This window comes from Carex rostrata, chromosome 23, assembly GCF_964058835.1.
Source record: "Carex rostrata chromosome 23, lpCarRost1.2, whole genome shotgun sequence".
Lineage (NCBI taxonomy): Eukaryota > Viridiplantae > Streptophyta > Magnoliopsida > Poales > Cyperaceae > Carex > Carex rostrata.
The window spans coordinates 2,726,933-2,787,880 of NC_135940.1; the positions used below are offsets into that span (position 1 = coordinate 2,726,933).

Consider the following 60,948-nt stretch of genomic DNA (forward strand, 5'->3'; position numbering starts at 1 on the left):
TGAAATTGCTAGACTTACGTGGAATGATTATGTTAGACGTCAAAATAGGAACTGAACTTAAAATTAGCTTAATCTATTAAAATTAAGTGTTGCTAGTTTAATTATAGTTGTTTAATAATTTCTTATAATATTAAATTGTACTTGTTTAATTAAATTTAGTCATTATATTATTAAATTGTATTTGTTTAATTGAGTGTTTGATTGTGCAAGTTAATTTCAATTTAATTAATTAAATAAGTATTGATTAGTATAATTCCACTTTTAATTAATTAAACAATTAAAGATATATTTTAATTAAGAACAAAAGTTATATCTAAATTTTAAACAGCTTTGAACGGCTAACTTGTAACAAAAGTTATTGAGGAGGGTTCAAGTGCCTTCATTTTTTCTTTCTTTATCGTGCCTTCATTTTTAAAAACTTCAATAATTCAAAATTTAAACTATAAATATCAAAATAAAACTGTTAGATGTGATCTATGTTATTTTCTCTATATGCATGTAAAATATTATCACATTTCAATTTTATTTTTATGTGAATTAATAAGTTGAAAAGTCAATGTCTAGAAATTATCTACATTAGTATATTTTTTTACAATCTTTTGATGACAATCATAACAAAGTTGAAATATTGTAATAATTTACATGTACATAGATAGAATGATGTAGATCATATCCAATGATTTTATTTTGACTTTTAAGTTCTAAATTTTGAGTTATTAAAATTTTAAAAAAGGAAGGCATGATGAAAGTACAAAAAATGAAGGCATTTGAACCCTACTCAAAGTTATTATATATTTCAATTATTTTGATTCTTCACAAGAGACGCACCATCAGGGAAAAAACGGAGCTCCAAGTGAATGTATTTTTCTCATAAAAATTGAAGAGAACAGGGGCAAAATACCCATATCAAATAGTAAAATAGGAAATAAAACTTGTATACCGATAATAACACACCGTTCTAAAAATTTCGTATTATCAGATGAACGATTGATTTACATCAAATTTTATCATATTTAATGTATATGATTTAAGAAGGGGACGATGTAGATGGAATGAATAATGATCAATTAATGTCTGTTGTTGTCAATTTTTTAATTTATATATGATTTTTTATATAATTTAGAATAAAATGTTATGGAATATGTAAAATTGATTTCATTTTTAGCATGTAAATTTTATATAATTGACTCTAATTAAAGTTTGATCTCTGTGATTTGAAAGTCTCAATCCGTTTTTGTATATAAAGTTTTTATAATTTACATACATGATTGTAATAAATTATATTAAAAAAGTTGTTAAGACTGTCAAACAGATTATTTATAATTTAATCCTTGTCGTTTTTCTAAACAGATCCAGCATATTCAAACTTCACAAAATAATAAAAATAAAATTCAAGGGTCATGACATAAGAAAGGAGGAATTTTTTTCATAAACCATAATTAATAAAACAAATTTTACGGAACCAATATGATTGATTTTTTTTTTTTCAAAAACCATAAGGACTGTGGGGTTTCCACGGTCTCAATTTTTTTTTTTTTTAAAAAAAACAGAATTTTTTTTCAGACCGTGGGGTTCCCACGGTCTCAAATATATATATATATATATATATATATATATATATTTTATAAAACAGAATTTTTTTTTATTTTTAATTTTTTGTATTAAAATATTAGAAATGTTGAATATTTTTTTTTGAAAATAGATGAAATACAATATAATTTGATTTATTAGAAAGACTGCAATAAATAACCCGGATCAATATTTTTCAGGTCGGGTTTTTCGCGGCTGTAAGAAAAATTAATATATTTCTTTATGTGTTATTAGAAAAAAATAAAAATGCTTAGATTATGAGTTATTGATCCCGGTTCAAAAGTCACATCTAGGTAATCCAGAAAATATTGTGATCCTTCTAGTACATTTAATTTATGAAAAGTTGTATGTATTTTTGAAAAAAACAAAAACTTTTAAGTTATTTAATGATTGTTATTCAAAAAGAATTCTCAAAATAGATATAACTTTTTATAAATTAAATGTCCTAGAAGGATCACAATATTTTCTGGATTACCTAGAAGTGACTTTTGAACCGGGATCAATAACTCAGAATCTAAGCATTTTAATTTTTTTCTAATAACCCAAAGAAATATATTAATTTTTCTTACATCCGCGAAAAACCCGACCTGAAAAATATTGATCCGGGTTATTTATTGCAGTCTTTCTAATAAATCAAATTATATTGTATTTCATCTATTTTCAAAGAAATATATTCAACATTTCTAATATTTTAATATAAAAAATAAAAAAATTTAAAAAAATTCTGTTTTATAAAAAAAAAAAATTTGAGACCGTGAGAATCCCATGGTCTGGAAAAAATTCTGTTTTAAAAAAAAAAAAAATTGAGACCGTGGGAACCCCACGGTCCTTATGGTTTTTGAAAAAAAAAAAACCGATCATATTGGTTCCGTAAAATTCGTTTTATTAATTATGGTTTATGAAAAAAATTCAGAAAGGAGTGGCAATTTTGTCAAAATTTGTGGGGCCGACTTTGATAATATCTTTATGTTATTGAGACTTTAATTTGGACTGGAAATATCACTAAATTATGATTTATGAGAGGTAACTAGGTAAGACCCAGTCACCTAGGGAAGGTTTATTAGACGAGATAGTACTATCCGGTGGTACCTTTATTTGACTATACTTAATTCCATCAATGTTATTATCATAATTTATATTATTATTTTTATTGAGATATACTTTTCTATTTTGGTGCGAATGTGGAGGACAGTTATACGTTGATAAGCGCAACTAAAGGCATTTAACTTAAGGCATCACACCAATTAATAAACGGGTTCGAATCGTCACATAAGCGGGTTTCGGATGTATAGCTATGGGTTAGACCTTACAGTTAGATTATACATCCGATCCAGGCACTTTTATTTAATGAAATATATCGATTCTTTTTATAACTAGTAATTGAGGAGGGTTCAAATGCCTCCATTTTTTGTATTTCTATCCTGCTTTAATTTTTAAATTTTTTAATAACTCAAAATTTAAAATTTAAAAGTCAAAATAAAATTGTTAGATGTGATTTATGTTATTTTCTATATGTGCTCATAAAAAATTATCACATTTCAATTTTGTTTTTGGATGAATCAATAAGTTGAAAAATCAACGTCTATAAATTATTCACATTAGCATGTTTTTTACAATTCTTTGATGACAACCAAAATAAAATTGAAATGTCATAATTTTTTACACGTGCATAGATAAAATGATGTAGATCATATCCAACGGTTTTATTTTGACTTTTAAGTTTTAAATTTTGAATTATTAAAGTCATTGCTTCAGAAATATTTCCACTTAGTTACGGAATTAGACAAAACGATAACATTTAAGATATGGTGAAATGCTAGCATTGTTAACCTCTGAAACATGAAAAACACTAACAATATTTAGGAGTGGATTTACAATTTTCATCAGAAGGAATAACCAATCGAGTTTAAATAGCTAATTGAATTCAAACCTATTAACTAATGAGATACTAGATAAAATAGAATGCTATAATTTATAGTTTCCAATACTTCAATTTATAACTTTTTTCAGATCTCAAACTCTCACATTACCGTCGTTTTGCCAAATCAGAAACGCTAACAATGTCGTTATTTTTTATTATTTCTAAATAGACCGTCAAATTTATCAGTTATAATTAGATCCTCATCCTTTTTCTAAACTGATCCAGTATACTTCACAAAATAATAAAATAAATTTCAAGGGAAGGAGTGGCCATTTTTCTTAAAACCCTAAAAAAAGGTTTTCACAAAAGTGTCCCGGCCCAATTCATTTTTTTTAAAACTGCCCCAACCGCCCGGAGCAGATCCACTAGGAACTGACCGCCTGGGGGCTAGGCGGTCCTCTATTTTTTTTTAGAGATATCTTAATATTTTTATTTAAATAATTTTGTGAAGTTTTAGTTTTCTTTTAGAGTGTATGCCAAAAAATAAGACATTTGATATATTTATGAAGTGATGTCGTAACTCTTTATAACTTTGATTTGATTGTCAGTTAGATATCACAAGTCTAAAGATAACACTAATTAAGGACTTGACTTTGATTCAAAAAATTTCAAGTTCTGACAGCTTGTTGATCTTCTTCTCTTTATTTCTGGTACTAAAACAATAGTTTAGAGGTACAAAAATATGTTTAAATCTCAAATTAGATCTCTGTCCATACACAAAGCACCATAGACTGACATTTGGTATGGTACCAAGTCCAAACTCAGCAGCCAAGCACTAAGCAAAGACCACTGGTATAGTGCAATGCACTAAAAATATTTAATTTGATCTCTGCTTGTAAATCAGCAAGTCTGGACTGATACAATGTTCAAACTGCAAAAGTTATTACACTAGCATGTAGAGCATTCAAAAATACACAGAATTGGCACAAATTTTAATTTATTTGGATTTTTCTATAATTAGATATCAATTTCCAAAGTTCAGCTTTTGAAAAAACTTTAAACAGTCATAACTTTGGCTAGAAAAGTCAAATTTGCGTGTATGACCACTTTTCGAAAAAGGGGGGCGAGATGGATTCAGAATTTGTCTAGGGTTTGATGCATCAAAATTGCAAAACAACGTCGTTTAGTGCCTCAAAAATTTAGTTTTAGTATTTTATCAACAGTAGATATGCAACGATCGGTATTTTGTTTAGTCAAAAGCCTAAGGGATTATTCAAGAATTATCCATATAATTATTTTAAATGTATTTACTATTTATTGTGTGCGTTTATTTATTCAAGCAAATGGTATATGTTGACCATAATCAAATAATCCAATTTTTCTCTCTCTCGCTCTCCAATTATTCTCTAAAAAAAAAGTTGACATCAACGAGGCAATCTAACTATATTTCCTGGTGTATATTTGAACAAAATAAATTATTAAGAATCAAGGCCAAGTCTTTAATTAGTGTTATCTTTCGACTTATGATATCCAACTAACAAATCCAATCAAAGTTATAAAGAGTTGCGACATCACTTCATAAATATATCAAGAGTGTGGCTACGATGCTATGGGTTGCATAGATAAATCCTAACGGTCGATCCGAACCGTTCATCTTGTTCTCCATATTAATATGTGTTTGGAGACCAAATTTTATATTTTTTAGAATTTTTTATTTATTTTTTAGATAGGTAGAAAATCACTTGATCTAAATTTTTTTGCACTGTTCGCTTCTCAGAGTGTGCTTACAAAGTTCCAAATACAACTAATTGTACTTGTTTTAAACCTTGAATCCACTCACGTCTAGGATTGCAAGTGTACAATCCTATCCGTGTAGTAAAATAAGGTATCGATCCTCAGGGACGGTTAAACTCAATTCTAGACTTTCACAAATCCAAGTTAGGTACTAGAAGTTTGAAGAATTGGGTTTGATTTGTTTCAATTTCTAAATTTCAAAAGACAATTCAATTAAAGGTAAATGAAAGTGATTAAAAGGTTTGGTTTTGAATCAATTATAAAAGGTGTTCTTAGGGTTTCAGACTTCATCTCCAAACTTTCCCTTCTCTGGACCTATCATACAACTCGCATCATCTCTGATGCGACCTGTGTGATGCGACTCGCATCATCTCTGATGCGGGTCGCATGGCCCTCGAGCAGAGCTGACATGAGTTCGTATCTAAGTTGATTTCTTGTGCGAGGCTTCGACCTGTGGCTCTCGCCTACTGGTATCTAACCTAGATTGATTGTCTGGTTAACTAGAAGTATCTATAACCTCTCGATAATAGAAATTTCACCTCTCGGTTACTATTGATCTTAGATCTACTTCAAGTGCTCAATTACAATTACAAGATACATCAAGGCCAAATTACTAGAAGAGATGCTATAGACATTTAACAGTAGACAATCAAGAATCAATCAAGAAATCACAATCAAGCAAACAATGAATACTCAAACAACAATCACACAAGTTCAACATTAGATCAAAACATCATTCAACTCAAAGAAAAGGTTTGGAGATTACATCTTAACCCTAAGAAACAGGGATCTACTCAAGCATAACAAAAGTAAACATGAAAGAGAGAGAGAATAAGCAAATCATGATGGAGCTCGAAGATCCAAAGTATATTGGAGAGGATCTTGAAATCTTCCCTTCTCTTCTTCTTCAATCAAGCTCCAATCTCCTTCTTCTCTCTTGATCTTCGCTCTTTTTGTGTTCTGGAATGTAGAGGGGGAAAAAGCTCCCCGAATTCTGGCACAGGACCTCCTTATATAGGCAACCGAGTTGACTTTGGGCTTGTCAGATTTAATTTGAACTGGGCGGCAACAGTTGATGCGACTCGCATCAGGTGGATGCGACTCGCATCAGATGGTCTTCAAGAGAGAGCAGTGAGGGTCGCATCGCAGGTCGCTTTGGGCTTGGATGCGACTCGCACCAGATGAATGCGACTCGCATCGGAGCTTCCTGAAGTCTGCCAATTGCCTGATTTTGCCCAATTTCGCCTGATTCCTGCAAAGTAAGAACCAAAACTTAGCAGTACCACATTCTATGGATGTTCAATGTAAAAGGCACCCTTTGTTGGTTCAAAACATAGATTTTCGTATGGAAACAAGTCGAAATGATAGGTCTAATAATGTGATAACAAACTCCCCCAAGCTTAACCTTTGCTTGTCCTCAAGCAGAAATCTAAACATTGGTACCAATCTAAATTCTAAATGCGAGTTTCCTAAATGTAAGAATTTATATGAGTTGTTTCAATTGGGAACTTTAAAAATCATGTTGGTATAACTTGGACTTTCCTATTTAACCTTGATTCTCCACACAAATCGACCAACCAAACTTCAAATTCTGAAATATTTGAATACTTGTAAAGCTGAGCACTTGAATCAATCAAGTTATCATTTATCTATTTAACTATTGTCCTCATTTGTGGAGATTTTCCCTTTTTAACCCCCCCAAGCTTGGAACAAGCTTAGGTCAGAAAGTTGCAGACTTCGCGTGTTGATATGTGCAAAATTTTTATTTTTTTTTTAATTTTTTTTTTTTAAGTGGGAGACGAGCTCAAAGGCGCCCTAAAAAGGACTTATTGTCAGTACTCTTATGTTCTCCGTCTTTTCGTTTCTTTTTTTTTTTTTTTTTATATATTTTTTTTTTGTTTTATTTAGGAGATGAGCTCAAAGGCGCCCTAAAAAGGACTTATTGCCAGTACTCTTGGTTTCTCCATCTATTATTATATTTTTATTCTTTTGCACATATCATGAATACACACATCCTTTGATATTCATTCATACCAAATGATATCCCAAACTTTCTTTATCAATAACCTCCATTTCCCTATTTGAGAAGGCACAGGTCAATTTCTAAATGAGTTTCTCAATGCATTTCAAGTTTTCATCATTACAAATGGTCAAAACATTCGTCCTCATCAGTTTGTTGGTCAATTATGGGATAGTTCGAATCTCCTAGGGTCATCCTGATCAACACCAACAATTATGTTTTAAAGTTTCCAATTTACACAATCACACAAATTCCTACCTAAAAATGCAATAAACAAGTAAACATGGCCTAAGTAAGAACGAATAAATCCTAAAAATCCTAAAGTCACCCCCCCAAGCTTAGTCTGAGCATTGCCCTCAATGCTTCAAGACTCTAGGATAAAGCAAAGGGAAGGGGAGAAGAAAAACAAACCTGCTCAGTCATCGGAGGGGTCGAACCTCCAATCGCGCAAAACATCCTCAATGTCACCCACTCTGCGCTGTAAGTCGTAGAGAATGACACCCTGCTCAGACCTCATGTCATAGACGAGGCTGTAGATATCCTGGATAGTGGGTGAGGGAACTGGTGGTGGATAGGAAGGACCAGCATATGAAGTGGAGGGGCCAGCATGATAGGTAGATGTGCCTGCCTGGAAGGGAGATGTGGCTGCCTGGAATGTGGAATCATGGAAGTGCATAGGAGAAGTGTAAGGGTGGGCAGGAGAGAGAGGGACATCTGGCATGGCGACGTCATCATGGACTGGAGAAGTGGGCTGGATAGGAGGAGAAGGTGGCGCCGGCTCGTCTGGCAGGGGCTCGGTGAAAAACCAGGTGCTCTCATCATCGAAAGACAAGGGTGCAAGGCGGAGAGGCATCAGATGCAAGCCATGACCCTTCAGAGCCCAGAAGTACCGAGAACGGTGGCCAGCAGGACCGCGCTCAATCTTTAGAAAAGTCGCCCGCTCGTATGCCCTGGCATCCAGGGTGAGATGGCCAGTAGAGAGAGTGAGGCCTGCGGTCGAGACGCCAAGCCTGTCAGCGATCAGGGTGACATAGGCGCCAATGCGAACAGCGCCACCCACCTTCGTGTTGCGCTGGAGATCCACCCAGTGACGGACCATGAACAACATCAGGTCCGGTCGCACCAACTCAGCCTCAGGACGGAGCATGTGGTCCATAAGGCAAAGGTCCTCCTCATTGACTCGGGCTGCAGTCTCCCCGCGTGCGAAGATAGAGCAGCCGATGGTGCGCTGGATGCACCGCAGTACCGGGTGAGAGATGGCAATGCTGCGGTACTGGGCACTGGTGGCACTCATCATCCCAGAGATCAGACGCCAGAAATGAGCCTTGTCGAACCCCACGCGATGGTCAAGGAAATCGGTATCGGGGTCGCTGTCAAATCCGAACCACTCACGGAGTCGGACCAGAGTGAGCCGGTGCGTCTGGTTGAGCATCTGGAACTTGATGTAGTAGTAGCCATGCACATCCTGACGCAGCTTGAGAGAGGAGAGGAATTCAAGGGTAAGCTCGGTGTAGCAGTTACGCTCGATTGCCCAGAAGGCGGGAGTGAACCCGATCCTTCCAGTGAGACGAAGGAATTCCTCGCGAACCCCAAAGGCATCCAAAGTGTCGAAATCGACTCGGCGCGTGTTCTCATAAGTGCGCTGCCTGAGGTAGAGAAAACGTTCCAGCATACCATGGCTGGAGAGAGTGAAGTGAGGGGCTGGGTAGTCTGCTGCTCGGGGGGTTTCCCTACCCGAGATGGGGTCAGAGTCATCAGAGTTGTACTCTATAGTGCCCAACCCTGCCCCTGCCTGTGCGGGAGAAGGGTGATAGGAAGACTGAGAATGAGAAGAAGAAGAGTGAGAGGAGTTACCACTGGTGCGAGCTGAACTGGCGCCTAGCTGAGACCAGTCGTGGTCCTCAGACTCTGAAGGAGAGGGAGTAGGGTCCGGCATCCCCTGTTGGATACGGAGATCCCTCTGTCGGCGGAGCTCGGCTTGACGTCGCTCAAAGTTATGCTTGGTGCGACGCTCGTTGAATGTGGGAAAATCTGGTGCATCTGACATGGCTGTGATGCGAGTCGCACTGTTGTTGATGCGAGTCGCCTTGAGATGATGCGAGTCGCACTGGGAGTGATGCGAGTCGCACTGACTGGTATCTGGTGGCAGGGACGATCCAGCAGAGGCAGAAAAAGAAGGAAGGAGAGGGTTTTGATCGTGAGTGGAGAAGGCGATGGAGAAAAGGGTGAGGAGTAGGTGTTTCGGCAGGGGTGGATGGAGAGTTGATCGGTGAAGAGGTGGTGAAGACCGACGGGTAGGAGAAGAAGGGTTTAGGGTTTCGGTGGAGGGTTTCGTTGAGGCTCGCACGGAGGTGATTCGAGTCGCAACGAAGAAGAATAAGAAGAAGGAGAGGTGGGGTTCGCTGGGCAGAGGAAGAAGAAAGGAACAGGGGGTGCGGGTGAGGGTTATATGGTGAGACTCGCGTCGTTTGGGCGCACCCTTTTGATGCTGCGTCGGTTCGCATTGATGCGAGTCGCATCATGTGGGATGCGAGTCGCATCGAGTGATGCAAGTCGCATCTGAGATGATGCGAGTCGCATCAAGTGGAAGTTGGTAATTCTTTTCGATAAAAAGGAAAAATAGCTAACTAATCTAACTAAAAGTAAACTGAAAAGACTTGGGTTGCCTCCCAAGAAGCGCTTGTTTCAGGTCGCTTCTCTTCCCTTCTCTTCTTCTTCAATCAAGCTCCAATCTCCTTCTTCTCTCTTGATCTTCGCTCTTTTTGTGTTCTGGAATGTAGAGGGGGAAAAAGCTCCCCGAATTCTGGCACAGGACCTCCTTATATAGGCAACCGAGTTGACTTTGGGCTTGTCAGATTTAATTTGAACTGGGCGGCAACAGTTGATGCGACTCGCATCAGATGGTCTTCAAGAGAGAGCAGTGAGGGTCGCATCGCAGGTCGCTTTGGGCTTGGATGCGACTCGCACCAGATGAATGCGACTCGCATCGGAGCTTCCTGAAGTCTGCCAATTGCCTGATTTTGCCCAATTTCGCCTGATTCCTGCAAAGTAAGAACCAAAACTTAGCAGTACCACATTCTATGGATGTTCAATGTAAAAGACACCCTTTGTTGGTTCAAAACATAGATTTTCGTATGGAAACAAGTCGAAATGATAGGTCTAATAATGTGATAACATGCACCATTCAGATATTTGATTTTCTACCTATCTAAAAAAATAGTAAAAAAATTTCAAAAAATGTAAAATTTGGTCTCCAAACACATATTAATATGGAGAACAAGATGAACGGTTCGGATCGACCGTTAGAATGTTGAAAACTCGAATATTGAGCCGTAGCACTATAGCCCTCTATGCAACCCATAGCATTGTAGCCTTACTCATATATCAAATGTCTTATTTTTTGGCATATCCTAAACAAGAAAACTAAAACTTCACAAAAGTATTTAAATGAAAATATTAAGGTATCTAAAAAAAAGAAAAAATAGAGGACCGCTTGGTCCCAAGGCGGTCAGGTCTCTAGTGGACCGTCCCTGTCCCGGGTGGTCAGCTAGGATTGTGGACCGCCCCTGCTCTAGACGGTTGGGGCAGTTTCAAAAAAAAGAAAAGAACTGGGGACACTTTTATAAAAAACCTTTTCTTTAGGGTTTTAATAAAAATGACGAATGGCAATTTTGTCAAAATATGTTGTGGGGCTCACATTTAATAATATTCTTGCGCAGTAGATTTGGAATTGGACATAACATATCATTAAATTTATGAAGAAGCAAAAGATCTAGGGAAGGCTTATTCGAGGAGATAGTACTATCCGGTGGTACCTTTATTTGACTATGCTTTCCTTTCCATCATTGTCGTTGTCATATATTGTTATATTTTTCATTGAGAAATACTTTTCTATTTTGGTGCACAGGTGGAGGACAGTTATACGCTGATAGCGCCGTAACGGCATTCGGATCGTCAAGGTACCGGATTTTTTTTTGTTTTGGGTTAGAGTTGGGTAATTGCACATCAGATCCAGGCACTTTTATTTCATGAAATATAAGGTCAAAGTAGGAATGTTAAAAATGTCAAGGTACAACATGATATGTTTGGTATTATATTGTTTATAATTTTTCCACATTTTTTCTTTATAAAAATTTAACTTTTAAAAAATAATTAAACGTAATCAAACATAACAAAGATTAACGAGGGTTTTGTCATGAGCAAGCCCAAATTTGATGGGGGCATTCGGCCCATTTAATTACTTAACACAAGCCCAGTATGGATCTGTTTATCCAAACCCCCTTTCAACAAAATCTTATTGTACTTGGTTTGTCAAGATTCCTATAGATGAATTATGATTTATAATACTAACTTTAAGGTTAGATGAGCTAGATAAAGTGTTAAATTTAATTGATCAATTAAGATATACATACACATATCAAATTAACATTATAATAATGTTAATTATTTTAAAAGATAATTCTACAAATAATAATTAAAATTTAACTAACGAAACAAATAAATCTTATTTCTGGAAGAAAAGACATCGCAGCTCCTTTTTTAAAATCCTCCAAGAAAATCTCTATGCCAACAAGCTCTATTTTTCGGCCCATCATGAGTTCCCATAGTTACTCGAGTCCAAAAGATGGCAATTCTGAATATTTTATTTTAATACCCAATAAAATGGTAATGAGATGATGTATCTTCATGGGCTGGTTTATAAATATGCAAGCAGATATTCTTTTGACTTTAATTGAAATATGGGCCGGGTTTAATAATATGCAAATGGGTATTCTGACTTTTAATTTGCAACATGGGCCGGGCTTAAAAAATATTTTTTTAAAAAAGGAAAAAGCCCATTTCATTAGTTGAAATTGAGGTTAAATACAGGCCGGGCTTAAAAATATGCAAACAGATTTAGAATTGACTTTTAGTTGAAAATGGGCCGGATTTAGAAATATGTAAACAGGCATTTTCTTGACTTTTAATTGCAATATAGGCCAAGTTTAAAATGTTCAAACAGGTATTCCTTAGACTTCTAATTGAAATATGGGCCAGGTTTAGAAATATGCAAACAGATATTCTTAATAAAGAAGGCTAAGATTTATTAAATTAGAAATTCATTCAGGCCCAATGGTTAGTTCTACACGTGTCTAGAAATATGTTGGGGTTTGATAAATTATCATATCGATCTTAAATGATATTTGCTTTCCTCGCGTAAAGGGATTCTATTTCATTGAAAATATTATCATATTATATCATTTTTTTTATAGTGATACATCTTGATATTATATATTTATAATTTATTTTTATAATTTTAAAGTTTAAATAAATGATATGAATTATTCAACACGATTTTCATATTAAAAATGTGCTTGCAGATCAAATTTTATATTTTTCAAAATTCCTTTTGTATTTATTAAAATATATATATAAAATTGTTGTTTTCAAACAATTGAAGACCATTAAAAAATAACAATTTAAAAAATTCTAATAAAATATTAAACAATTTTAAAAAAAAATGAAAAATTTGATCTCCAAGCACATTTTAATATGGAGATCATGTTAAAAGGCTCGGGTCGACTGTTTGAATTTTGAAATTACAAAATAACTTATAAATATATGGTGTCAAGATGTGTCGCCATAAAATAATGTAATTGAATCCTCTATTTTAAATGAACATTTGAAATCATTAAACCATAAAAATTGACATATTTTAAATAACATTTAAAACATACACACATCATTATTAGAGTAATTTTGTAAGAATATATTAGTTTTTACGCCAACACAATTCAGCATATAATTAACATGCATATGAGATTTTTTGTTGTTAATTCCGATATATTTTAAGAGATTATTTCATAAGAACTAATTACTATTATACTTTAAAATAATGTCTAAAACTTGCATCAATTATTATTGGAGCAATTAGGAAATCATACATCAAATTTTAACGCAAATTGCTATAGTACAACATAGACAACAAATTACATGCATAATAGATGCTTTTGATTAATTTGGAGTCATTTTTCAAATGACTACATCAGCAAAATTGACAGTAATAAATGAAACAATACCTAAAATGTGAAGAAATAATTTCTAGAGCAATTTCATGAAGTACATTAATTTTTTTTGCAAACAAAATCTCTACCAATTCAATTCAGCAGATAGCATGGATGTTATATGTTTTCGAGTAATTGAAAATACAATTCAGCAGATTAAATTACTAAAATTGACTGTTATGCTTCAAATAATATCTAACATTTGCGCTAATTATTAATAAAATCAAATTTATAGTAAGAATCAATCAGCTAATCACTATGCCAAACCCTTATGTTTGACATTATAAGCACTTGTTTCTGAACACACACATATATATATGAGGAGGGATCAAGTTACAACAATTTTTGAGTTACAACAAATTATAATAAGCATTTTCTACATTTTCAAAGTCTGAATCGTCGATCCAAACCGTTAGATGTGATCTCTACAATAAAATGTGTTTGGAGACCAAATTTTATATTTTTTGGAATTTGTTTACTATTTATTAAGATGGGCACAAAAACTAGTCAAATTCATACCATTGAATTTTGTACCCATCTTAATAAATAGTAAAAAAATTTCAAAAAATGTAAAATTTGGTCTCCAAGCACATTTTATTATAGATATCACATCTAACGGTTTGGATCGATGATTTGGACTTTGAAAATGTTAAAAATGCAACTTGTTGTAACTCAAAAATTGTTGTAACTTGATTCCTCCTATATTTTGAAACAGATCTTACTATCCATGTTGTTTAAATTGTCAAATCGATTTAAATTAGGAAAATAAATGAAGAAAATTGTATCCCACAATTGAAGAAATGCATAAAGTGATCTCATTATGTAAAAGTAATGACATATGGACGGATGATATGATCCGAAATTGTACTAAAAAAGACTATATTTTGACTTAAAAAATTATCATAAATCTTGCGTATATCAGGGTATTACATGGGAATTAGTTACTTTTGCATTTTCTAAGTATTTCTGCATATTCTGAGAAATGGAGGGTTTTCGGAACAAATTGAACAAAAATAAGACAATATGATAAAATAACATCTCCGTATATCATGCATCCACGGGCGAATCTCAGTGTATTGGAAAAGTGACCAAGTCAATTTTAAAATTTTAATTATATATATTGAAATTTAATTTTATTTTATTTTCTAGAACTTTTTATATAGTCTAGTTTCCTCAATAATAATCAAATGTTTTTTTTTAGTCTAGTGGTTAGAGCTTATCTTGTAGTTCAGAGGTTTTGGATTCAAATCTCACTCACTACATTTTAATTTTCAGCTCTCTCTATCAAAATTTTCTAGTTCCGCCCTGCATGCACCCAACATATGGATTGGAGCGAAGAACTGAAAAATTAGACAAGTCAGGAAGTTCGTATGACAAGCTTTATGCCACATGCGAAATAGTTCTATGCCTCACGGACAACAAATTCCAAAAGTTTTCAGTAGTCACTAGTCACTAATTTAGATGTTTTTTTTTATCTCCACACTCCACCAATCACTCATGTTCTATGTCCGAAAGAAAGACGACTTTTATTGAAACAATAGAAAACTTAGGAGTTTTGAAATTTACAACACACTTCGTGTTCTCTTACCTCACTAATAGAGAAATCCAGTTATTTCAACTACAAAGGGTTATAAAGAATGACGTAACTGTGAAATTTGTGAGTGAATCGGTAAATTCAGTTGGAGTTAGGTGCAGTTTCTCCGAAATGGGGTTTTGGTGGAATCTATTTTTGGAGGTTGTCAACTTCTTACCTTGCGCGCTTGGAGAGGGGATCACAGTCTTGTTAATATCGCTCTCCTCTTTAATATCGCCCAAGCGACTGAAAGGCGATCAGCTGGTTTGAGAGTCCACTGTTTTATTTCGATTCCTCTGTCCCGTCTTTTCTTCTGCCCCGCCCTCCTCCTATGTCCGGTTCACTCAATTGTCTTCCATTTAAGCAAATGCTTCCGTCTAACGGATCTAGTCACTGCTCGTCGTTCGCCTTATCGCTCTCCGCTTCGTTTCGATTTACCGGATTCTGATGAGGGTGTTGTAAATTCGTCCCACCTCTACTATAGTATGTATATCTACGTATAATAAGGTATGTTTATGGTTAATGATGATGATGTGCTGACAGTGATCCCTTTTCTCCTTCTTCTCCTCCCTCTCTTCTTCTTCTTTCTTCTTTCTATTTCCTTCCTCTGTGTTTCCTTCTAAATAAATCAGGCACAAACCTCATCTGAGCACGAAGGCTCCTCTAGATACCCCTGCTTTGTCTTGATTACAACAACACTGTTTTGTGCAAACGATAAGAAATTATGCAGGCTCACAACCTATTAATCTGAGCATAATCACAGAAAATTATGTAGGCTCACTATCTACTGATCTGAGCACAGTAACTTTCTTCTTTTCTTTTTATGATTTTTCTTGTCTACTTTTGTAAAGGGTTCAATTGTAATATTTTAAGTACTAGTACAGACACCGTGTGAACTGGAATTGATGTGTAATTAGTTTGGTCCTAATTAATAAAATATCGCCTACGGACTTTTAATCAAAAAAAAAAAAATTTACTTAATTACCTTGCTAGTGAGAGACGTAAGACTCGGAATACCATTGATCGATGAACCAGTTATTTAGCTAGTTCTAGCCGTCGCATATCGAGGACCCTACCATACTTTCTTTCCTATTCATGTTCTCTCTCCATCTTACTCTAACCCTCTTTAGTCTTTGATAATTTGGCTAATAGATCTCTCTACATTTAGTTATGATAAAATTAGAGTATCATCTCCCGAGTCCCGACAAGTTATTAGTTAGATAAGGTACTGTAAACATGAAAGTGATCGAGCAGTACTATTTTAGGATTAGAAACCCTCATTTTCGCAAGTAAGCTCAATGAAACTGCATGTGATGTGAAATAGTTAGATTACAACAACTGAAAAATTAATTAAATGGGTTACATTGACAATAAACCCGAACCTAGAACCTTTAATTCCCTAAATCATATTTTGTTTGATCAAAACCTCTCAAAACAAATAATTTTTTTGAGATTAGTGAAAAGTTAAGACTTAGTATATAAAGTTAATTCTTGTAAATTGACACCAGAATCATTTAATATTAGATTGATATGATCGTGCACTTAATATTAGATGGCAAGTAGAAATTAGAATTATAAATTTATTAGTTTTGATTTTCTACGTACCTATCAACAAACAATTGAGTGGCAGTTCTTGATCGTTTATGGATTGCTCATGCACATTTTTGTAGAGCTACACAATAAATAATTGCCAAGAACTTGAATTCTCAAGTTACTAACTTTTTGTTTATAAAAAATATTTTAAAATAATATTGATTATTAGATGGATTACCATATATCGATCCATATAAATAACTTAAATATTTTCCCACAAATTTTCTGTTCCTGTAGAAACTTATGAATTGCACAATATCACGTTGCAAAAAAAAAAAAATTCTTTTTCCGGTTTGTTTAAAATTTTCTAAAGGAATCAAAATGAATTTTTCGGTTCCTTCTATAGACCATTGTAATAAGCTATATCATTTTATAGTGATTTCTATAAATTGAAAAATTCTGGTACTATATTAGCTTTTACGTAACTATGTATAATATGGTACTAGTATCGTACCCGTGCGATGCAACGGGGCATATTATAAGAGAAAACACATATTTATATTAAAAAGAAAGCATTCCAATAAAACACAATAATTATTTAAAAATTGAAGGACATGATATTTGAAGAGATTTTATATTATTCTGAATTTTTACAAAGTTACAAACTCCATCAAGTTACAAATTTTAATAAATCAATTGTACTGCTACAGAGAGAAATTTCCTCAAAAATAAAGTGCAAACCAAATCTAATTACAAGATTGTTAATGGTAATTCATTTTTAGCTGTTGTCAACTGTTCTGACAACCAATATTCAAAAATTATTTCGGGGATAATTGAATGAACCAAAATTTTTGTTCTTTTGATGAAAATGTAGGTCTAAACCTGTTTTGTATGCTTAAGATTTTTCAAGATTTTAGGAGACCTAAAACTATGTTTTTATGCATTTTTCTAGGGGCAGTTTAGAAAAACAACTTGCTAATTTAAGAGTTTTTTTTTTGTTTTTTGAAAGATGAAATTCAAATGGATATTTAAAATAGCAGAATAACACTAAAAATGCAAAACCAAATGACTGCATCACTTTACCTGCCCGAGTCAGATGCCATTAAAAAACTCCCCATTCTTCTCCACTTACAAGGCGGCAGTTTCTGTATATATATATATATCTGCACCAATATCTATATGGTGCTACAAGTACTTTTTTGATATTTTATATCTGAACTTAGAAATCCCGCAAGTAAATTTTTTTTCAGTATAATGGAACTTGTCATAAGATATCCAATTTATAATATTTAATAAAACATAACATAATACAGCCAATCACTTAAATTCACACCCTTTCCAAGTGTTTTTTTTTTTGGGATGAAACCTGTGGGTGTATTTTATTGAATTTAAAGAAGCCTTACATTGTCACTTAGGAAAAAAGAAAAATAAATAAATTACAGTACATAAATATTAATGGACCTCCGTCCGGTTTAGGTAAATAAGGAGAAAAAGCCTAACATTTAAATCTAAACTAAAAGGTGAAACTAAATGCTACCCTCCCGTTTCCTTTTTTAAAAGAAAAGAATGGGGGTCTAATTGTAAAACTTCCGTTAGATTCCGATCCTGTTCCAATTTTACCAGTAAAAATGTCTATCTGCTTGTCATTCTTCGGTGAATCTGTTGGTGCCGTTCTGTCAATATCCAGCCTCCTCCATTGATCCGTTGTCAGTATTTCCTGGGACATCAATTGTGAAGAAAGTTTCATTCAGGACTGATGAGTCCTCTTGGTGTGTATCCAATTGGGTTGTCGTTAAGACCGCTGTGTGTTGCCTCGTTCGTCTTGCCCAATTGGCCATATCATGGAGAAAAAAAAAATCGTCTTATTTTTTAGCTATCAACATGTCTTCCTGTTCCGACACAAGAATCATTTTCTTCCTAATAATAAATTAGCACGAACCATACAATAAAATGCTTATATTCAACAAGGAAATTGTGCAAGTATAATTTTTTTACTATAATATCTAAGTTCAGTTTCTCACAGGCCTCAATTTTAAAAATTTCATAATCAACATAAGCAAATAGATCAAATTATCTGGCCTGTTACTAAGACATTACAACATATATAAACCCTATAATATGTTCTGCAATTAGAATTACCAAAAACACATACAAAATATTTATCTAAACTAAAACATCAAAGAAAGAATTACCATACCAAGATCATAAAGAACATTCCAGCAGCAAGGCATGCACCGAAACCATAGATCCTCTACAAAATAAGAAGTCAAAGAGGCATCAATCCACTGGATCATAACAAAAATATTCAGGAGATGGTTCGTAAAGTGCGTACCATGAAACAGTTGATGTTACAATAAGTGTGCAGGAGACGCTTTGTTAAAAAGAGAAATGAATAAAAAAGCATAACAAATTAGCACATAGTCTACTAATCTTGTTAATTAGGCCATCATCGACCACGGCACTGCTAATCTTTTTAAATAACTCGTATAATGCCTCTATTTCACTTACACTAACTGAACACATAAATGCACCACCACTGTTAGTGACAGCTTTCAAGAATTTTTCCTTATTAAACCATGAAAGGTTATGACATAATAACATTTATACATTAGAATATTCAGTTTTTTGTTTCCCTTCATCGTTATGTTTGAGCCAAAAGTGTTACATAAAAGTAACCATCAGCATCACTGTGTAGACCAGTATAGTTCCGTTTGTTTTCATTTGAGTGTTACTAATTCTTGTTCAATTCCAAAATAACAGCAAGAAGGAAAAAATCTGTTTGCAATTATAAATGCCCAAAACAAAATTTAGGTGAACAAATTTCTCAGGAGAAATGAATGAACATACAAGAGGTTTGTTCAGCCAGGACATGGGGGTTGCCGAGGCCTTTATAAGGAGTCGAATTATCTATTCGTTAGCACTTGAGAAGAAGCTGGCATAGCTGCTTGACCTCTTCTAAGCAATCCACCATTCTATTCCATCTTCTCTTTTCTCAAATCAATGCGCTAACACCTGTTATGCTCCGATATCATTAATCAAGAATAATAAACAGATTGATTGTTATGGATGAATGTTATAATTTCATGTTGACTTGGATTCACTGAAGAAGAGAGAAATTATTAACATTCATGCATAGCAACAACAATGAACAAAAATGTTGAACAGTACAGATTGATTGTTAATTGTTATGGATGAATGTTATAATTTCATGTTGACTTGGATTCACCGAAGAAGAGAGAGAAATTATTAAAATTCATGAAATATTTGTGTACCAGTACTCACTGGTATATGCCAATCTCAGCCTTGAACATCTAATGAATCAAAGAAACTCAATGTGATACTTGAAATACCTCTTGTTGCCTCTACTGCTCTAAGATACACCTATTGCATAGAAAAGAATGACACTATTACATAATTTGTGCAATTGTGTTAAGAATACATTTGGATAGAAATTAATTTATCAAGTGGAAAGAAATTACAATTTTCCCATGATTGAGAAAAATTACGACATGTTTGGCAACAAAGAGCTCTTGACCTAGCGTTGCTTTTGAGCAAATTGGGAAAACTTTTCCTCTTGTTTTGAAAGACTGCTCTAAAGCTCGTTCAGTAATTGATCTACCTCTGTTACAATTCCTTTGAAGCCCTGTAAGAACACATAAATTTTCAAAATTGATTTCCTATTGGATTCACTTCTAAACTCTGACAATGCAAATATACTAAACCAAACACAAGTCAATCAATGAACCCAAAATGAATATTACCTCAAACTTACCTAACCATCCAATCGGAGGTGGAGGGAGTGCCGGCGCCATGAGCAAACACAACAAGAGGCGCCTTGTTCCCTTTCTCGTTGCTATTTTTTATCTCTTTCTCATCCACTGGAGGAGTAGAAAGAGGAGGCCGTGCCTCATAGCCGGAGTCGTTCTTACAACGGCGCTTCGAGGGGGGGGTGGCTTCGGAGCCATTGGATCAGATCAAGTGGATACTCGGACTGTCTGCTTGTGGGGCCAGGCCAACTGATCACAAGCGAACCCCCACCGTTGCTCCTCGATACTGATAGAGCGAGAGAGAGATGGCTGGATGCGGGCTGAGGCGAGAGAGCGAGAGAGATGGCGAAGAGGGATGAGAGAGAGAGAGAGAGAGAGAGATGGTTGAGGCGATTTGGTTTTTTCTCATTGGGAAGAAGGGTCGGGGCAGAACGGCAATTAGTTTTTTTGCGCATCCCAGCGAAAACAAATTGTGATTCTGAGATTCAATCTGCACGATTTTTTATTTAGATCCGACGGTGCAGAATAAAAATATTTGTAGCAATATGTGTAGCAATACGTGTGGCGGGTTTAATTTGAACTAAATTTAGACTTCTACACGTATAAATGATGTATTTAATCAAAGGAAGACAGATTATTTGACTGGAGGGTTCAGATTCAATCAGAATTTAGATAAATAAATCCCAGCCGTTAGAGTTTCAGGACAACAAATTCAATTTAAGGTGCATAATATAGAGGAGATATGGAGAAGGAAAAATCAAGAGAATAAAAATGACGCTGATACTCCACAGATAGTAACACGGATTCGACCACAGAATATCTTTTCTAGCTGACGAAAGTGGAATGATTTTAATTATTAGTTACTGACGTCTCAGATAATTCACACGTTGAAGTTGACTCTTAGCTTAGGCAAAGCAAATTGGAAATCAAAATCCCATGTAGACATACGTGGGGTATTCCACTGGTAATTAAAAGGCAATATTTTTTAATTAGGAAAAGGTCCAAAAAATCATCATACAAATGATTGATCATAAATTAAGAAGCTGAATGGCAACTCTACAGTAAATTAAAAGCACCTTTTCTTGATGTCCAGCACCCGCCATATCATTGTTAATATTTGTTAATGTCACAGTGAATCAAGATTAACAAAGAAGACCATAGCCCGCCAGTCAAATATTCAAACTTTGACCATTCAACGGTCAAATATTCAAGCTTCTCATCTCTTTCTCAGAAGCTCCCGTTGCTTCCCTCCACTTCATATATTACATCATCTCGTAAAATATAAAAGGTTTGTTCTACTCACAGTTCTTACGCTTATTTACTTATACATGACGTGTTGTGGTCTGACTGCGTAATTTCGCACAATATTGAAAAATGTAAGTCGGGCAATCAATTTAGATAAATATTAAATATATATCTACTCGCAATACATGACTTTTAATTAAGAGCTACTGCCACGTCAGCAAGTTCGTGAAATATTGTACAAAAGAACGAGTGAAGAAATCTAAATTTTTTTTTTGTGGATATCGACCAAGTCTTGACGAATATAAATACAAGTATACGCAGCCGTCTACTTTCATTTCTCGATTTCTTCATTTCTACCAAATCTCTCAACAACAGGAACCAGAAAACCTTCCCTCTCTCCTCCTTCTCCTCCTCCGTCCCTCACTCCCTCCCCCTTTCTATCGTGATCGACTTTCGCCATGGCACTGGAGACATCATCCGACCTGAGATCTCCTTTCTCCTTCTTCACCCCATCGTTTACAGAGTTGCTATCAGCTGAAAATGGCGATTTCAGGGAGAGAAATGGAGAGAGTATCCCGAAATTCAAGTCTAGCACACCCCCTTCCTTGCCTCTCTCTCCCAGTCCATTCTCTCCTTCTTCGTTCTTTGGTATTCCTTCTGGCCTCAGCCCGGCTGCACTCTTAGACTCTCCGGTTCTTCTCGCCTCTAGTGTAAGTTTTTGCACGAACATTCTACATTTGCGCTGAATTGTATCAATTAATTGCTTTTCTGATTGTGTAATTAGCTTAACTTTATGTCTCTGTAAACAATTTCATGTTTTCATTAAATAACTTCATGTAGAATTCTTTGATTAGCTTAATTCTGTGAATTAGGAAATAAATTGTCTTTTTTCAATCAATTCTGTGATTAGATTAAAGGATTGTTGAGTATTGGTTTTCTTTCATAATTAGTATTTAAAATTGGGGGTGCATCTGTGGTGTTTGTGGAAATTCCCAACAGAGATAGAGCCTGATGTTTATTTATGGTTTACACATATAGATGTTTCCATCTCCAACGGTTGGTGTTTTCCCGACACATGCCTTTGACTGGAGAAGCGCTTATGCAAGTAATGACCAACAAAACGTTAAGGAAGAAGAGAACTTGCTCGGTGACTTTTCATTTAAGACCCAAGAAAATAAACGAGTTGAACATCCACCTTCTAATCAGACTTCTACAGAGGTAATTTCCTTGGTATGAACCTGTTCTGCTTTTCTTGTATCTGTATTGAAACTATCTACCGAACTCATCCACATATCCGGTCTAAACAACAAACAGGTGAGACAGACAAATAAATTTGGTACTGCACCAATTCATTAATTTCGTATGTACCAACAACTGGATTTTATTGTACCAAATGTCAAGATTGAAGATTCCTTACAAATTCACTGTTTTGTAACAATTAAATTTTCTAATGTAGGAACCTGCTTACCTGGACTACAAACAGTCATGGGGCCAGCAACCATCAAAATCTGGAACTTCAAACAACACGAGTCAAACTACAGCAAGTGAAAAAAGTAACAATGACGGGTGGAACTGGCGCAAGTATGGTCAAAAGCAAGTGAAGGCAAGTGAAAATCCTAGGAGTTATTACAAGTGCACTCACCCAAACTGCCCGGTAAAGAAGAAGGTTGAGAAAGCACTAATTGATGGCCGGGTTACTGAGATCGTTTACAAGGGAGAACATAACCACCCGAAACCTGTTTCGACCCGGAGAAATTCGGGCTCTACACAACCCATTCGATCCTATGGAGATCACAAATTTGCAGTTTCTGATGCCACGCCCGAGAACTCTTCGGCCTCATTTGGACTTGAGGAAAATGAAATGACCTCTCAGATGAGCAGTGATGGGTTTGATGGAAACGAATGGAATTCTAAGAGGTAATAAATTCACAATATCTAAAGTTATTCCATTATAAAAAATGTGTATGTTGCAAGGGGTATATAGGAAAAAATTGTATTAAGATAAAGAGAAGATATGACATAAATTGTTATTATCCCTTGAATAGTTATTAGGATATTTAACATTCCAAGTGTACCTTTCAACAAGTCATTTTTTTTTAAAATTAAATGTGCTTAATATGTAACTAAACTCTCCATTTTATTTTATTGTTTCAGGAAGAGAGAAGATGATAGTGAGGGCATATCAGTCTCTGGCAATGGACCCCACAAAGAGCCACGTGTTGTGGTTCAGACCACAAGTGATGTAGATATTTTAGATGATGGGTACAGATGGAGAAAATACGGACAGAAGGTGGTCAAGGGAAATCCTAACCCAAGGTCAGTACCCGTTTCCATTAGTACATCTTTTATTAATGCTCTGTACCAGTTCCATACAACTAACTGTTACTATAGTACCCCAAACTTAGCAAACCCATTTTTCAAACTATGCGTTGTAGGGTTACCATTCATCAGCAAAGCTAAGTTTCAAATTAAGTAAGTTCAGATTGAGAACTGGTACTATGAGTTTTCTTCATATTGTTCTACCTGGAAAACTCTTTAATTTATCTTTTGGAACGTGCAGGAGCTACTACAAGTGTACCACTTCTGGCTGCCCTGTGAGAAAGCATGTGGAGAGAGCGGCACATGACATAAGGTCGGTTATAACCACATACGAAGGAAAACATAACCATGATTTACCCTCTGGCCGTGGGTCCCGCATGAACAATAACTCATTGGTCTCTCAGCCAGTACCGAGTTCAAATGGCTACTTCCCCGAGATGGTACAAAATCAGAGGAGATACAGTTCCTACGGGCTCAATTGATCAGAGATAGAAGTCGTCTTGAATTTTTCCTTTAATAGGGTTTATAGTTGAAAATATTTTGTTTATTTTTTCAGGCCATATACATCTATATAACAAGGCCTGTCTCTGTTTTTTCTGAATTTTTTTTCTGTTTTTTTTTTTTAGATGTTTAGTTAAGGCATAATCTTAACTTGTACACCAAAGGTCTTGTAAAAGGTTAATATTATAGATAGGATGTAATAAAATATTTTGTTCTTGGAAAAGATAGATGATATTTATTCAAATGGTTACATTTTGTGATTGATGAGGTTTCCGAGTATAAGTCGTGAAACAGTTTCGAATGACGGGCTGCACAGTTAAATATGGATTTAGTAGGCCTTAACAGGTTTTTTGGGAGGAACAGAGTTCTCATTATCAGATTTTAGGCTTTATTGGATATTTGTGTTCTAGTTTCTATTGAACATAAATTATGGGCTATTTTGAAGTTTACACTTTCCAATAAGAAAAGCTTACTGGGTCTTGGATCTTGCAAGTCTATTGGTTCATCTGTTTATTTTGGGGTTCTGATTTCAGAATGCACTGACGTTAGATTCATTGATGGTAGAAATCTCTCGATCATCGTTAAACCGTATTATATTATTTTACTTTTGAGAGCAAAACAAAAGTAGGTGGTGACCTGATCGACCGACTCCGGATCCTCTAAATAAAACTTTTTGAGTCAGAATCCGGACCAATTCAATTTAAGTTATAATTCACGATACTCATTTAATACTTGTTATGTTTTGATCCAAATTGTTATTCGGACTCATTAGGCTATATATGTTTATGTTATTGTATATGTATAAACAGGGGAATTCAGAATTTTAATAGGCATAAATTACTGACAATAGTGCAAATTTTTTTCCTGACGAATAAGAGCGGAGTAGCGGATAAGAATTTTAAAAAATAAGATATGGCGTGACCGGATACATCGCGACATGGTACGTTTCGGTCATGGCACGACACGTTTGCTGGTCATGTGTTGGGACTCACATGTTCCATGATGTCACCATTCACGTGATGTGCACGTCATGCAAAAGGTTTAATCGCAGCATGACACGTGGTCGCATGAGTCACGTGTAATTAGGACCATTAAATCTTGATCGAATAGTAAATCTTGAATAAACTAATATAAATTATGAAAAAAATAGTTAAATATGACCAAATGTGACAATATTGAAGGCAAATGATGTTGCATCCGAGTTGACTATTAAGGAGAATGAGACGGTTGAGAAGAAGGTGGAGTTTGAGGAGTTGATACAAAAAGGTGATGATGTGATTTCACATGATGATGCCAATTTAGAGAAAGACCAAAAAGAGGCACAACCATATGCATTGGTAAGGGACGTCCAAGCCAGAAGAGAAATTCAACCACCTACAAGGTATGGATACTCCGACTTTGCTTATTGTTTGGCAATTGCAGATAATATGGAGTATTGCGAGCTATCTTCTTATAAGGAAACCATTTCTTCTAAGGATACTGTCAATTGGATTGCCACCATGAATGAAGAGTTACAATCCTTGCAACAAAATGAGACTTGGCCTCTTGAGAAGCCTTCTAGTGGTAAGATGATTGTGGGCTGCAAGTGGGTGTTTAAGAACAAGATTGATGGCTCAAATCTCGCAGATTTTCAATACAAGACAAGACTTGTGGCTAAATGGTATAGTAAAATCCAAGGTGTGGAGTTCAATGATATGTTCTCTCCCGTAGTTAAGCATGTCGTCCCTAACGGCACTTAGAGGGTCGGTTAATTTGAGTTTTAGAAACTCTTTGGACATTTTTTGATTAACCCCATAAACTAATCAAGTCAAATAGTCGTGTACATGTAAAGTAAATAGAGAAGAGTTTAGAGAAATTTGACACGCATAATGTTAACGGAGTTCGGCGTAAAATGCTTACGTGTCCAAGGTAGAGCAACATCACTGGCGCCCCTTTCCTATTATCCAGAAATAAATGATACAACTAGTTACACATGATCCCAAATCATGTGGGTTGTCACGGCCAACTTTCTGTACATGGTGGGTGTAGAAGCCGCATCTAGCGAGTCCTACGCAGAGGATTGTCACACATCTTTAGGTGTATTGATCGCAATAACTCGTACTAGTGTACTCCTTTGCACCCTATAAGCAGACTACAGTAGCGGGGATGTAAAGACTCTAGAATTAAATCCTAGACACTAAACTCAGTTGAGTGGATTTGAGATTGTTGAGAGGATATTAAAGTTTAAGTTTACTCGACAATGGAAACTATCAAGAGTTGCAAGTTAATGCTTTCTAAAATGTGGGAGACGGCTAGCTTAACAAATCTGAAGTGAATTTATTGTTTTTATAGTGGGGGACTCAGATTAATCAGGATTCGTTCTAATGGGCAAAACTTGTCAACTCAAATCATACGAATAATAACGTGAGGATTTTCTCATTTTTAATTCAAATTATATTAACCGTTCTGGGCGTCTATGCCCATCTAGAGCAGTCTATATAATTTATTCCCACAAGACTTGATAGCTTAACTATTCAGAACACATTTATCTTGATTGGACCCAAATTGGAAAAAAATTATTATCCATTTGAATTGGTTCTACATTTGTTCCACTCAAGATAAATGCTCCAGAAATCAACAAGGTTAAAATATATTTTACTTAACTACTTATTACAAATTTATAGCTAAAGTGAAGATCTTGTTGACTTCTCAGGTCCATGCGAAGCCTTGGTTCTTCATTATAGATCTTGAAATTAAAGCTCTTGAACTTGTCCTAGGTTCTTCATTATATATCATTCAATTTAGTGTACCTACAAACTTACTAAAGACATTGGAAAATGTTAAATTCAAGTAATATATGTTTTGCAAATTCAATCAAACATAATAATAAAAGATTACATAATCCAACAAAGCATACCTCCATTTGAGTTTTGCTCTCTTTAGTGGCAATGAAGGATTTGGAGTTGGAGCAAATGGATGTGAAAATCGCCTTCTTGCATGGTGATTTGGAATAACAAATTTACATGAGTCAACTGGAGGGTTTTGAGGTTATAGGAAAGAAGGACCGTGTGTGTCTTTTGAAGAAGTCCCTTTATGTCCTTAAGTAATCACCGCGGCAATGGTACAAGAAGTTTGACTTATTAATGGTGAGTATTGATTTTCACCATTCCAATTATGATAGCTGTGCCTATTTTAAGAAGTTGGGTGGTGGTGAGTTCATTTACTTGTTGCTCTATATGAATAACATGTTGATTGCATCCTCAAACTTGAAATAAGTTAGGAGGTTGAAAGAGCAACTAAGTTTGACATTTGAGATGAAATATTTGGGGGCTGCAAAAAAGATTCTTGGGATGGAGATCACAAGGATAGGTCCAAAAGAAAGTTATTTCTTTCACAAAAGAGTTTTGCCGAGAAAGTGCTATGTCGTTTTGGCATGGAGAAAATAAAGGTTGTTTCAACACCTCTCGCGGCGCATTTCAACTTTCGGCCACTTTAAGCCCAAAATCCGATGATGAAAAGAAATATATGAAAAATGTTCCATATTCAAGTGTGGTCGGGAGTCTCATATACTTGATGATGTGTACTCGTCTCGATATTACTCAACCCGTTAGTGTGGTAAGCAGATATCTCTCTTGCCCAGAGAAAGAAAATTGGAAGGCGGTGAAGTGGATCTTTCACTATTTGAGATGTACTATTGATGCTCGTTTGAAGTTTGGTAATGGTAAGACACTAACGGGTTTTGTGGGTGATTTAGACAAGATGCATTCTTTGACGTATTATATTCTTTTCTTTGGAGATTGTGCAATTAGTTAGAAGTCTATACTTCAAGCCACTGTTGTACTCTTAAGTACCGATGCCGAATACATAGAAATTACCAACATCATATTATTAGCATTAATTAATTTGATTTCCACTTTCTTTGAAGTTTGTTTGCTGGTTTGCTTCAAATTTAAGTATTTAGATATGTTGGTTTGACTCGACCACAAACATACATAAAAATGGAGACAAAAATTATCTCTACTATATATATATTGTTCATAAGAAAATTTACAATAAAAAAGTTATAATATAATATATAATATTGATACAATATTTTAAAGAAAAGTTATTCATAAAAAATAAAAAATTATGTTCAATGATAATTTTATAAAATTCGTTCATATATACGATGTGTGCATTTTTTTTTTTTTTATCATGAAATTATAACTTTATTATTCTAACTTGGATATAAATCAATCAACAATTTTTTTAACGTGATATGACAAACATAAACATAAGCGCACCAAATTTTTAAGAAAAAACATGTCATATTTTATTATAGGCAAATGCTTCTGTGCATACAAGGACCTATTTGTAAAATAAACATATTTTTATTTTCAAAGTTCAAACAGTCGATCCGAACTGTTCAACTTGTTCTCCATATTAATATGTGGTTGGAGACCAAATTTTACATTTTTCTGAATTTTTTTACTATTTATTAAGATGGGTACAAAATTCAATGGTCTGAATTTGATATTTTTTGTACTCATCTTAATAAATAGTAAAAAATTTCAGAAAAAATGTAAAATTTGGTCTCCAAGCACATATTAATATGGAGAACAAGATGAACGGTTCGGATCGACTGTTTGAACTTTGAAAATAAAAATATGTTCATTTTACAAATAAGTCCTTGTATGCACAGAAACATCACTCTTTATTATATTAAATGAATATGTAATACATACTATGACACTATGTTTATTTTTACATTTTAGCGAATAAAAAATGCATATCCATGTCCATGCATGTACAAGCCAAGCATTGGTTGATGAAGTCCATCAAACTACGAGAAAAATGAAAATGCATATCCATATAATATAATGGTCTCTGTGTCTTACCACAACTAGCTAGTGCGTATCACCCACCATACGATGTAGCAGTCTGTGTCTGTCACAATTTCACAAAGGATCCAGAATTTCCTAACCAACGTGTGGTTGTGATTTATGAAGAAAGAACAAGCCAACCACCAAAACCAACATATAAACGCTCATCGAAAAGGTCACATGGGAATTGAATAACTATATAACAGTATAACAGCTACGGAGCTATCAAACTTCCAAACAAAAAGTATATATATTTTGTGCCCAACCATACTCCACTTTTTGTGATTTTGTGAGTATGATTAAAATACATCATTGGTTTTGTACCTCAATTATATTTCATTTCTCTATCTCTATTTTGTGAGTAGGATTAAAATGCATCATTGGTTTTGTGTCCGAATCATACTCCACATCTCTATCTCCGTTTACAAAGTTTAAACAGTCGACTCGAACCGTTCATCTTGTTCTACATATTAAAATGTGCTTAGAGACCAAATTTTATATTTTTAGAATTTTTTTACTATTTATTTAGATAGGTACAAAATCACTGCATCTGGACCATCCAAAAACAGTGATTTTGTACCTATCTAAATAAATAGTAAAAAAATTCTAAAAATATAAAATTTGGTCTCTAAGCACATTTTAATATGTAGAACAAGATGAACGGTTCGGATCGACTGTTTGAACTTTGTAAACGGAAATAGAGACGTGGGGTATGGTTGGGGTACAAAACCAATGATGCATTTTAACCCTACTCATATATATATATAGGAGGGATCAAGTTACAACAAGTTGCAACAACCATTTTTTATATTTTCAAAGTCCAAATCGTCGATCCAACTCGTTAGATGTGATCTCCACAATAAAATGTGCTTTGAAACCAAATTTTATATTTTTTGAAATTTTTTTACTATTTATTAAGATGGGTACAAAATTCAATGGTCTGAATTTGACTCGTTTTTTTACCCATCTTAATAAATAGTAAAAAAATTTCAAAAAATATAAAATTTGGTCTCCAAACATATTTTATTGTGGAGATCACATCTAACGATTTCGATTGACGATTTAAACTTTGAAAATATAGAAAATTATTATTGTAACTTGTTGTAACTTAAAAATTATTGTAACTTAATCCCTCCTCGTGTATATATATATATATATATATATTAGTTATCATTTATAAACGCTCATTGAAAAGGTCACATGGGAATTGAATAATCATAACTAGCAACTTTTTATATGGTTGTTTTTTTGCTCCTAACATTTGGAATTCCAGACAAAACATAAAGAAAAGGGAGGAAGAGAGTCATGAGGCGGAGCCAAAATTTTAAACAGGATGTGACGTAATTTTAGGATGCACAATTTTAAGATTATTTTATAATTTGAAGTATTTTTTTTAATAATTTCTCGTTTTCGAAATAAAAAACCTAAAATTATAAGCATAAAAGTTATTGATACCTGTCTTAATTTGTTGATCTTGATTCGGCATTAGAATTAGGGACGAATATACATTTATTCATAGAGGTACTTAGCTACTTTTATAATTTTAAAATTTTAATTAATTTATATTGATATTAAATTGTATTTTATTTTTAAACTTTTTATATAATCCATCCCAGATGATATATCAAATGTTTACTGGTAGATTAGTGATTAGCTGGAACTCTATTTTATAATTGTGAAGACTTGTATTCAAATTACACCTACCATATATTGTACATATATTGTACATTTAAGTTTCAGCCCCCCTCAAGATTTTATAGTCTGTCTCTGGTTAGAATTATACAAGATCTTTCTCATCATTAAACAAATGCTTATCTGCTTCTTCTTTCTCTTGATATCTTATGAAAATTTCTTCTCTCTATATATATAAGATGAAGCTTAATTAATTTTATAGTTATTTTAAATTTTAAGTAAACAGTTATGATTTTGTTGAGAAAAAAATATAAAAATAGAAGTATGGGCATAATTTTATAAGTTTTTAGTCTTAAATATATTTTTATAATAATTTTGAAAAAAAAAAAATATATTTTGAATTTTTTTATGTCTCTGACCCTTTATGTGGATCTGCCAACTGATCACCACGTTACACCTTACAAATCCACTCTGCTAATTAGAGCAGTGCGTAGCCAGTTATTTAATGCTCTATTTATTATTTATTATTTATCATTTGTAATTATTTTTATTTTTGCTATTTAATGCTTCGACTTTTTTGTGACCACCATTTTAGCTCATCAAACCTCCCACCTATCTTCCACATTTATGATTCTATTGCATTTATTTTGTGGTTTTGATTTTTGAACCTATAAGTTATCATATTTCACATTTTAAACCTTTGTTATTATGATTTTATGTCATTTAAATCTTTGTCATGGGTTTCAGCGAATAATTTCACATTTATGATCCTTTGTCATTCTGATTCGTGACTCACTATCTTTCAATTTGATATGATGTTACTCGACCAATTATTTTAAATGTTTAAATTGTAAAAGCATGGATGATCATTTACTTTTTCATATTTTCCAAATAAGAATGAAGTATGAAAACTATTTTTTTTTTCAATTCTTTTTACACTTTATTAGATATGCAGGCTAACAACCATGCTTATTTGTCAACTTAATGTTCACCATAACATGAAAAATATAAATTGAAACACATATTTTGTTGGTGAAATGTCAATCCATAAAATATCCATAGTTTTATACAGGGGTGGATTTAAAGGGCCCAGGGGTGACTTATCCATTCCTATGTTCAAAAAAATTTGTAAATTGTATATGTAATTTTTGCTAATTTCAATGAATTTTATAATTAAGACCCTTATTAATGAATCATTTGATTAATTAAAGTAATAAATACGTCTCATTCTAAAAAATAGAGTAAATTTCGGTCACTAAACTTTGTTCTTTGTCACGAATTGGTCACTCAAGTTTGATTTGTCTCTCTATAGTCAATAAATTTTTAATTTGTCTCAATCAAATCACTCTATAACTTTTTCATCCAAAAATTAACAAAATATTCTCATTCCATCCAAAATTTTAACGGAATATGCTTATAATGTTCAAAATACTAATGAAAAAGTTATAGAGTGATTTGATTGGAATAAATTAAAAGTTCAGCAGCTATAGAAGAACAAATCAAACTTGAGTGATTAATTCGTAACAAAAAAACGACCTCCAACAAAATTTACCCTAAAATATATTGTGTTGAATATTACTTTTATCAAAATCAACCCGTTATGGTAAATTTCTGGTTTCGTCCATTATTTCATAGACCAAAAGCTTGTACGAAATTATTATTTCAGCTTAAAATATTTGATAATTTATATGTTGTGCTTATCTTTGATATCATATTAATTAGCCTTAAAAAAGTTTAAATAACATCAATGCTAGCTGTTATAGTGTGGAAAAACCATGCCGTGCCGTGCCGTGACTAATACGCTGTGACTTTGGTCTCGTGTCGTGACCAAGTGAATAGTGATCCGTGCCGTGATCAAAATATCAAGGGGTGGTCACGGCACGCGAGTCACGCCGTGACTCCCGTGCTGTGACTATTTGCGTGCTGTGTCCAAACGTAACCGGTCACGTTTCTCATGTTTAACTATTTTTCATAATTTAAGTTAGTTTATTCATGGTTCACCATTTGATTAATACCTAATGGTCTTAATTATCCGTGACTCGCGTGATTACATGCCGTGCCGTACTGTGATCGGATCTTTCGCGTGCCGTGACCAAAATGTCAAGGAATGGTCACGGCACGCGACACACGAGTCACAACACGAAACAGTAACACGTGCCCTGCCGTTCCGTGCCGTTACGGAACCGGCTCCGCCGTGTCATTTTCCCACAATGCTGCTGTTATATACGCACCACCTGTGACATGTTCAACCAAAATTAATTTCCTACAATTAATCCTCTTTATTATAGTCTTACAACTAGAACGAGAGCAATTGTACTAAAACCCAAAGTTCAAGGTTGTAATAGTACTAAAAATAAAGGACAAATCTGAAAGATTACTCTTAAACACTTACCTACTTATTTGTAGGGGTGCAAACGGGTTAGATATTATCCGATTGTATCCGCATCCGTATCCGAAAATTAGATACGGATATCCAATATTCGAATATCCGTGCGGATACGGATACGGATATGATTTTGAATTTCAATTATCCGTATCCGAATAGTAGATATATATCATATAATGTACCATAAATTATGAAAATAATTATGTATATATCTACGGATATCCGCTATCCGTATGTATCCGTCTAATATCTGATCCGTATCCATATCCGGAAATTAAAAGCGGATACGGATATGGTTTCACCACTATCCGATCCGTATCCGATCCGTTTTCACCCCTACTTATTTGGCAACAAACAAACTTTTTATTTTGTTCTCTTTAGACAGACATGGGTGTTTGTTCCAGCAAACAAGAGCTCTTTTCAAGTGTCTCATCTGAAAATGAGAATACAAGAAACAAAATTTTAAAAGGAAAAGGAGGAGGAGATGCCATCACTGGTACAAATGGAGTGCCACGTGTCATGCTTACAGGATCATGTAGGTATGGTTCTATGTTTACTCAACAAGGCAGGAAGGGTGTGAACCAAGACACCATGACCATTTGGGAGGTAAGGTGCATGCAATTTCAAATTTCATAGAAAATAATTTTTTTTGTTTTTGTATTTTGAGGAATAGTCATAGTTTTTGTGTCTTCTTTTAGATACTCAATCAAGAGTAAAACCGATGCAATTTGTCGCATAACACAATTTTAATTAGAATCCAAAACTCCTAGCAAAATTTAACTAGTTAATTTAGATGATCTGGATAAACTGAGGTAGCTTGTTATTAGTACAGTCATCCAGTTAAGTCTTTTGATGATCTGGATGAACCGAGGTAGCTTCTTATTAGTACAGTCATCCAGCACCACTGCTTCTGTAAGATTTTTTTTTTTTTAATTTTGTAATGAAACTGGTGGGTATCCCCCACATTTGTCAAAAAAAGAAAAATTAGAACCCAAAACAGATAATTACCAAGGTCAAAAGTCAAAACATAATATATTTGATATGTAGCATTATGAATAACTCGTACTATGAATGATATTATGATAATTGTATTTTGTAGCATATCAATAACTCTGTTGTTAAACAACATTTACCAGTTCTCACCGTCTATCACTTAAGATGATAGGATTTCTGTGAAGAGAAGGGCCAGATCTTCTGTGGTGTCTTTGATGGGCACGGTCCATACGGCCATAAGGTGGCTCGTTATGTGCGTGATGCATTACCAGCAAAACTATGCTCTATATTAGACTCAACACATCGAAGCAATGATTCTAATGATGTCGGGACAAACCTAGATTCATTTGATAATTCTGGTGACAAAAGCGAGGGCGACATTTCTCTGTGGAAGAACAGTTTTATTAAGGCTTTTGAGGATTTGGACCAAGATTTGAAGCATCAAACTAGTATAGATTGCATTTGTAGTGGCACCACCGCAGTTTCTATCATAAAAGTGGTAAATTGCAAAATAATCCGAAGAAAATTAAACTTTCAAATGTGCAGTCTCTAGAATAATTTATGTAATTCAATCCATTTACTTTTAGGTTGATGCTATTGGGGTTAACAATAGTTTATGTAATTTAATGCATTCTCTTTCATTTTTGACCCCTAGAGGGAGAACTTGATAGTTGCCAACCTTGGAGATTCACGCGCTGTTCTCTGCACACGAGATGGTACGAAACGGCTCGTACCAACCCAGCTCACTACAGACCATAAGCCGGATGTCGAGAGTAAGACTTCATATATTTTTTATAAACTTTATGAAGGCCTATGCGGGTCCCTTTACTGGTTGGTACAAAGAGCCTACATAAACAAAAAGGAAAACCATGAAAAGTTAATTTGATTTGAAATAGTATTACATGGTATATATGACACATCGGTGAAAATTAGTATAATTAAGAATGGTACCAATTACAATTCAGTGTTACATTTTTTTCTTTTTTGTAACAATAACTCCACTCTCTAGTAATGCAACTTTAGACTTAATTTAATTGTAACCTGCGTATAGAACTGACATGAGTATTTTTTTTTCATTTCATTTTTCTATTCTTTGATTGATGTACTGATAATATATAATTTTGGTATGTAGTTGAGGCTGAAAGGATAAAAAGTTGCAAGGGAAGAGCTTTTGCACTAGAAGAGGAGCCTGATGTGCATCGGCTGTGGTTACCAGATGAAGACTCACCAGGTCTTGCCATGTCAAGAGCTTTTGGCGATTTTTGCCTCAAGGATTTTGGGCTTATTGCAACTCCTGAGGTTTATCATACAGTACTGTCTGACAAGGATGAGTTTCTGGTACTTGCTACTGATGGAGTAAGTCACACAGAGAATTGTTTTTTGAGTGAGGCTATGGTACTTCGCAAAGCATGGATCAGTCCATACTATGGATTCATATCTATGTTTTTGAAGTTCAAACAGTCGATCTAAACCTTCAACATGATCTCTATATGAAAATGTAGTTGAAGACCAGATTTTAATTTTTTTTTTTTTTAAGATACTTTGAATATCACCACTGATGGTTCAGATTTTTTAAATTAGGTGATTTTCTACTTATTTTTAAAAATAGTAAAAAGGTTCTAGAAAAATGTAAAATTTGATCTTTAGGTACATTTTCATATGAAGATCATGTTGAACCATTCGGATTGACTGTTTGGACCTTCAAAACGAAAATATAGATTTATAGTATGGAACTTTGCAAAGTACCATAGCCTCACTCAGTCACTCTTGTTATTTTTTTTTTTCAGAAAGTTAAGCTGAAAATGGAAATGGAAACCTTTCTGCTTTGCATTGCTAAAACTTGTTTACAAACTGGTTTTGGTCCTGAAATTTGGAAAATCAGTCAGTTTTGGTACTATACCATTGAAAGCATCAATAATTAACAAATTTTCGCCTCAATCGGTGCTGAGTCTACCTGGTACTGTACCAACTTCTGAAATTGTAAATTTCTCAATCCTTTGACCAAGCATGAATTATTGAACTAATTTACCTGGAAATTGAGAACACCTTATGAATTATATGCAATTGATACTGTGAATTGAGCTGGAAATATATTCTTACACTAAATTACCTGGAAATCTGGTACTGGCACAATTGCATATCCCATGTATGAGCTAAACATGAAACCGGTTATGCACTAGTTAACCGTTGTTAATCCTTTGTAGATATGGGATGTGTTATCAAATGAACAAGTTGTCAAGACTGTCTCATCGACTAAAAAACCATCCGATGCGGCGAAGAAGCTAGTGCACCGAGCTGTAAGGGCCTGGAAACGCAATCACCCGACCTCCAAAATTGACGATTGCGCAGTCATATGCATTTTTATCAAAGCACTTCCTTCTACCGATTCAAGTGCAGTATCTCATGGCAGATCTTTCACAACAAGTAATGCAACTGCAGAGGAGGGAGATAACAATAATGGCCAGAAAGAAGAATACAGTGCTTTAGATGGTTTTAGCCGTGCAAACTCGGTTTTGAAATTGCCGCGGGTTTTGAGTTCATTGAGCTGGCGCAAGAGATCATTTAAAATAATTGAGGATGACAATTAATTGATTTGTTGTTTGCTGTTTGGTGTTTAAACTTTTCCACAAATGAAATGTTTTTTTTTCTAATTTTTTGTCTAGTTTGAATGCTTCATCTAGACCTGTTATTGATTTGCATTTAATTCAATTTTTTCTTTCAACAACTGAAATCTATTGGGCAGAGATGATCCTTTTTTGTAATAAGATTTGGGCTATGCATTACTGTGGAATAACTTATTTTAATAATTTTTTTTTTACCAATTTGCATCTTGTAGAGATCTTGTATGTTGCAATTTGTGAAATTATGGACAATCTTTCTTGAACAAGGATACCAATTTTAGTAAAAAAAATGCTTTTCTGTTCACGTAATGTGCTCTTATATCTCTCTTCAGTTTTCTCCAGTCATACTTAAGTTTCTTGACTAGATACATCAAGCGATGTTAAAAGTCATGTCGTTGCCGTGACAAAACACTTTAAAAATCGGCATGGTTCAGTCACGACACTGCACGATATGCGTGTCGTGATCATTTGTTTTTGCAAAAATAGCTCAGCACAATACGACATGAGTTCGATCTAATACTAACAGAAGACACGGCACGCGCACGGTACATAACTAGCTAGTAATGGCAGGATACATATATACAACCAGAAAGCAATTTGCTTGCGAGCAGATAGGAGTATTAATTTACCCGGTCCGGATTTGAATATGGGCCCAAGAAGCAAAGACTTTGCTGCAAAGTGTATTTATTAAAATTTTACAATTTGTATCCTTAAAAAACAGACATTTTTATTAATATTTAACTTTAATATAAATTATCAAATCTGTCCCCATATTCTAGTCTTTATTAAAAATATTCAAACCGACCACTAGGTGGCCGGTTGGGAAAATTTCTTTTTATTTAACATTATAAATATTTTGTTTCACTCTCCTCCCTCTCAAATTCACCATAATTGAAAGAGAGAAAGAAAGGAAGAGAAAGAGAGAAAAAAGACGATTTTGGAGATGAAAAGAGTGATTTTCGGGCGATTACATGTTTATTTTTTAATTAATTATTTATTTGTACTTTATTTTGTTTAAAAAAACGTTTTAATTGTTAGAAATTGTTACAATCTGCTCAAGACAAATTTTTTTTTGAGGATTAGTGGAAAATGTTCCACTAAGATAGATTGATACTAAGAAAACCGTACATTGTAGATACACGGATCAAGTGATCCATGTAGCCGTAAAATTACTTACAACCACCTTCAACTATTATATAGCCCAGATAATAAAATTAAAAAAGCTCCCAAAATGTCCATGCCTCTCCTCGCGCTCTTACATCTAACTAAATAATAGCCAATTATGTATGTCCGTTGATGTCTCATTAATCAGGATATCCTCTGTCTTTCTTTTTTGGGTGAAGGTCCTTCTGTTCCTTTCCTTCCATAGAGCCCATGAGCCTGCTGCCCATGTTACGTCCCATCTTTTTTTGCTCTGACCCGTCAAGTGGAATCTTCCATCCCACCAGTTATCCGTGTGACAGGTACCCACTGTTATCGGTAGGTTTTGTTGTACGCATAAACCCCTCCAGAACTTCTCTGCATATGGACATGTTCTCATTAAGTGATCTGACGTCTCACTCAGCCCATTATTGCACAATACGCATCCCTGTGTTACCGTGCATCCCCTTATGGCAAGAACCTCCTGAGTTAGGATTTTGTCATTCATGAGCAGCCATAGAAAAACACGAACTTTCATTGGCACCTTCATTTTCCCGAGTACCCGATGAATATCGAGATCAGTGGACTCTCAAATCAGACCACCACTGAAGTGCAAACGCTTCTTGGTCATTTGTATATGGAACTTAGACCTCCCATGATTGGCCCGTACATCCGATGGCCACGCTCCCAACAACTCATTAATGTGTGCATCAATCAATTTGTTGCTACTGGGGTCAGATACGCCACCTACAGGTATGCCTCCGAATAGGCAAATCCCATATAACACTCACATCTTGTAGTGTGACTGTCAATTATGTTATATGTAAAATGTAAAATCAATCAAATACACACTAAAGATAACTAATTTTAACCATTTTTTAACGGTCTACCATAAATAAAGGTCCTTTTTTTTTTTTCTTTTCCAAATTTATAATCCGTTCCATGGTCAACATCAACTTTCCCAAAATCAACCTCTTAGTGATTTAACGAGCCCGAAATTACCGTGGAATTTACGGGCAACCGAAGTGCGACCAGATGAGACCCACAAAGCCGGGCCATATCTCTCTGCTTTTGGCAGAAGTGGGGTCACTCGTCAGTGTTACTCTTCATGCATGTTGAAATGCACCATCATTTGTTAACACCACATCAATTTCAGGCTCATTTACCACATGTGAAAAAAAAAAAAAACTATCCGTTTTACTCTGCACAATTTTTTACAATGGGTATGGTTTTACCACACACATTTTGCCATGTTTTCACACTAATACATCAAATTCAAACTCCAAAAATAGCCCAAAATTTTCCCCATCCTCCTCTCCGCTCTCCCGCTCAATTTCCAAGATGCACTCGCCATAGGCCTTCTCAACAAAATAATTTTTAACTAAAAAAATTTCAAAGAAGGAGAAGGGAGAATTAAAGAAGAGAAGAATGTCATTGAAGAACTCATCGGGCTTCAACCCAGCAGCTGTGAAGCCGTTCACGGCAGCGTGCTACGACAACAACCTGGTGAACTCACAAGGCATCTTTCTTGGGGACGTCCCAATCCGCTTTGCTCTGCCACTGCTCCTCCTTGAGCTCTCCATTATTTTCATATTGAGTTCCACTTCTGATTGTTTGCTCAGACGCCTCGGTGTGCCCCGTGTTGTCACCCAACTCCTGGTACCCAATTATTTAAGCTCATGTATTAACCATCATCTCAAGATATGTTTATTGGACTCTATGTATCAACCATGGGAAATTGTCAAGGGATTTGTGCAAATAGGTGGGTGTGCTTGGGCCCACCTATAATTTCATAAACTATCAAAATGAACTAGTTGACAATAAAATATATATATACATATACATATATATATATATAGAGAGAGAGAGAGATGGACTATGGTGCATTGCAATGCATGGAGGGGTTTGTGCATTGGACCATAAATCTAAAATTCAAAATCCAAATGACCGATCCAAACCGTTTTCATCTTGTTCTCCATATTAATATGTGCTTGGAGACCAAATTTTACATTTTTCTGAATTTTTTTACTATTTATTAAGTATTTTACAAAATTGTTGATCTAACGGTGGCTTAACAAAACAGTAAAATTAGCAGCCACCGTTGGATCAACAATTTTGTAAAATACTTAATAAATAGTAAAAAAATTCAGAAAAATGTAAAATTTGGTCTCCAAGCAAATATTAATATGGAGAACAAAATAAACGATTTGGATCGGCCATTTGGATTTTGAATTTTAGATTTATGGTTCAATGCACAAACCCCTCCATGCATTGCAATGCACCATAGCCCATCTCTCTCTATATATAATAAAGAAAATTAACCTTATTTTTCAAGCTCATATGATGCACTTGGAGCTTATCGGCAAAAATTATCAGTTTAGATAGTCCTTTGAGGCTTCAGTAGAAACTAGATCAATGTGTTATTGGGTCAAATGAAGTTCCCATTGAAGTTCAATACGAATCTTTGGGCACTCACGAAATTTATGGGCATTATCGAATAATAGGAAGTGCCTATATATATAGGCTCAACTTGTGTGTATATACCATTGTATACATATATATGACAATAATATGTGTGTATACATGTTTGTGTGTAGGTGGGTATAATGCTGGGGCCATCGGCGCTGGGGCAGAAATTAAAGTTTCGTATTTTAATGTTTCCTGAGCGCGGCATGTACCTCCTTGAGAACATCTCGCTCATTGCCTTAATCCTCTTCCTCTTCTCCATAAGCGTCAGGACTGATCTCAGCCTTCTACGCCGGCCGGCGCGTGGCGCTGTTGCTGTCGGTTTTTCCGGTGCAGTGCTCCCCTTGACCCTTGCTCTGATGCTCTTCTACACCAAGCGCAACTCCTTTCCAGTCGATTTGCAACGAACGACTCTTGTTGCTGAGTTAGTTATACGGCTTTCGCTGTCGTCCTTTCCTGTCATAGCTGATGCCTTGGCTGAGCTGGACTTGCTCAGCTCTGACCTAGGCCGCATTGCTGTGTCTGCCTCTCTTGTCACTGATGTCTGTAGTTGGGTCTTGAAGGTAACTTCACTTGTAATGCTATAGTTAGGTGTACTAACTGTACAAATATACTTTACGGTGTGACATGTAACTGGTCTCATATCATGTTAACAGATCCTATTTTTTGCGGCTATCCTCTTTGCCAGGGCAAAGAGCCCAGCAGCTGCACTGGAGATTGTTGCATCGTTTATCGCATTTGTCGTTGTGTTATTTTTTGTTGTACGCCCAACTGTTGTGTGGATCATCCAGAAAAAGACGCCTTCTGGGGAGCTTCTTGGAGAGGGGTAACATTTTACCAACCTTAACTTTCTCTCTCTCTGTCCTTTCAGATTTACATTGGAAAAAAGAGCAAAAAAAGGTGAAAACAAGAAATAATTGCTTTGTTTTAACTTCTAATTTTGTTGTTATAGGTTTTTTGTAGGGTTGGTGATCATTGCTCTGCTATCTGCACTAACAACTGAGGTGCTCGGGTTCAAGTATATGTTGGGCCCAGTTATACTGGGGCTGGTCCTGCCAGGTGGCATGCCACTTGGAATAACCTTGACTGAGCATTTGGATTCATTCTTTACCTCCATGTTTTTACCTGTTTATGTCGTTTTGGCCGGGTATAGGACCGATATAATGGAGCTCCACCATACGAGCAGGTGAGTTGTCATATTTTTCAAGTTGCCCATTAATATTTACTACATAAATAAATATTTACTACTATTATACCAGGTGTTACATGATGGTAGCTAAATCCTTATATCCGAAGCATAGTTTGAACCTCTAATTGTACGAATTCAGATGTAGTGCAATACCTGACTGAGTAGAATGAGATCTGAGTCATCCATTTCAATCTAGCACAAATCTCAAAATGGACTCCCCTTATATTCTAAATAGGCACCGAATTGATTTTGGCTCGGCTGGGAGTATTCTACTCCCTGAGATACCTGAGGGGATATGGACTCTAATTGTACAGTACCTGTTAACTGATGATTGATGAAGTACCAGTACAATAGAAACAAAAATATTTGATTTCTGAGTGCATGAAGAATATAACGTATATAAGTATTACAGGTGGGGTGTGCTTGAGCTAATTGCAGTGGTGTGCTTTGTGGGGAAGTTGGTGGGGTCCATGGTAGCTGGTCTATGCTACAAGATGACGATCCGGGATGCATTCTGTCTTGGGCTCATGTTAAATATCAGAGGTGTCATTGAAATTGCTTTCATCAACAATTGGGGGGATTCTCAGGTATAGTGTTGATCATGTCTGGCAAAGCATTTTATTTAATTTTCCTTTTATTTTTCTTTCTTTCTTTATTTAGGACTGTTATATGTAGATAAAAATTTAGCAGGTTATATGAGATACAAATGCATTACCAAGTGTCGATGTTCCCTTCATTTTTAATTGGTTACTTTGTGGCATGTGCCAACGTTTCTTTATACCTGGTTTACGAGAAATGAAAGATGAGGAATATAATGCAAATATCAAATATTTGAAATATTACGGTCCTAGTAGCACAAAAAAATGATAGGTTAGGGATGAGATCAAATGTTTCTTGTACAAGTAACTTTTCTCACTATCCTTGTATAAGTTCCAATTATTCGCATTATTATCTGCTCCATTTGCTTTATTATGTAACCATAAAAAATCATTTGCAACATAATTGCAGAAAGCGACAGCACAACACTTCTCGATTTTAATCCTCTCAGTTCTGATAATCACTGCTGTGACAACACCGCTCATTAAGTGCATCTACCACCCATCGGCTCGCATTGTGGCCACAAAGCGCCGCACAGTGGAGCAAGCAAAGCACAACTCAGAATTTCGTATGCTTGCCTGCTTGCACACTGAAGAGCACGTGGCTCCCGTCCTTGATCTGCTCGAGGCTACCAGTCCTAGCCCCACCAAACCGATCGGACTTACTGTGCTCCACTTGTCAGACTTGTCTGGCCGTGCCTCCTCGTATCTTCGCACGTACAAGCGGCGTCGTGGCCGTGGTACCACCAATTCTGCCGACAGGATTGTTAATGCCTTTTGGTACTTTGAACAGAACAGCAGTTATGAGTCGGGGTCGCTATCGATCCGACCGTTCATATCCTCGTGCCCATATAGCACCATGCATAATGATATCTGCTCTCTTGCGCTTAGCTGCAAGTGCCGACTTATTGTTTTGCCGTTTCATAAACAATCAGATGGAGCCAGGTATTATAAGTTCCATTTTGGTCGTTAGCTAAGATGCAGAGGCTCTATTAATGTGCTATTACTGATTGATATTGTCGATCTTTTGGAAACATCTGCGCTTGTAATTAGTATTAAACAGATAACAAGATCCGAAGAATTTGATATGCACCCCTGAAATTGAAAGAGATGTGCTTAGCACATAACACAACAAAAAAGAAACTAATAAGAATCTATTCAGGTTATAACTGTCACTGTAATCAGGTGAAATACAATAATTAAAGTTTACTCGAAAATTACGCATGATATATCTTTTTCTTTGAGAGAACATATATGATGTATCAGTTCCTGTACCAGATAGTTTGAAACAAATCCAGTTAAAACATGCCTTGAATATTTTTTTTTTGAGGAAATAGGCAAATTACCTACTAATTTTATATTAAATAAATAAAAAGATACGTACAGATGCATTGAAAAGCACTAATTAATTAACACATGTGAATTATACTAGGGAGACTTCGAAACAATCATTTCAGACTGTAAACCGCATGGTGCTAGACATTGCGCCATGCTCAGTTGCCATTCTAGTTGATCGCTCGGTTCCGGCGGGCTCCACATATGCGCACACCACCAGCCTCTTCCAGCGCATTGGAGTCTACTTCCTCGGTGGGCCTGATGATCGTGATGCGCTGGCAATGGGGTCCCGCATGGGCCTGACCGGCAACTCACAACTCACTGTGGTACAAATCCTTCTCCGCTCAGATGAGGACATAAACAGACGGGACCAGCAGGATGAGCATTTCATAGAGGGAGTGAAGAAGCAGCACGCTAGCAATGATCGCGCTGTGTTTATGGAGAAATTTGTGGATGACGCAGAGGGGACATCTGCTATTGTCAGGTTAGATATAATGATGTTTTTTTGGATGATAAGATGGGCTTCAAACCCTAACTTAAATTTGATTGAACAAAAACAAGAAAGTACGAGCAATTTAAATGAAAATTGAACAAAAGTGCTCAAAGCAGCTTGAGCAAAAACCAGCAAGACAAACAAATGGAGCCAGCAATTATTCGTAACGCTCTCTCCAAAGAATGGAGAAAAGGATTATTCTGGTTTTATTTATTTGATTAGTTCATTTGATATTACAATATTATACGCAGGGGCAAAAGAAGGCAGAGGGAAAGGGTGTTAAGCACCTCCCTACAAATTGAACTTTTACATTTTTATCCTTTAAATTATTTAATTTTTGGAAATATTATTTCTAGTAGCTCCCTCATAATATGTAATTACATGCAACTTATTCATCCAGCCCTTCTAATCTCAATTTTGTGGTTCCGCCACTGATTATACGATCATGATTTTATATGTAGGCCCAACAGCATAAAGTGCATCAAGATTTAGTGAAATGGAATCACTTGAACAGACCAATCCTTTTATTTAAATTTAACACTTTGAATTGATGGATACAAAGTTTGATTTTTAATTTTAACCTCTTGATGCGCTGATATTGTGTCAATTGTCCTACAGACCCATTAAAACTTTAAAAAACAAGAATAAAAATGATGAATATGAATTGAACGAATGTCTCTGGTGATGATACCATGCCAACCAATCAATGCCCATAATAAAAGCTTGAGCTATAGCAGCAACTGTAGTATCTATTTTTTATTTTTGTTTACTTTGACCAAGCTCGATGAGCGAGAAGTACGACTTGGTAATAGTCGGGAGGAGGAAGCGTCTGGAGCGGTCGCCACTGACGAGCGGCTTGGACGAGTGGGGCGAGTGCACAGAGCTAGGGGTTCTGGGCGACATGCTAGTGACACAGGACGGCGAGAAGGTGTCGATCATGGTGGTGCAGCAGCACGTGTGGATTGGCTCCGATGAAACAGCCGTGGAGGTGCCAGAAAATGTCACCGATGGTGCAGCAGAACCGACGAACCAGGAAGGATCGAATGATTATCTCATCCCTCGTGGTAGCATCTAAATTTGTTTGCTGCTTTAAAGTATGTTTTGTGTGTGCATGTGTGTGTTTTTAATAATGTTTAGTGAGAGGTGAGAAGCAGTCTTTGGTCTAGTGTGAAAGGCAATGTCTTCCGTGTGAGAGATTGAAGGTTAATTTGTAATCTGGATTATGGAGTTTTTTGTGAATATCAAATAGTTGAATAGCTTAATATCTATCCTTTACTAAAAAATGGTTAGTGACTAGTGAGGTTGTGTTTAGGATTTTTGGGCTTACTAAAAGCAATTTATATATGGCAAGAGATCCTTTCTTCTTGTTTGGAAAGGTTTTTCCTGCTTTATTAGTGAGAGATTGGCATTTGTATTTTGTATTTTCTTTTTCTTTTTCCCTCTGCTTATAGCCATAGGTGAAATATTTGGTATTCTATGGAAGATCTGCTTATATGTAATTCTGAATTGTGTAAGAAGCACATTTAATTTCAGTAGGATTTTGGAATTATTTCCGGATTTTATGAAGACTTCTTATGTTTTTTTTTTTTCTCTGTAAAGGAAATTTTAATAAATTGTAGGAATATACTTCTTTCCTAGAGAAAATAGTTCGACAAATATTTGCGTCCAACTTTTTATTTGGTAAAATTTGAAGAAATTTAATTATTGAGGCACTGATGAAACTCCCTCAAGTAGCACGCGCGGTACATGGTATCTCTGAATTCAGTCAGATTCGTACCCGAATTATTTTACGAAATTACAAATGAAACTCGCGTCAGCAATGGAAACTATTTTATTTTTAGAAAATATAAATTTGAGATCGGACACTTCTTGTATCATTATTAATGGAATCCCAAGGCTAGATCTTTACATTTCTTCGTTAAAAAAGATGTTAACAAGTTATCGCCTGAGGTTGGCATGTTTTCCATCTATGTCACAGAGCTTACACTCGAAAATCTCCAGTTCCAAGATGATCTGCTGCCGGTGCTGGAGAAGCTACGCAGCCTTAGAGTGCTCTATTTGGCAGGAGGCTTCCAACAGCTACATGAGTTGATGTTTTACCACCTAACCAATCTAGAAGAATGGGAGATAAAGGCAGGTGCCATTCCCATGCTCAAGATAGTGAATCTAGCTTACTGTGAAAACCTGGGGTTGTCTCTTGGGCTTCAGTACCTGTCCAATCTCAAAGAACTCAAGGTATTTGAGTGCAGGGAATTAAGAAAGCACGCAGGTGAGATCTGCAACATCTGCAAACATGTTCCCTAGCTCCATTTATATCGATCGAGCTCTAGAGTGCTTTCCTTTTAATTTACATTGGAGGTTTCTTGTTATTTGTGTTAGTTTCCTTTCATACTGCTATCATTTTCTTTTCCTTTTAATTTATTTGTTGTTTAGTTTATTCTGGCATTGTGGTATATAATTCTAAAACATAAGATTTATGCCTCCATCAATTATTTCATTTCGTTACTGCGGTGCACATATTTTACTCCGGATATGTATTTCGAAGACAAAAGGGTATGTATTATTGTGGTAACTAGTAAGTGCGTTCATCTGCTTCTAACTGCCGAATTTTTTATTTTATTTTAATAAATATAAAATTTTAAATTATACTTGTGGGAAAAATATTAGAGAAAATCTGGAATTTGGAAGGCTTAATTGTAAATTCTACATAATAAACATTTTCAGTTGAAAGAAAAAGAAAAACAAAAATAAGGGCTGCTACATGGGTCTGATCCATTTTTCAGTATCAGAATTTCAAATTTTAGTTACTCTAAGTCTTGAAATTCGTTTTATATTTATATTCATTAAGGGTGGTTCTTGCATACATTCAGTTTTTATGATAATTATATTTAAAAAAACATTTTTAACTAAAAAAATTAAATTATATATATGTTGTCAATTAGTTAGACAGGATGTCTATCAAATTTGAGTCAATTTGGATTTTGATTAGTCATCCATTATAATGTCATTAAAAGTTCATTGTAAGAAAATTTCAACCTATTTGGTATATAAGACGAAATATCTTTTATATATCATAAAACTTAATTACAATTACTAACATGGCTCATCGAACTTTTAATTTTGTGGCAGACTGGTAGGTTATATTTGTAACCTATGGAGGGTAAATAAAATTAACTGAAATCAATTCGAATTTGCAAAGTTGAACTTGTAGCAAAAAGAAAGAGAAAAAAATAAAAAAAAACATTATTGTAGGATCCAAATAAAAAAGAGCACCGAAAAGATCCTATTAGAAAGGGACTAATCTGTTGCTCGAACACATATGCACGCACACACACAAATGCCAAAATTCATCACATTCTCCATTTTCAGCAATAAATCCAGTAAGATTTCATAGATGTAAGGTATGAATCTGAGATTAGAGCAATTGTGCTGCTCTGGTAGAGTTAGCACAGTTGCCATGTTCTCCCCAGGGGCGGAGCTACTGTTTATCAGGGGTAGGCAGCTGCCTACCCCTGAAAAAAAAAAAAAATTTGGACCAGGTTTTCTAATGGACCTGAAAAAATCTGCCACCCCTGAATTTAAATCTGCCTACCCCTGGCCCAATTTTTTCACAGCCCGTTAGGAGAAGAATGCTTCCTTCGCTCCACTTCGTTAGCGAATAGAACCAACCACGCTTCTTTGCTCCGCTGCAGCCTGCACGCACACGAGACGCGACTGCCTCCGCGGCTCCGCCTAACCCTAAACCATGCGACTGCCTCTCCGCTCCCCTCCGCTCTCCGCTCCGTGACCACTGACCACGCCTCTCTGACCTCCGCTTCTGACCTCAGGCTAACCTCCGCTCCTTGTGACCTTGCCCCTCTCTGCTGGTTAGAGTTCTTAATTGATATCTTCTTGAAATGGGTATTGGGGCTAGAATTGATTGATTTCTTAATTGATTGATTCCTTACTTGTTTGGGTGATTGGGTCAAATATATTGGATTCAGAAATTAAATTTTGTAAAATAAATTAGTTAAACATGCATTTTCAATTTAACCACTGTGAACTAAAAATTTTAGACCATTGCTTGAATAGATATTAATGACCATATCGTTGCACAGCAGACACATTATCTTTTTTTTCTTTTTTCTTTTTTATGTTTTGTTGTTTTTGTTGAAGGTTTTGTTTTGGAGTTTTGGGTAACATAACAGATTATTCTATGAGGGTTGGCAGTTGGCACCAAATTTATTGGATGTTATTTGTTGTATCTCACATCAAGATGTTAGTTCATTCAATGTATATGTGATATTGTGATGTGCCATTTAGTTTGAAAGCATATTCTTGAAGGATAAGAGTTTTTGTTCTTGTGGAAGTTGCCATTGCTATAATTATTGTTTTCTTTTTTCAACTTATATATTTCTTTCATAATTAAGGTTTGCCCTGTACATTTGCATTCTCGTCTCCTGGACTTCCTTAATGTTGCAGCTAAACAACTGGTATCTAATATATTATTCTTTTTAATTTATTTTGACAATTTTTCATTGGCATTTAGTTTGTGTTTTTCTAATACTTGCTTATTTTTTCACAGAATCCTACAGCTGTAAAGGGGGCTGTCTCAGTGGCAAACAATGCTTGTTGGGCAATTGGAGAAATAGCTATCAAGGTCTGTGCATATGTTTCTAATAAACCAATTCAGTTCAAACTAGTACTGTATAGGACCTAAACAGTACAGACATCTGATTTTGTAGAAAGTCTTTTGATTTGTGAGTTTATTTCTTTAAATTTGTCAATTAGAGAATGGAGAAATTCTATAAGAAAGAATCTAAAGTTCCAGTTGCTTCATCTTCACAAGGATCACAACAAATCGGGTCTAGCTCAGGCCCTAATCGTTCTAATGAAGTTGACGGATCACAACAAATCGGGTCTAGCTTCGTCCCTAATCGTTCTAATGAAGTTGAAGGATCACAACCTCCTTATGATCCCGCTAAAAGGAAACCCATATCTCATTATCCACCAAATGAGCAGGATTCTGTACGTAGATATTATCTAGGCAAAGGGTCATGTCAACCGAAAAATCACAATTTTCCTAAAAGAGACATAAGTGGTTGTTTGAGAAGGTTTAACAACTCCTGGTTTAATCAATACAAGAATTGGTTGGAATATAGCATTGATAAAGATGCGGCATTTTGTCTTTGCTGCTATTTATTTAGACCCGAAAATCTTGGATCAGGTGGAGGAACAAACTTCGTAGGAGATGGCTATAGAAATTGGAAATGTAAGAAAGGGTTTGATGATCACATTGGTGGTGTAAATAGTGGGCACAATCAGGCTCAAAGGAAGTGTGTGGATTTGATGAGTGAAAGACGGAGCATCAAAACTTGCATAGAGAGAGCAAGTGTTAGCGATCAAATGGATTATCGAGTACAGTTAAATGCCTCTGTGGTTGTTTCTCGATTTCTCGCAAAACAAGGTTTGGCATTCCGCGGCCATGACGAGTCTGAAAGCTCTAACAGTAAAGGTAATTTCCTTCATCTTTTGAGGTATACGGGAGAGCGTAACCCCCAAATTGCTAAAGTGATTCTAGAAAATGCTCCCAAAAACCGAAAGTTGACATCACCCGATACCCAAAAGGAAATAGTTAATTCTGCTGCAGAGGAGACGATATTGGAGATACTTGCAGAGCTTGACAATGAATTGTTTTCTGTCTTGATTGATGAGTCAAGAGATGTCTCAGTCAAAGAGCAAATGGCAGTTGTGATTCGGTTTGTAAACAAAAGTGGTTCTGTTGTCGAATGGTTTCTTGGTATCGTTCATGTTCCCGATACTGCAGCATTGTCTTTGAAGGTGGCACTCGAGGGGTTATTTGTTAAAAATGGTCTAACTTTTTCTAGGTTACGTGGTCAAGGTTACGATGGAGCTAGTAATATGAGCGGAGAATTCAATGGTCTCCAAAAATTGATCATGAAGGAGAACGAGTCCGCATACTACGTGCATTGTTGGGCTCATCAACTTCAGTTAACTCTCGTTCATGTTGCCAAGAATCATCACAAAATTGGCTTGTTTTTTCAAATGGTTTCTTGTGTTGTCAATGTTGCGAGTGCATCTTGTAAAAGACGTGATCAATTACGTGAGAAACAAAGAATTCGAATTGTGGAAGCTGTTTCAAATGAGGAGATAGAAACCGGAAGTGGTTTGAACCAAGAAATGGGTCTTGCACGTCCATCTAATACTCGATGGAGTTCTCATTTCAAGACATTAAATAGTGTGATTACACTATTTTCAGACACGATAGGTGTACTTGAAGAAATTGAAAAGGATGCGATTCTGAAAGAACAACGATGTGAGGCGACTGGTATTTTATTTAACATCCAATCTTTTGATTTTGCTTTCAATTGTCATCTCATGAGAACTTCATTACTCATTACGCATGATTTGTCGCAAACCTTGCAACGCAAAGATCAAGATATGGTGAATGCTATGCGTTTGGTGAAATTTGCTAAATCTCGCTTGCAAGATATGCGGGATGATGGTTGGAAATCATTATTCCAAGAAGTGTGTGCATTTTGTGTGAAACACGATTTAGACATTCCAAACATGGAGGATAAGTATGCCGGTAAGCCAAAGAGACAAGAAACAAACACAACTAATCTGCATTATTATCGGGTTGAACTGTTTTATACAGTTATTGATATGCAATTGCAGGAGCTTAATGACAGATTCACAAAAACTAATACCGAGCTACTTATTTGCATTTCATGTTTAGACCCGAGTAACTCTTTTTCATCCTTTAACAAAGATAGGTTGGTTCAATTAGCTCGATTCTATCCCCTTGATTTCAATCAATATGAACTTGCTGTCTTAGATGGTCAGTTGGAGAATTATCGCATGGATATGCAAAGTGATGATGATTTTTTAGAGTTAAAGGGCATAGTTGAACTTTCTCAAAAAATGGTGGAAAAGAGGAAGCACAATGTTTATCCATTAGTTTACAAATTATTGAAATTAGCATTGATATTGCCGGTGGCTACGGCTAGTGTTGAAAGGGTATTTTCGGCGATGAATTATGTGAAAAACCGAGTAAGGAATTCAATGGGAGATCGATTCTTGAATGATTGTTTAGTGACCTACATTGAGAAAGATTAGTTTGATGAGGTATGTGATGAACGGATTATGCAACGATGGCAAAATATGAAGGGTCGTAAAGGAGTGCTCCCTCCATTGGCTTGACTATGTAACATTAATATATTTCTTTTTTTTATATGTAAACGAATATTTGTTATAAACTTTTGACTTAGTTGAATCTTTTGATGTTCAATTATATATATTGACTTCTTGTTTATTTTGATTGGTATTGTAGTTTTTGTTATGTTGAAATTTTTTTTTTTGCAACTATATATATTCCGCCTACCCCTGGCAAAATTCCTGGCTACGCCACTGGTTCTCCCCATTGACATTTTCGACCAAGAACTCTTAAAAAATGTACATGTTTCCAGTGATCTAACACATATCGATCAGCTGCAACCAATAAATGTTGAACTATCAGTAATCTTCCAGATGTTCCGTGTTGCAAAATGAATCAGAACATATAAAATATAGGGTAATTTTAAAAACAGAGGTGCCTCAAAAGAATTCCATGAACTCACAAAGGGAGGGTTCTATTAATTCCTTTCGATCATTTCCAATGAACATAGGAGATAAATTAACTATCCTTAAAACCCACTCGTATTTTAAACGTCGGTGGAAGTTCCTGGAGCATCGAGTATTATCAAAATAGTTGACTTGCAGCAGAGGATGATGATATTTCAATATTTCTCTGCCTTAAAAGCAAATTAGATTCATTTGATTGTTTTGTGGACAGGAACAGTACAGGAAGCTGACCAACAGGGTAGAGACGCATGGCTGCCAGCAAACTTGGATGACATCCCTCTGCGCGAATGGAATCCCGCCGTTGCTGGTCAGATTATTGAGTTGGATAGTGATACAGATCCTATTGCTTAGTGATCCACCACTAGTCTTTTAGGTAGATGGGTGCCCTGCGTGGCCTTTTTGTGTATGCCATATGTGGCATGAGTATTTTCTATTTTAGTGATGCTTCTCTTGACTGAATTTGCTTTATTTTGTTGTTTTGTTTTGGTGGTCAACGTTGCTTAGTCTGTAACTTAACTTGGTTTCTATATGAAACGGGCTATATTGCCTTATTTCCAAAAAAAAAAAAAAAAAGCAAATTAGATTGTGTATAAGAGAATTATAGTTTTACTATCCTATCTCAAACTGGATGTGCTTCTCAATTAAGCAAAAAAAGAGATATTATAAAAGATGAATTGTACATTATACATTTGAATAAAAGGTGTCATGGTCATCAATTGCATACTTTTCACTGTTTGTTGTTTCTACTGCAGTCAAGGCATTGCATATGCGACTCCATTTTAAATACTGGTTTGTAACACGTACGCAAAATTATTTAAATTGTCTCCACTATTATCTAGGGGTGTCAATGGCACTTTTTTAGCTGTTTATCCGACCCGTTTCGTATTCAATAAGGCGGGTATGGGTAATTTTTTTTTTCGTTAGTTTATCGGGTATGAGTATGGGTAAGAATTTTTTTTCGTTAACCAAATAAATAAGAATAATAGTAATAACTATTTTGTACCTATTACCTTATAAGGTAATTATAAAATCTAAATATATATATTCAATTTAATTTTCAACCCACCTAAATATATATGTTCAATTCAATTTTATAAAAAACAATTTAGTTGTAATTGATTGCATTTTTTTTTAAAAAAAAATGCAATTACATATATGTGAAATTAATGAGTTTTTGATGTTTAATTTGTAAAATATAATAAAACTAATTATTATTAGTAATATCCGTTATTACCCATTACCGTTTCGTTACCCTATAATATTAACGGGTAAGGGTAGGGTAGGGTAAAGTCAATTTTTAATGGATATGGATAGAGTTAATTTTAATGGATATGGGTATGAAAATGCCTCCACCTGACCTGTACCGTACCCATTGACACCCCTACTAGTATCTAGAGTTGGACTTCTAAATCAATTAGGGTCAGATATAGAGCCGATCCTAATTATCAATCATCTTTTTTTTTTTTTTAAACTTGGTAATAGCTACCAAGGTTCGTGAGGGAGAATCGAACTCTCGACCTTTGGGTATAACAACTCTAGGACATTTTCCTAACCAATTGTGCTACCTCCCCTTTCTCTCCTAATTCTCAATCATCACTGTCGGGTTTTTAGTAATATCCGATCCTAATTTTTTTTTTTTTTGCAAAAATATCTTAAGAATCAGGGTTGCTAACTAGGAGTAGAACTAGGGTGTTCTTAAGCTCACCAAAGTGTTTGGTGAGCTTAACTCCAAAACTCATCAAATCGGTTTTAAATGACGAATTCAAACCGTTGAAATCCGTCTACCTTACGAGTGATGCGTCTACATGTGAAAATTTTAAACATTCAAATTAATTTAGTATAAAGTCAAGTGGTCAAAAAACATTCAAAAAATGAATGCACTAAAATTAATTTATTAACCTTCTAATTTTGACCAATTGACTTTATACTAAATTAATTCGAATGTTTAAAATTTTCACATGTAGACGCATCACTCGTAAGGTAGACGGGTTCTAACGGTTCGGATTCGTCATTTAAAATTGATTTGATGGGTTTTAGAGTTAAGCTCACCAAACACTTTGATGAGCTTAAGAACACCCTAGTTCTACTCACTAACTAGCACTATGACAGAATTTATTGATTGTAGAAGATTCAAAACTAAGTTTGTACACGGTTTTATAACTGTGTTCAACGTATACAAAATGTCAGTAAATTGTACATGGTTATAGAACTTTGTACATTTTTATAAAAACAATGTTGATATTTTTTTTGCAAAACATTTTTTTAAAACTTACATAGAAGCGAAGTCATGAAGAATTATCGAACTCTCAAGCTTTAGGTAATCAATAGTCTTCAAACTTTTCTTCTAGCCAACTGAGCTACCTCCCCTTTTATTTTTTTTTGCAAAACATTCATAGTTTTTTATTGAGTTAATTTCCTATGTATCTTTCAAAATATCTCCAATTTCTTATTTATTCCTCAAGTCTTAAATTTATTTTATTTATCCCTTAACTCTTGCAATAGTTTCTTATTTACCCATCACTTAGCAAATTCTAAATTATCTCTTGTTAAATTGTAAAAAAATCTTAATTAAACTTAAAATTAAAAAAAGTAAAGACTAAATTGCCCTTTTTCGTTTCTTTCTTTTCTAGTGACATCAATGTCAAAACTAGATTTGGGTATAGATCGACTGACATCAATGTCAGAGCCTGACGCTATTATTATATATACTAGTCAAGTCTTCTGGGTTTGGGTTTTGGAATATCATAGAATTAAAAAAAAAATCTTAATTGATTTCTTTGTCACTTCCTATTGAGATTCAGTCTACATAAATAGTTATCAAATTTTTGTTATGATGCATGAGGTAGCGGATCAGAACTTAATGAGAATTATCAGTTTGTACAAAGCAACCTAAATGTTACAAAAAAAGAAAAGAAAGAGATAAATGTTTGCACAGCATTTAACGCTGATCATATTTCGTCAATACGAAAAATAGAAAATTAAGGCATCTTTATTTACAAATACATCTCACCAGCCATTAAAGATGGTCTCTTAATCAATACACGAGACTGACAAGACATGGAAACCGGCCGTTAAACATTGAATTGTAAACAGAGTCCATTTAATTTTGAATATTTAAAAAAAAATGGAATGAGTTACAAAAAATACAATTCATTAAACCCACCTTAATTTCAATTAAATACACTAATAAATAAAAATAAATTTCCAAAAGCAAACGCATTTCATTCATTCAACCCCACCGCCATAAATTAAACATATATAAAAGAGCAAAATAAAGACCAAGAAATGGCAAAAACCTATTAATTAGTTATATATACACCTCACACAAATACACTGCCATCTATAGAAATGGCTAAAGCTGTATGCATCGTTATCCTTCTCCTAGTTTCTTTCACATTGCTCTCTCCAGCAATAGCCTCCCGTCACCACCGTCGTCTCTCAACAGGGAAGGCTGGAGCAGAGAGTCCTGTCCCCGATGATCTCGAGTCATGCGATGTTCGATGCAAACTCATTCCTGCAAGTGCCGAGTCGAAAGAGACGCTCGATCTCGGCCATGGTCCTGTTGAGTTCTTCTGTGATTGCTATTGAGCTGTATTTATTTTAATTGAATGAATAATATATAATATCACTATGATTTGAGGAAATAAAATTTCTTTTATATTAGACGTGCTTAAAATCCAACACAGAGATAATATGTCAACTCAAAGCAAACAACAACTTAAAATCCAACAATTTTTCATACAACTACTTGGTACATAAGCACCAATAAACTCATGTTATGTAACTCGAGTTATAAATGAGCGAGTTAGGCTATGCTCAAACTCAGTTCATTTATTAAACAAGTCAGCCAACTCGAGTTAAAACTGATTAGAGTTGTAAATAAGCGAGTTAAAACGAGCCATTAACAAGCGAGTTCGAGCAATTTTGTACCGCCCTACTCAGCAGCAGGAGTATATGAGATAAGTACTCCTACGTACAAAACATTGTTATAAATCTCAGTTGCTTCTTGTTATTTCTTTTATTTTGGTGTTGTACAATTTTGGAGAACACCGCCCTTGGCACGACAATGACATGTTGATATAACTTGTAATCTATATTCTGTCATTTGTCATATAAATGGTCTACCTTGTAAAACATTAACTAAAAAAATAAAGAGTAAGGCTTGGGTGTTATGGATAGCATAGAGGGCTACGGTGCTACAGCTCAATACTCGAGTTTTCAAAATTCTAACGGTCGATCCGAACCGTTCATCTTATTCTCCATATTAATATGTATTTGGAGACCAAATTTTACATTTTTTGAAAATTTTTTACTATTTTTTTAGCTAGGTAGAAAATCACTTGATCTAAAAAATTCTGCACCATTCAGATATTTGATTTTCTACCTAGCTAAAAAAATAATAAAAAATTTCCAAAAAATATAAAATTTGATCTCCAAACACATTAATATGGAGAATAAGATGAATGGTCTGGATCGACCGTTAGGATTTTGAAAACTCAAATATTAAGCCGTAGCACCATAGCCCTCTATGCTATCCATAGCACCCAAGCCTTACTCAAAAATAAATATAATTACAATTAATATATTTCACTGAGAAGGCTGTGCCCATATCAATTTGTCCAATAGCATAATTTAAATTTTTCAAGTTTTTTCACAAGACATTATAAAAAAAAAAGATGCAGCGTTTAGGCCTTCTTGCTGTTATATTTCATTTTTCATACCAGCTATAGGAAATAATTACAGCTCTCTTGAATGAGACAATCAGCAAGTCAGAATGTGTTTGCTCCACTTAATAGGATCAGAATACGCAACTTTTACTCATTTGAAAACATCTTTGCATCTACAAAATAACAGAGCATTCTGTGCAAACACTCCAAACAGCACCAATATTTGCCCAAATGCAGTCAAAAAACAACAAGTCAATCGTTTGAAGAATTTCTTAAATTACGACAAGACTTGAAAATTTTGAAATTTTAATTGTTTACTGCGGCTAGTGGGATTAGCCAATTGCATCCAGGTGTTTAATTTAGAAAACACAAGAAAATGATCTACAAAACAGTGAAGTGTAATTTACAGCCAACAACGGAAGAAAAATTTAACTCCAAATTTTCTAACTCTACTAATAACCGCATAGAGCAGTTTAAAGCACAAAATTTCACCCAAAATAGCATATGCCAAACCAATTCCACCATTTTCCCCTCAATTTCGTAGAGAATAAAGAACTGACATTTGATACTGACAACATAATTCAGAGCCAAACGGTAAAGGGGCCAACAATATACAAAGGAAGAACTATGTTGAGGCCAAAACAAGCAAAAAACTATCAGACCATTAATTCATAAAGGTTTGCACTTTCCGACAAGAGTTCAGGAAAACCCCACATAGCACTCACCTAGGAGGCAGCTAATCTCCTACAAAGTTGCAACTGCAAGAGAAAAGATAACCAATTAAAAACCAAGGTTAGAAACATATTATCCTCACAGAGTGAGCCTATGGTACTATGCATAGCGCATATCGGTCCATACTATGGAGCAATATCTCTATTTAAAAATTCCAACCAATCAATCTGAACCATTCAACATGATCTCCATATGAGAGTGTATCGGGGTGTTCGGTTTATTTGGTTAATAACCAAACCAGAAAAGTAGTGTCAGACGGCTGCATCGGCACAATCAGAGAGAGAACCGGTGCACCTTGGTCCTCATCAAGCACATCCATGCTCCAGTTCAACCTTGTGAGTGTAAATTTGTTGTGGCTTAACCGCTTAAGCACAATCCTTCGCTTCTCTGTTTCTCTCTCAATATCCTCTTTTCGTTTTGAACTAATAGAAAGAGGGACTGGATGATTTGGTTTAATTAACTGACACAAGAACTGAAATCTTCTCTTTTGTGTGCATGTAATTTTTTGGCAATATTGTTTGATGAGGTGCAAATGAAGATGAGAATTTTGCAAAATTTGTTTGAATTTACAAAAAGGGATGATAACTTGGTCTAATTGGGAAGCTCTCTGATGCTCTCTGTTTTTTTTCTTTTTAAAGGGATGATGATGCTTCATTTATTGAGTTTGCTCTATCCTTTTAGGTCCAAATTTAAGGAAGTGCCTTTCTTTGCTCAAAGTTGCGGATTTTGATTATAAAGGAATTACTGTTATTTGATTAATGGATTTATTTCTACAACAAAGTGTGGTTTCTGTCTCTATTGTATTTGGGTATTAGATATTATTAGATATCTTTTGTGCGTCTCCTATGAACATGCTGTTTCAACATCCAGGATTTGGATAATTTTAAAAAGTAGGCAAAAGAAACTTGAAAATATGAAAAATATGAGCTGCCTGTTTCAACATACCTTTTGTACTTCGGTTTGCTTGGTTGAACCGAATAAACCGAAATTTACTTTGGCTCGGTTTTAATAGGTTTGTAAGTTTATTCAGTCAGTTCGATTCTATTTTTGAGAACCAAATAAAACTTTGGTTGGACTATTTTATTTCGGTTTTAACCGAACCGAACTGATGAACACCCCCTAAAAGTGCACTTGTAGATCAAATTTTACATTTTTTTATAATATCTTTACTATTTTTTTAGATAGATAGAAAATCACATGATATAAAGATATTTGACCATTCAAAAGTAGTGATTCTCAACCTATGTAAAAAGGATACTAAAAAAATGCTAAAAAATGCAAAATTAGTCTGCAGGTAACTTTTCATATGCATGAACAGTTCAGATTGACTATTTTGAATTTGTAAATGAAAATATTCATCCGTAGTACGGACCAATCTGCGCTATGCATAGTTACCATAGCCTCACTCTATCCTAACATATGTTATTTACCGTAAAAATGTAAGAGATGACATACTTTGCCAGCTTCATTCCATTCCAGCTAATTTGCATCTTAGCTCCAAATTTCGATTTTCCTGCAGCAATCAAAGTTAGATCTTTTGTAAGAAAAAAAAAAGTGTCATGCACTATTTTCATATAAACCAGGGTTGACTCCATTAATCTCCCATTGTTGATCCCGATATGGTACCAGCATATGACAGATGGTACCAGTCATAGTCCAAGGGTAACCCTTTTCTTCTCTCATTTAATTTGAAAAACTTTAGTCTTGTTTACTTGGAATTTCCCTATGGAGCTGGTACATGAACCCTTTATGTGCCTTTAGTACAGATCACCTAAAGCTGGGTACATATAAGTTGGGAGGGATAGTATAATCCCATGGATAAAAATATTTGAGATTATGCTAAACCACAAAAAAGGGAAAAATAGATAATATTTATTAAGAAACAATTGAATTTCTATTACACCATTGAAAACAAAAATGAGAAGGAGAGCCTTCTAATTATGGAGAACATAATTGCTCAATTCTACCTTGTATGTGGGTAAAGATTTTAACAGAGCAATTTTGGCTTCATGCAGCCCTCGGACTATAGAATCAAATCAGCACTGCATATGGTTCGCTTGCTGCATGAACCCAAAACTGCTCTGTTAAAATCTTTACCCCTTGCATGCAGCACACGAGGAGGGACAGTTTAGGCATTATTGTATAAACCCAGAAAAACTGTGGTGTTGATCATAAGGTTGATATTTCTAGTACTTTAAAATGGAGCAGACAATATTTGTAATGTCTAACAAGCATGCACAACAATTGCCCAAGAAGTTGTATCAATCAATAAAACAAACCACTCACTTGCTCAAAAACCACAGAAGAGGTCTTTTCGACCTGACTCGTCAGACTTTCAAGCTTACGTAACATACTCCCATACAACTCCTCAATCTCATGCGTATATGCATCAGCGGGCCCACCAACCAGCTTCTCTAACCTTTCTACAGCAAAACCCTCTGTTGATACATCGAGTACTTTCTGCTCTCGCGCCTTTTCTTTCAGGGTCACCAAACTATCCTCTTTCTTGCTCTTCTTCTTCTCTCCTTCACTACTGCAAATTTACATTATTGCCATTTTACTCCTTTTAGTAAAATACATACTTGGTACAGAACTGTCATATGCTGAAAACACAAGCTAAATTTGAGTGTTAAATACATACTAATTGAATTTCATAAGTATACTTTGAGTGTGCATTTCTTTTATATATAAGCAAGTTTAGTTATTTCTGGAACTGTGAAACTAATAACAAGACCAATATTACATTGCTTACCAAAATTTCATAATAGACAAAATACTACCCAGATTGTTTAGATGTAATATGCAACAGGTTGAAACAATTTAATAACTTGATGAGCTTTAGGAGCTTGCACATAAAAAGCTATTGTACCGAATACATGTAACATGACCTAAATAAATTAAGAAAATAAAACTAATTATGCAATTTGTAAACCAAATGCATGATTCAATGCACAACAGGTACTAACCAGATCACCATAGCATTAGCATCATCAACCCCTCTTATGACACATGGCACGGAAGGAAGAGCTGACAAGTTAGCAGAGAAAGAGTCATACTGACCTCCACTGGAGCTGGGCCCCACATTCAAAACACGCAGAGACACCGGCTCAAGCACTGGATTTACACCGGGACTAAGCAAAAATGCCCGGTAGTCATAGGTGTGAACTGCTCGGTTAGGTGAGAGAGACGAAGAGAGAAGGAGAAACACACAGGGAGTGTTGCTACCTAGGGTTTTGGCGAGAGAAACCGACACAGCGAACTCTCTCATAGAGGGACGAAGGGATGAGCTACGGCGGAAGGAGAACCAGCCGACTGGGGAAGAATTAGGGAAATGGGATTGTACAAGGGAGGCATCAACATGACCAAGAGAGGAGAAAAAAGAGAGAGGAGAGTTGAAGGAGACGAGGTGGGTAATGAAGAGGGAGGAGGAAGAGGAGGGGGTGGGGACGGATGGGGACGGATCGAAGTCGGAGAGAGGAGGAGAAGGGGAAGAGGGGAGGGAGAGGTGGCCGCCGAGGAGACCGGAGGAGTCGGAGGGAGATGTTGAGGCGAGGTGGAGGAGAGAAGAGAGAGCAATTCCGGAGATGGAAAGGTCGGAGGGAGGAGGCGGCGTCGCCATTGAAGGGGTAAGAAGAAAGATTGGAACTTTTCACGGGATTTGATGGGAAGAAACAAAGAAGCAAAGCAAACCTTGGTTTGATCGAAAGTCGAGGGGCAACTGATCAGTCCCGATCCTCTGAGGCAGCTCAAATTTTGAGGTTGTATAAAGACCGTCCGATCATAATTCGGCCGATCCGGTCCGATGTCGAATTCAAGGATCTTCTTTAATATTCGTGCTATGCAGATCAGACAGTGAGGATCTCAACTCAAAATTTGATTTACCTCAGGTGATATTAATTCTAACTTGGCAACTGGCAAGTGACTGGAAAATTGTTGTTTAAACCATATTCTTTGTGATATTACCTTGAATCAGCAAGCACACTCCAG

At 35.3% G+C, this 60,948-nt stretch overlaps 5 protein-coding genes and 1 long non-coding RNA gene across 11 annotated transcripts; 4 read left to right on the forward strand and 2 right to left on the reverse strand.

Annotated features, from left to right (window-relative positions):
• Nucleotides 1-17,578: 17,578 nt before the first annotated feature.
• On the reverse strand, nucleotides 17,579-20,577 carry LOC144574931 (uncharacterized). 3 transcript variants are annotated; one of them, XR_013518315.1, is made up of 6 exons: nucleotides 20,188-20,577; nucleotides 19,895-20,058; nucleotides 19,698-19,796; nucleotides 19,263-19,427; nucleotides 18,613-18,666; nucleotides 17,579-18,236 (listed from the first exon to the last, which is right to left on the reverse strand). It is a non-coding gene; the product is annotated as an uncharacterized LOC144574931 (long non-coding RNA). The 3 variants fall into 3 exon arrangements; XR_013518314.1 differs by having other exon boundaries at nucleotides 17,579-18,332; XR_013518313.1 differs by having other exon boundaries at nucleotides 17,579-18,666.
• A 1,178-nt stretch (nucleotides 20,578-21,755) lies between these two features.
• Nucleotides 21,756-24,491, forward strand: LOC144574526 (WRKY transcription factor WRKY24-like). The gene is made up of 5 exons (XM_078324485.1): nucleotides 21,756-22,137; nucleotides 22,466-22,645; nucleotides 22,884-23,344; nucleotides 23,582-23,743; nucleotides 23,988-24,491. Exons 1-5 carry the CDS (start codon nucleotides 21,886-21,888, stop codon nucleotides 24,226-24,228), a joined length of 1,296 nt encoding a protein of 431 aa, XP_078180611.1. The 5' UTR covers nucleotides 21,756-21,885; the 3' UTR covers nucleotides 24,229-24,491.
• Nucleotides 24,492-33,451: 8,960 nt separating this feature from the next.
• LOC144574527 (putative protein phosphatase 2C 73) lies at nucleotides 33,452-36,824 on the forward strand. The gene is made up of 5 exons (XM_078324486.1): nucleotides 33,452-33,712; nucleotides 34,272-34,598; nucleotides 34,755-34,872; nucleotides 35,232-35,455; nucleotides 36,304-36,824. The coding sequence occupies exons 1-5, from the start codon at nucleotides 33,494-33,496 to the stop codon at nucleotides 36,685-36,687; spliced, it is 1,272 nt and encodes a 423-aa protein (XP_078180612.1). The 5' UTR covers nucleotides 33,452-33,493; the 3' UTR covers nucleotides 36,688-36,824.
• A 2,325-nt stretch (nucleotides 36,825-39,149) lies between these two features.
• Nucleotides 39,150-45,414, forward strand: LOC144574525 (cation/H(+) antiporter 15-like). The gene is made up of 8 exons (XM_078324484.1): nucleotides 39,150-39,519; nucleotides 40,458-40,889; nucleotides 40,983-41,152; nucleotides 41,279-41,512; nucleotides 41,928-42,102; nucleotides 42,524-43,056; nucleotides 43,544-43,930; nucleotides 44,720-45,414. Exons 1-8 carry the CDS (start codon nucleotides 39,289-39,291, stop codon nucleotides 45,012-45,014), a joined length of 2,457 nt encoding a protein of 818 aa, XP_078180610.1. The 5' UTR covers nucleotides 39,150-39,288; the 3' UTR covers nucleotides 45,015-45,414.
• A 2,219-nt stretch (nucleotides 45,415-47,633) lies between these two features.
• Nucleotides 47,634-51,254, forward strand: LOC144574937 (uncharacterized). Its single transcript, XM_078325041.1, has 5 exons — nucleotides 47,634-47,805; nucleotides 48,349-48,411; nucleotides 48,504-48,578; nucleotides 48,710-50,267; nucleotides 50,778-51,254. Exons 4-5 carry the CDS (start codon nucleotides 48,713-48,715, stop codon nucleotides 51,056-51,058), a joined length of 1,836 nt encoding a protein of 611 aa, XP_078181167.1. The 5' UTR covers nucleotides 47,634-47,805; nucleotides 48,349-48,411; nucleotides 48,504-48,578; nucleotides 48,710-48,712; the 3' UTR covers nucleotides 51,059-51,254.
• Nucleotides 51,255-56,656: 5,402 nt separating this feature from the next.
• LOC144574956 (BRISC complex subunit Abro1-like protein) lies at nucleotides 56,657-60,672 on the reverse strand. 4 transcript variants are annotated; one of them, XM_078325064.1, is made up of 4 exons: nucleotides 59,928-60,672; nucleotides 59,248-59,491; nucleotides 58,417-58,474; nucleotides 56,657-56,987 (listed from the first exon to the last, which is right to left on the reverse strand). In XM_078325064.1, exons 1-3 carry the CDS (start codon nucleotides 60,578-60,580, stop codon nucleotides 58,427-58,429), a joined length of 945 nt encoding a protein of 314 aa, XP_078181190.1. In that variant the 5' UTR covers nucleotides 60,581-60,672; the 3' UTR covers nucleotides 56,657-56,987; nucleotides 58,417-58,426. The 4 variants fall into 4 exon arrangements, with proteins under 4 accessions (XP_078181190.1, XP_078181187.1, XP_078181188.1 ...); XM_078325061.1 differs by having other exon boundaries at nucleotides 59,248-59,494; nucleotides 59,928-60,665; XM_078325062.1 differs by having other exon boundaries at nucleotides 58,392-58,474; nucleotides 59,248-59,494; nucleotides 59,928-60,665.
• Between the last annotated feature and the right edge of the window lie 276 nt (nucleotides 60,673-60,948).

What these genes read in the sequence shown, in the direction of transcription:
- LOC144574526 (XM_078324485.1), top strand. Translation starts at nt 21,886, where the DNA reads ATGGCACTGGAGACATCATCCGACCTGAGATCTCCTTTCTCCTTCTTC. An exon ending in AACGAATGGAATTCTAAGAG is followed by an intron (nt 23,345 to 23,581) that starts GTAATAAATTCA and finishes TTATTGTTTCAG; the next exon opens with GAAGAGAGAAGATGATAGTG. An exon ending in AAGGGAAATCCTAACCCAAG is followed by an intron (nt 23,744 to 23,987) that starts GTCAGTACCCGT and finishes TGGAACGTGCAG; the next exon opens with GAGCTACTACAAGTGTACCA.
- LOC144574527 (XM_078324486.1), top strand. Translation starts at nt 33,494, where the DNA reads ATGGGTGTTTGTTCCAGCAAACAAGAGCTCTTTTCAAGTGTCTCATCT. An exon ending in ACACCATGACCATTTGGGAG is followed by an intron (nt 33,713 to 34,271) that starts GTAAGGTGCATG and finishes TTAAGATGATAG; the next exon opens with GATTTCTGTGAAGAGAAGGG. An exon ending in CCATAAGCCGGATGTCGAGA is followed by an intron (nt 34,873 to 35,231) that starts GTAAGACTTCAT and finishes TTTGGTATGTAG; the next exon opens with TTGAGGCTGAAAGGATAAAA.
- LOC144574525 (XM_078324484.1), top strand. Translation starts at nt 39,289, where the DNA reads ATGTCATTGAAGAACTCATCGGGCTTCAACCCAGCAGCTGTGAAGCCG. An exon ending in GGGGAGCTTCTTGGAGAGGG is followed by an intron (nt 41,153 to 41,278) that starts GTAACATTTTAC and finishes TTGTTGTTATAG; the next exon opens with GTTTTTTGTAGGGTTGGTGA. An exon ending in GAGCTCCACCATACGAGCAG is followed by an intron (nt 41,513 to 41,927) that starts GTGAGTTGTCAT and finishes TAAGTATTACAG; the next exon opens with GTGGGGTGTGCTTGAGCTAA.
- LOC144574937 (XM_078325041.1), top strand. Translation starts at nt 48,713, where the DNA reads ATGGAGAAATTCTATAAGAAAGAATCTAAAGTTCCAGTTGCTTCATCT. An exon ending in ACAACGATGTGAGGCGACTG is followed by an intron (nt 50,268 to 50,777) that starts GTATTTTATTTA and finishes TTGCTGTCTTAG; the next exon opens with ATGGTCAGTTGGAGAATTAT.
- LOC144574956 (XM_078325061.1), bottom strand. Translation starts at nt 60,580, where the DNA reads ATGGCGACGCCGCCTCCTCCCTCCGACCTTTCCATCTCCGGAATTGCT. An exon ending in GCTAATGCTATGGTGATCTG is followed by an intron (nt 59,495 to 59,927) that starts GTTAGTACCTGT and finishes GTAAATTTGCAG; the next exon opens with TAGTGAAGGAGAGAAGAAGA. An exon ending in CTTCTGTGGTTTTTGAGCAA is followed by an intron (nt 58,475 to 59,247) that starts GTGAGTGGTTTG and finishes TGATTGCTGCAG; the next exon opens with GAAAATCGAAATTTGGAGCT.